The 72,089-nt window shown below is 32.5% G+C and overlaps 6 protein-coding genes and 2 pseudogenes across 8 annotated transcripts; 5 read left to right on the plus strand and 3 right to left on the minus strand.

The window, feature by feature from the left end:
• Positions 1 to 8,369: 8,369 nt before the first annotated feature.
• Positions 8,370 to 11,394, plus strand: LOC142519081 (transcription factor bHLH63-like). Of its 2 annotated transcripts, none has more exons than XM_075621984.1 (7): positions 8,370 to 9,089; positions 9,229 to 9,474; positions 9,611 to 9,745; positions 9,832 to 9,903; positions 9,997 to 10,197; positions 10,276 to 10,375; positions 10,880 to 11,394. In XM_075621984.1, the coding sequence occupies exons 1-7, from the start codon at positions 8,694 to 8,696 to the stop codon at positions 10,915 to 10,917; spliced, it is 1,188 nt and encodes a 395-aa protein (XP_075478099.1). In that variant the 5' UTR covers positions 8,370 to 8,693; the 3' UTR covers positions 10,918 to 11,394. The 2 variants fall into 2 exon arrangements, with proteins under 2 accessions (XP_075478099.1, XP_075478098.1); XM_075621983.1 differs by having other exon boundaries at positions 8,373 to 9,089; positions 9,988 to 10,197.
• Positions 11,395 to 13,425: 2,031 nt separating this feature from the next.
• LOC142519538 (syntaxin-112-like) lies at positions 13,426 to 15,057 on the minus strand (annotated as a pseudogene).
• A 1,153-nt stretch (positions 15,058 to 16,210) lies between these two features.
• LOC142519278 (putative pinoresinol-lariciresinol reductase 3) lies at positions 16,211 to 18,394 on the plus strand. The gene is made up of 5 exons (XM_075622243.1): positions 16,211 to 16,460; positions 16,545 to 16,679; positions 17,118 to 17,355; positions 17,615 to 17,818; positions 18,106 to 18,394. Exons 1-5 carry the CDS (start codon positions 16,281 to 16,283, stop codon positions 18,270 to 18,272), a joined length of 924 nt encoding a protein of 307 aa, XP_075478358.1. The 5' UTR covers positions 16,211 to 16,280; the 3' UTR covers positions 18,273 to 18,394.
• An 881-nt stretch (positions 18,395 to 19,275) lies between these two features.
• On the minus strand, positions 19,276 to 24,308 carry LOC142517976 (adoMet-dependent rRNA methyltransferase spb1). Its single transcript, XM_075620525.1, has 11 exons — positions 23,787 to 24,308; positions 23,034 to 23,081; positions 22,806 to 22,961; positions 22,632 to 22,678; positions 22,164 to 22,320; positions 21,996 to 22,057; positions 21,713 to 21,896; positions 21,274 to 21,363; positions 20,818 to 20,960; positions 20,605 to 20,731; positions 19,276 to 20,524 (listed from the first exon to the last, which is right to left on the minus strand). The coding sequence occupies exons 1-11, from the start codon at positions 24,258 to 24,260 to the stop codon at positions 19,520 to 19,522; spliced, it is 2,493 nt and encodes an 830-aa protein (XP_075476640.1). The 5' UTR covers positions 24,261 to 24,308; the 3' UTR covers positions 19,276 to 19,519.
• Positions 24,309 to 30,800: 6,492 nt separating this feature from the next.
• LOC142518882 (uncharacterized) lies at positions 30,801 to 34,937 on the plus strand. Of its 2 annotated transcripts, none has more exons than XM_075621710.1 (4): positions 30,801 to 30,874; positions 32,576 to 33,514; positions 33,711 to 33,736; positions 34,528 to 34,937. In XM_075621710.1, the coding sequence occupies exons 2-4, from the start codon at positions 33,409 to 33,411 to the stop codon at positions 34,837 to 34,839; spliced, it is 444 nt and encodes a 147-aa protein (XP_075477825.1). In that variant the 5' UTR covers positions 30,801 to 30,874; positions 32,576 to 33,408; the 3' UTR covers positions 34,840 to 34,937. The 2 variants fall into 2 exon arrangements, with proteins under 2 accessions (XP_075477825.1, XP_075477826.1); XM_075621711.1 differs by having other exon boundaries at positions 30,821 to 30,874; positions 32,714 to 33,514.
• Positions 34,938 to 42,783: 7,846 nt separating this feature from the next.
• On the minus strand, positions 42,784 to 44,577 carry LOC142519445 (small ribosomal subunit protein eS25). Its single transcript, XM_075622469.1, has 4 exons — positions 44,439 to 44,577; positions 44,264 to 44,338; positions 44,029 to 44,163; positions 42,784 to 43,121 (listed from the first exon to the last, which is right to left on the minus strand). Exons 1-4 carry the CDS (start codon positions 44,439 to 44,441, stop codon positions 43,008 to 43,010), a joined length of 327 nt encoding a protein of 108 aa, XP_075478584.1. The 5' UTR covers positions 44,442 to 44,577; the 3' UTR covers positions 42,784 to 43,007.
• Positions 44,578 to 46,766: 2,189 nt separating this feature from the next.
• On the plus strand, positions 46,767 to 51,458 carry LOC142519333 (phosphatidylinositol/phosphatidylcholine transfer protein SFH3-like; annotated as a pseudogene).
• Positions 51,459 to 52,163: 705 nt separating this feature from the next.
• LOC142519819 (basic leucine zipper 43-like) lies at positions 52,164 to 52,916 on the plus strand. Its single transcript, XM_075622842.1, has 2 exons — positions 52,164 to 52,232; positions 52,335 to 52,916. The coding sequence occupies exons 1-2, from the start codon at positions 52,164 to 52,166 to the stop codon at positions 52,914 to 52,916; spliced, it is 651 nt and encodes a 216-aa protein (XP_075478957.1).
• Positions 52,917 to 72,089: the final 19,173 nt, after the last annotated feature.

Genomic DNA, 72,089 nt, shown 5'->3' on the forward strand with positions numbered 1-72,089 from the left:
ATTTTTCATCATATTTTTTTGTATATAATTCAATATTTAATATATACAAATGAATCTAAATCACATTGTTTTATTTAAATAATTTGATATCACATATGCATTTAATATCGTAATATCTTTAAATAATATAATTATTATTATTATTATTATTATTCAATCACTTTCTAGTCAGTTAGGATTGGGCCTACAAATATAATATAAAAATGAGAATGTTGACTCCAACAAATGTGAGGCCCATTTCATGTTTATCCACTTTTTTCACGCTAATTTGCTTCACAACTGTAATTTCTTTATTTTTATTTTTTAAAGGCAAAATTCTATGTTTTTTTTTTTAATGTGTTTTTAAGGTTTAGGATCGAAGACAGCTGCTTATATTGTTATGTAGCCTATTGTTTTTTGCTGACAGCTACCCGATCAAATGCGAAAAGAAATCTCATATCTAACATCTAACCCGATCCATGAAATATTATTACTATGTATGTTAAAAATATCACTTTTCATTCAGATATGAACAATTTCGACTCATCTTATGGATATACATCCATAAGATCGTCTATAAGGAGAGTTACTATGTTATATACACATATATATTTCATGGATCGGGTTAGATAGGAGATTTCTCTCACGAAATTGATATGTGATATGATAATTTTTGCATATAAAAGAAAAACTACCCACTAATAAGTTTAATATCAAAAAGCCCGATTGGATAAAATCTAGGATTTTCTTACTAAATTTTTTAAAATTCATATTTCCGAAATTTTATCAATTTTCAGTCAAAAATATGTCTAACCTCATTAAATATATTTTAGAATAATTATAATAATGTCAAGATAAAAAGTAAGCAAACAAATATCCTAATTATGTCATAATATAACAAATTAACAATATTTAAAAGTTTAATTATACTGACAATAAACAATAAATTTAACGTACAAAATATGATTTTTTTTATATAATCACTAAAATAAAAATATTGTAAATTAATTCGTATAAAATTAAGTTATTTTAATTATGAAGAAAAGATATTTAACAATTTAATTTAAGATATCAATAAAAAAATCACATAAATAATTTAAATGAGATGTATATTAGGTTTTTGTGTCTATAAATTTATCAAGTGGCTTTTTAGATGAATTTTCCCACATTCTGTTATATATTTTTTTTTCCAAATTAATTATTATAAATATCTTTGGATTCGAAATTTAATATTTTAAATTTTTATTTACTATATCCTCAGAGAAAAATATATATATATATTCCATTCATTGTAGTGCTTTCACTTGTCATTTAATACTTTGGACAACTAAAATCATTTACGTACACCTGGGGACTTATTTAAATATGAGAAATATAAACGCTGGACGCCTATAAGTTAATTAAACATTAATTTTTAAGTTTATATATATATATATATATATATATTAAAAAAAATCCCTTAGAACAAATTTTACATAAAACAAGGGCGAGACGCCACATATAAAATTTCCTTTCCATTTACTCGTTTAATATATGAATTTCCACAAAATCCTACAATTTTACTACCAAAAGAGTACTAAATGGTAGAAATATAATGAAATCTTAAGCTCGAATTCTCAAACTCAAACTCGAATATATATATATATATATATATATATATATATATATATGTGTGTGTGTGTGTGTGTATGAAATCTAAAAGCGACAACAAACAAATGAACTGTATTTTACACATTTTGGTTGAATCATTTTACCTTCGTATAATTAAGAGATTAGTCAAAAACTTGTGTGAGATGGTCTCACGGGTCGTATTTTGTGAGATGAATTGTTGGATCAATTTATTTATATGGGCTTATATGTGAATAATTATGTGTTGTTGGTTGTCTATTAAGTTAAGCTCAAAATAAAGTGATCAGTTAATGTTTCGAGGTTATTGGGCTTTAGTGTATCTAATGGGTTGTGGGTCTTTAATGTGTAGAGACATAAGTGTAATTTCTGTTTTTATGATGGGCTAAAACAGAAATATCAGAAGATATTGATAAACATTATCTATAAATATGGGTCATGGTCCCAGATCTCGCGTTATCACTTTCACTATTCTCTCCACTATTAAGAAAATAGTTCTGAAGAGAAACTAAAGGATTCCCTCAAGGAAAGAGCGCGTAGATCTTGAAGATCAAGACGCGTTCTATAGAATTTAGGATTATGGCTTCATTTACACTTCCGCTTAAGTTTTCAGTCAAATTCTTAATGATTTGACGTGATGGATTCTGTAGTTTATGGGTTTTTCCCAACACGGATATCTTATTTGGGTCATTCATGAAAAAAGTATTACTTTTTATGTTAAGAATATTATTTTTTATTGTGAATATCGGTATGGTTGACCTGTCTCACGGATAAAGATTCTTGAAACCATCTCACAACAGACCTACTATTAAGATTAAATCTAAATCTAAAAAATATATAAATCAAATCGTCAACTTGAATTCAATAATTGGTATTGAGGTTGCATTCGGCTGAATCTTGGAAATAACGGTGTACGTAGCTCAACACTGAAGCCTAAGAAGAGATTCCCTTCGTTTTTATATCCTTCACCCCATATTCTGTCTATCCCAACAAATTTTTTTTTATCATATTTTATTGGTACAAGTAATTTTCTTGTTTTAAAAAAAAATAATAATTTTGATAAACATTAATTAAAAGCAAAAGCTTAATGGTGAAAATTGGTATTTTCAAATTATATAATTATTCTTGATTTGTTACGAGGAGTAATTAATCTTTTCATGAATGACACAAAAATATGTATCCATGTTTTTTTTACTATGAAAAATTTAAGAGAAAATTATAATTTTAGTCATATATAATTGTTTTTTTAGATTTTGATCTTCTGTATTTTCAAATTTAGTCTTAATCAATTAGTTTTTTTACAAAAAAAATATAGTCCTCTTCCGACATGATTTTGATTTGGCTCTGATGCAGTCATGACGGTGACGTGTGCATTACCATATTATCACTTCTGCTAAAAAATAGTTAAAATTATCAAAAAATTGAAAAAAAAAATACGACTAAAACTATAATTTGACAGCATATATCATAAAAAAACAAAAGATCAAAAAAACAGAGGACAAAAATTACAATTTTCTCGAATTTTAATTTACATGAAAAAAAAAAAAGCATTATGTGTCTTGGTTGGGACAGAACCGACTAGTCAATACTATGTATCCAATGGATTCACGCACCGTGATTAAATACTTGTCCAGTTTCCACCTTGATTTAAAAATTGATTTCAGTGCCCATACTTAACCTGGGAATCCATTTCTTTTTAAAAAAAAATTATATTAAAAGATAATATAAAAATCACATTTTTTTTAAATAAATAGATCCAAAATAACAATCAAAAGCATCCATTCAATTGGGTAATAAAATAGGTTGGCAGATTTGATCTATAAATGGAAAGAAACCCCAAAAGAATGCAGGTTTCCAGATAGATTAACATAACTACCAAACCAATTTATTTATTAAAATATAAAAGCACATGAAATTTTGGGCTTTTTACTTTACTTGAATGATTGGAAATGATGAAAAGCACGATGATAAAGTTTGGATACGTGAAATTTTAATTTTAGTTCGTTTGTCTGTTTTTTATTTGATTTTCGTTTATGCATTGTCACATCAATATTTTCGATAAAAAATGATTAAAATTATCAAAAATAAAAAAACAAGTAATTTTATTTTATATAGATGAAATATTTCACTGTGAATGTAAATTAAGTCATAGAAAATGTATTTATTAATATTTAGTATATCCCTAAATTAAGTAGATCTTTTGTGATATTGTCTCACAAATTTTCATATGTGAGACGAGTAAATCCTACCGATATTCACAATAAAAAGTAATATTCTTAGCATAACAAGTAATATTTTTCACGGTTGAATCAAATAAGATATCTATCTCACAAAATACTATTCATGAGACCGTCTCACGCAAAGTTATGTACCCTAAATTTCCCTTGTTTTCCAGCAATGCCATCACCTTTTTTTTTATTTGCTTATTATTTTAATAGACTACTGCCCTTCATTGTATGATTTTATCCCAAGACGATAAGATAGGAGAATCGCAAATAAAGTAACATTATCAATTGTTGGCATTCCGTTTTTCTTTTACATATTATAATTAATATATTATTACCTGCAATAAATGAAAGGACTGATATTTCTCGAAGCTTTTGCATGAACCAATATAATTATACAAATATAATTTATGTATATCAGTGCATATATATATATATATATATATATATATATATCGTCTCACGTGTCAATTTCATGAGACGGATCTCTTATCCGATCCTATCAATAAAAAAATATTATTTTTATGCTAAAACTATTACTTTTCAATCTAAATATGGATCGACTCGACATCCACCTCACAGAAATAGTTCCGTGAGACCGTTTTATAAGATATATAATCTTGTGTAATATAATAATACTCCCACCAAGCCCCAAATTAAAAAACAAGATCTAACTTCCACTAAATACTTGATTGCATTTAGATAGATGAATTTAAGATAACTGCTTTAAATTTTTGATCTAACTGAATTTTAGATACAATACATATCAAGTTCTGTATTTTTAAAAATAATTGTGGTGTATTGAAAAAACAAATAAAAATAAAATAATTTTCATTTGAAATTTATCATTCAAATCAACTTTTTACATCCAAATCAAATACATGTGCAATATTTAAGTCGGAAAAACAATAACAAAATCTTTTTTCTCACTTTTTATATTTGGATTAAAATAATTATTACTCCAAAAATTGTAACATATATGTGTGTGTAGGATTTGATTAGGATTGTACATCCATGTTGTATTTGGATTAATTGATCGGAAGTTAGGAATTTCAAATTTATAATAACAAATTTAGTTGTTTGTTTAGGTAAATCCACTTGACAATGAATTTTAAATCAAATAGTTATTTTTTGAGGAGTAGGTCTCTTGCGAGATGATATCACGAATCTTTATCTGTGAAACGGGTCAACTCCACCGATATTCACGATAAAAAGTAATACTCTTAGCATAAAAAGTAATACTTTCATGAATGACCCAAATAAGATATATGTCTCACAAAATACGATCTGTGAGATCGTTTCACACAAGTTTTTGCCTTTTTTGAGTCATTGTGGTGGATTAAATTCATCCCTCACTCCAAATTTAAGTTCAAATAATTTCTCGAATCCTAATATTTCCATTCAAACACAATCTCTTATAATTAAATAAAGGAAAATTTTCATTACTGATAAAGTAGATGAAAAGACGTATCAATTAGGGGTGGTGGAGTAGGGTTGTGATTTTTTTTTTTTTTTAAAAAAATTATAATTAATTTAAACAATAATATAATAATGTGGCATATATGGAACTTGCGATGAGTTCATTGTACATGGATTTCGGGTCAAAAAATGCACGAAGATGGGAAGAATTTGAACATAGAAAAATAATAGAATAAAACTAGTGGCACAGAGATATTAGTTTTCCTACTGAATTTTCTGTAGCCCACATATAAATTTAATTCAAGAAATTGATGGAAATTACAACGTCCGACATTTCTTTTTTGCATAGGGTCATGTATAATTGTTTGCCAATCATTTTCCTATATTTTCAAAAAGTTAAATTATTATTATCTGAATCGAGTCTAACTAATCGTTATTTAGTATCACGGTCAGACGATATTCTACGGCGTCATGTCAATATTCCGACTAAATACGAATAAAAACTAAAAAAAAAACATATTTACAAGACTAAGACCAACTTTGACAAAGGCGCGATCGAAAAAGATGATATAGCAATGATGTAACTTATAAATTCAAGTTGTGTAAAATATTTTGAACAGTTTTGGTTCGATGTCAAGTCACATAAATTTACTAGGAAATTTTCTAAACCATAAGGCACATTATACTTAGTATCTTTCATGCGACTTTAATTGCCATCTTTAGAAATGTACAAACAATCAATCATTTACTTTCGTGCTAAGATTCAATTTTGTGAGACATGAAGTAAAATATATATTATATTTTATTGTAAAAGTCTTATTTTTCATTATAATTATGAATCAGATCGATTCATATTACGAATATAGACTCGTCAGACTGTTTTACAAAAGATCTACTTATTTTATAATATGTTATGTCAATGTCACGATAATAATTCATAATATTACATCGTCGGTAACTTTATCTCATTTGTTAGTTACTGCTTAAAATGAAATTTACGAGAATTATAATAAATTGTAAAAACAACTTGTAATTTTTATGACATAATCATTAATAATTAACAAGAAAAAAGAAATTACTATCATCATGGATATTCAACAGATAAGGCAAAAACTTGTGTGAAACGATTTCACGGGTCGTATTTTGTGAGACAGATCTTTTATTTGGGTCATCCATGAAAAATTATTATTTTTTATGCTAAAAGTATTACTTTTTATTGTGAATATCAGTAGGGTTGACCCGTCTCACTGATAAAGATTTGTGAGACCGTCTCACAAGAGACCTACTCATATATAAATTGCATATTATCCTTATGACAGCTTAAGAAACGTCTTTTTCTTAACCTAGGATATTTAATTTGTTGCTTAAGTCAGCTTAGTCCTCCCATGTTTAGATATATCAATTACAACTTGTAAAGTAACTTTTTGAGTATATATCGTTTTACGAATATTTATATATGAGACGAAACGACTCGATTCATATCTGTAATGAAAAATAATATTCTCGGCATAAAAAATTAATATTTTTCATTAGTCAGGTCGGATGTGATCGGATATTCGTCTCACGGAATTGAACTGTGAGATGGTCTCATATGAGTTTTTGTGATATGTTTTTATATTAAGTCAAGCCATTCATTTACATCAATTTTAACTAAATACATGAAATTAGGATATAGAATTAAAAGGCAATCCAAATAGAAAACATCGAAACATTTGATATTAGGATTAATCACAACTAAAAATATATATAATATTAGGAGTAATCTTCCATTTAAAAGGTGATTGACATATAAAAATAAATAAACTAATTAATTAAAAAAGAAACGATATCTACACTGGATCATTCTTGTCCCATGACAAGGAATGTGTAGAAACTACCCCGTGGTCCACCAGTCGAATGCCCTAAGCATCTTTCAGTCCCCAAGCTCATTTTCGTAGAAAAAACTTATGTGAGACGGTCTCAAGGGTCGTATTTTGTGAGACATGTCTCTTATTTGGATTATCAATGAAAAAATATTACTTTTTATACTAAGAGTATTACTTTTTATTATGAATATCGATAGATTTGACCCGTCTGATATATAAAGATTCGCGAGACCATCTCACAAGATATCTACTCCATTTTTCTTTATATTACGAGTTGCGATTTATAATTATTTTGCTATAGTTTCAGTTATTATTTGAACAACAATGACACAACTAGGGACGTACATGAACTAAGCAGCTCGTAAGCTATTTGAAACTCGATTGAGCTCGTTTAATGAGGCTCATTAAGATAAATGAAATAAGATTAAATTTTACAATATTCGTCTCGTTAACTCGTGAACATGTTCGTTGGTAGGCTCATAAGTCAAATATTTGTAGATGAAAAATAATATTTTTTTATACTTGCTTTATAGATTTTACATTTACTTATGAAAAATGTAGAAAAATATACTAAATTAATTTATTCGAATAAAATTATAGATTTTAATTAGAAATTTATATTTTTCTATAAATGTATAATTTAGTTTTTAATGAGTTTAATGAATATTTAAAATTTTCACTTATATTTATTAAGTTGTTTTAGTCTCGATAAAGCTCGTGAGATATGAATATATTCATCAAATAAAGATCGATATCTTTTTAAATTGTAAATGATTCAAAATCAAACATTCATGAGTTCGGCTAGACTTGCTTGATTATATCCCTAAATACAACTATATTATAGATGTAATTCGTAGGAGATAATGTGTGAGTTTTTTAAAATTATAAAATGTATATTAAATGAAAAGTTAGTATTTTTCCAAAATGATGAGAATATTTTCGTAAAAATCAATTGGTGCAACAGAATCACACCAAATTATGTTAGTATAAAAGTCTTTGGCTTAATTTAATAGTAATAAATAAATATAATAAATAAATCATACAAATATATCACAAAATGGAAACATAAATGGATAGATGAGGTAAAAATCCACCTAATATCTAATAAAATAAAGGCCCAAAACAAATTTGGGCCTGGCCCCTCAGACACGACCACGTGGCTAGTTATGCTTAATGGGCCCACACACCATGGCCTCTGACCATAGCTCCGTTTAATAATTTTCCATTTTCCCCACACCAAATTCGAGTCTCTCTTATTTTTTCCGGCTCTCTTTTTCAGATTTTCCCGGCAATTCTTTCCCCAAAAGTATATTTATACCCTACATTTCCTCAATCCTTATAATCCTTAAAATTACCATTTTTTCCCAAAACTTTTCGATTCTCTCCACTCCAAATAAAGTTCGAAACTTGGCCACTACTTCCACAGAACAAGAAAACGTACACTTGATGTGAATTACTCGTTTATTAGGCCAAGAAAAGTGCTTGAAGTTGGACTTAACGCACACTTTGCACTATCTATCCTTTTTCTACTCTTTATCTGCTGAATTCTTGAAAAGGGTCTTGCGAAAATTCATCGGAAATGTTTTCTGGGAATGCAGAAATGAGTGTGCTCGAGCGGCAACGGGCACGTCTCAGTTGGCAGCAAGAGAACTTGATCCAACATCATCCCTTTACTTATTTCAACGAGAACGAGCATTTTGATGGTGCTTTCTTGATGGGAAATGACGATCAAGGTTTTGGTGAGCTGCTGATGGGCAGACCAATGAAGCCCGACCCGGGTTTCGAAGAGGGGTGGAATGGTTTGAATTATGGGAATGGGTCCGAGTTTGAAATGAGTTGCGCTCTTCCAAGGACTGCTAGCTGCCCGCCGGCGGTGGCGGCTAGTGGTGGCAAAGGAAAGGAGGCTGCTTTGAGCTCTGCCACCGGAAAAGAGAGTTTCAAGAAGAGAAAGGCTGATAAAAATCATAGTACTGAGGTGAGTTCGTAGTTTAATTCTATAGCTGCAGGGGATGATGGTTAAAAGATCTAAGTTTTTATTCGTAATCTTCATATAATTTGAGAGTGTTATGATGTAAATTTGGGATATGAAATATGGGTTTTTGGGATATATTCAGGTAGCAGCGGAAGAAAAATCCCAGGACAAAAAGACGAAGGGGTGTGTAGAAGAGGACACGAAGATCACAGAACAAAACAGCAACAGCAAGAGCACCATCACTACTGTCAACGACAATAACAACAAAGTAACTTCTGACGAAAATTTAAAGGAAAATTCGAAGCCTTCCGAGGCTCCAAAGCCAGATTATATACATGTTCGAGCTCGACGTGGGCAAGCCACGGACAGCCACAGCTTGGCGGAAAGGGTAAGAACACTAAGACCCTATTTATCGGGCTTTCGAGTGGAGATTCCTCTGCCAGAAAACCCAGTAATAGCTTCTTCTTTTTCAACCTGTCACCTGTAAGAATTAGTCTTGATGGATTTTTACATAATGCTGGCAGGTTCGGAGGGAAAAAATCAGTGAAAGAATGAAGTACCTACAAGATTTAGTTCCGGGATGCAACAAGATCACTGGGAAAGCCGGGATGCTGGACGAGATAATCAACTATGTCCAATCCCTTCAGAGACAAGTAGAGGTACATAAAACCAGAGCCATTTTTTACCAAATTTACCAATTATTTGCGCCTCTAAAGATGAATTTAATCAGTCGATATTATGACAGTTCTTATCCATGAAACTGGCGGTGATGAATCCAAGATTGGATTTTGAAACTGATAACTATTTAGCTAAAGAGGTATAGAGCATGCTTTCCGATCCTATACATACCCCTTAAGTCGTCTGACGAGCGATTTTGACATGCATTATTTGGATGAAACAGATGTTTCAGGTTTGTGCATCTAGCATTCCGGCAATTGGGTCATCGTCGGAATCTGTCAATCCTACTCATCTTCAGTTCAATGGATTAGGACAAGGAGTTTCAAGTTGTGGCCTAGAAATGGGAGCAAATCCCCCGGATGCCACACTTCGGAGAACGATCAGTGCTCCTGTATCAATTCCGGATACCCTTTTCGACTCATCCTATTTGAATGTAAGTATTTTTCCATCTAATTCTTGGTTGTAGATAATTTTTTAAGCATATTTCCTAAAAACCAACTTCAACATGCAGCAAATTCAGCCGTTAACTTGGGCTGCCGAGTTACAAAATCTGTACGGTATGGAATACCAACAAGGAAGGTCAAAATCATTTGTTTCTCAGCCGTTTTCAGGTATTCTTCGGAGTTCATTCAGACTTTGACCACTGTTTTTTTCATAATTTAAAGAAACAGAAAATCCCACAAATTTAAGGATATAATCGCATTATATTATGCGTTCTTTTCGTTTTTTTTTTTTTCATTTTTTCTTGAAACCTAAAAAAACAGTGAAATATACGTTATTAAAAATGCCATTCCCCCTCAGGTGGTCCTCATGAATAAAGTAGTGTATTAGGTGGTTTGCCTTTTGTCTACCACATTAAATGAATCAATGATCAAAGACACCTGGCTTTTCAATGTCAATAATTCACAAACACAATGATGTAAAATATACAAGCAGTTCCGGCAAGAGTTTTGATACAGAATTGACACATTGTGGCCAACTAACTCCTGCATCAACCATAAATATTCTCAAAATTTATACCACAGAATTAAAGATAATGTTCTAATTCTAAGACCCAAATCAGGTTTTCGTTTTTACGTAAAATTTGAATATTGAAACTATAAATAATTTTGCAGGTTTCATCGATGCCAGCCATGTGAAACAGGAGATGTGAGTTACCACTACTAACGAGACGTCCCGAGCTCGAGCTCGAGCCCCAGCCAGAACCCTGATTCCTACCATGACGATCTCTTTTGGTTATCCAGAGAAATACATGCCTTGTGTATCTTGTGTATACTAGCAGTCGAGAAATATGCATGATGGCAATTATGAGCAAAAGATAATGAGAAAGTAGCCAAAATTTACTATTAATCATCCCTGTCAATTTGCATCTGCTTTCACTCACACACACTCCCCAAATTTGCAAATCAGCCCCCAAAATATTAACACTGATAGATGCAGCAGATAACAAATAAGCGAAACATCATCATCAGATTGCACAAGTTATCCACAATATTAAATCTGAAAGCAATTTATGGAAGATAAGAAGACAAGAGCCAACCTGTAGATGTTTACTATCGCAAGATTAGAACGAGACCTGTCATTTTATCAGGACTTCATAATATCATTTAATAAAATATCTAGCATCTTTACAAGGAATTTCATTCGAATTATACGCACAATTTTTCGAAATTGTAAATTCTGACACTCTAAAACAGTCAAGATCCAAGTAAAAGCTCCACCAGCCCAAAAACTTTAAACATTAATGACATCAAATAGTTATGTTTCTAGGAGGTGATGACGAGGTTCAAGGAATCTTGGAAACCATCATGAATACCAGGACTAGTTTCCAAGCAATGATGTAAATGGTTGACAAAACGGTACGAGTTGCAGTCTTTTGAGCATCATAATTCAATGATGAACTTCAAGAAAGGCAAAACTAACTAGTCACTTTTTTCCCAGCAAGAGGAAAATGTTGATGCCATCAATTATCACCACAAAAAAATTCTGACTCCCTTTTCCTTTTTAGAATCAAGTAAAAAGTTTGATAACACTTAGAAACACTTAACTGAACCCTTGTATCAATTAAATTGGAATCTGAGGTTGCAGGAGGAAGACATCATGCCTCTCAATGAAAAACAATTTATCTTTTTTCGTGCTTGATTTTTCATAGAATTCGAGTTTCAACACCCTCACTTGAACCTATGATTCGCCTTTGTGCTCGAGAACTTGCGTCCGCGTCGAATCAAACATGCAACTTATTATACATTTAGTCTATACAATTTGCATTCATACTCACATCCTTATTTTCACAGTGCGCAATTATTGAGTGAATAAATGACTAAATGAGCCTTTACCATACAATATGGAGAGATGAACAAATATGCCTACCAGCCTATAGCATTAAGAACCAAGTGTCAGCCATTCGATTATGTTATTTATATCATTATGCTAGTCCTAGCCAAAAAATAATAATTACATGCCTATAAAATTAAAATTACATCAATTGATCTATCGCCCTCAATATTTGAATAATTAATCATAGCAACACTCTCTAAGATAAAGCTAACGTCCTAAAATAGTTTTAACATAAGTAGTGGACGATTATACCGGGTCGGGTTGATGAGCTGCACATGGTTGTTGCCCGGGCACCTGGACCTGCACTCTCAAGGGAGAAAGAACGTTAAGGGCGCCGGAAGATTTTTTAGAGAATCTTGTAGTAAATGTTGTAGGCAATATGTAAGTGAATGAATGAATGTTTAAAGTTTGAGCAAACCTGATCATGGATCAGGTTAGGAGAAGTCTTGGACCAATCATCGGTGATGGCTTTCTACTCGGGCTACCTCGATAGTAGTACCGCACTCGAGTGCACAAGTATGGATACCTTATATTTGGTAATCATTACTGTCAAATCACAGTAATTTGGCGTGTCAGAGAAGTTGTTAGAAAGTAAGGTGTGGGCGCAACCATCTTGCCATAATTAGGAAGTGGGCACTTCCAGCGCCCCTTAACGTTATTTCTCCCTTGAGAGTGCAGGTCCAGGTGCCCGGGCAACCATCTCCAGCTCATCAACCCGACTCGGTGTAATCGTCCACTAAGCTCGCACCCGATTCATCCGGTCATCATCAATGATGGACCATGTTCATACTGGCATGATAGCATCCATGAATAAATTACTCGAGTGTGGTACAACAATGCTAGTATGATACAATTCGACTATGAATGATAACCAGATTACTTGAATCCAATTAAAACCAATTTCAAGTCGAGCTTTGATCAAGGTGCTTGTGAACTAGCACAAGAGGCTCAGATCACTTGCAGTCCTATATATTTGCTAGCATGGTGTAGAATTCCACCAAAACTCCCACCGATTGCTGTACAGATTTTATAAAGTGCAATTAAAGTATGTAATGTGTTAAAGTGGATACTCGCCATCTGCCTTTTACTCAGCAGAATATTAGTCCAGACTTCAGGGCCGAAAACCAAAAAATGTCCTAATCTCTTAACAAGCACTTTCTTCACAAGACAACAATCAAAGAATAGTGAGAATTAGCACATCACAAACCACAAACGTATTTAACTCAACATATTGCTCAAATGCGATCAAGCAATGATACTAGAATATCCTTAAGCCTATTGCACTCCAAATAAACAATTAAACCATTACCTTATTTGAAACAAATGATCATTAATAACCATCATCATAAATCTTGAGAAGTTTGTCGTTCAGAGTTTTCAGAATAAAACTGCAATAAGGCATATCAATATGAACACAAGCACCACTATACCGACCCAAAAGGCCCAAGTCCTCTTGTTCTTCATTTGTTTAGCACGGTCAAGCTCTTTTGTACCACCACTGATATACGCTCCAGCATTCACCACATTTTGTTCAATATTATTCATTTGTTCTCCCTGTGTTTCAACCATAACAGCCATATCAAGAAACACTTGATGTAGTTCAACCAAGCTTCTCTGTATTTCCCTCACTGCCTCATGCCTTTCATGGTTCTCCAACATTAAATCTCCCTTCCCCTCGAAAAGCCCTTCGAGCCCACCGCCCGATATCATCTTTTCAACCACTGCCTCACTCGGTTGTTCCCCCGTGGCACTATAGTACCTCCTCTTGAGCCCCCTTCTTTGTGATCGGAAACAATTTTTTCCCTCAAACACTGAAAATCATTCATCATATCTTTCAACTTGACTCTAAGTCCATGAGTCACTGAAATTCTTGTGCGATCTATTGGGCTTCCTTCTCCATACGCAGCAGAGATGCTACGATTAGCCACATTGGACTTGTCCAGTACTTCCAATCTTGTTTTGATGATTTTAGCCTTTCTAAGAACGGTGACCATATCAGAATTTAACTGGTCCCTTAATCCTCGAAGAACCTTGGAACTTTGAGAGGATTTTGTCCCTTCATTGAGGTCTTGAAGATCAAGAAGCAGATTGGTGATCTCTTCCATATCAGCCTTGATAGTGCCCACTTCTTCGAAAAATTTCGATAGATTATTTTCATCTTCAGGGTTGAGCTGCCCCATTTCAATATCTGGCCCTGCCTCGAGATCCTTCATCGCCTGTTTCTTGAGATCAACATAACTTAGAAACGATTTTGTCATAAGATCGTTCATCTTGGCGCAGAGTCTTGCAATACCAACAATCAAATAAAAACAAAATCAGCCCTCGTGACATAAACAAAATCCAATCATATGATAAGAAACACACATTAAAAAAAAATCATATGCCAATCATAGACAAATCCAACAAAAACCCTCACACACCCCTCGTGAGACAGAGAAAATTTAATCATGTAAAAGAGAATCTATGCAAATAAATCCGTACAAGTCTGAAAATAAATCCAAAGCAACCTACCACTTCTTCAAAATCTAAACACAGTAAATGTAACAGCACAGTGAAAAGAATTTTTCACATTACTAAAACCAATCGATTATTGTACAGCTATCATATCACAGATGATAGTGTCACAAATATATCAATTGGGATAAAAAAAACAAAACAAAACTCCATCATCATCAACGCTCGATATCTTCAACAACAGAATGAATAATTTGGAATCAACACAGTATAATAAAATCAGAAGAAACAAAGACCGGCAGAAAAAAGAGAAGAAAAGAAAACCTTGAAGAAACGGGGAGGCCGAACAAAGGGCGAAGGAAAAGGGTTTCCTCTTCTTGATCTGAAATGTATTCCGGCAATGAATGTGTTGATTGGAAAAACGGAGGAGGGTTTAAAGGAATTATCCTTCTCTCTTTTCTTTTCTTTTTTTCCTTTTTGGCCGTTGAGTTTTTTGTTGTGTTTGATTTCAAATTTAAATTTGGAAAAAGGTGTTACTGTTTAATGTGACCGTTAAAAATGTACATATTTTATTTCGAAAATTTTGATCTCTTTATAATATTTCATAAAATTAAAATAACATGACAGATAGTAAGAATTTTTATAAGATCAACATGAGACTGAAATGTAATACTGTGAACAAAAAATGATATTTTTTTTAGTAGGTCTCTTGTGAGACGGTCTCATGAATCTTTATCTGTTAGACGAATCAACCCTACCGATATTCACAATAAAAATAACATTCTTAACATAAAAGGTAATATTTTTTCATGAATGACCCAAATAAAATATTCATCTCACAATATACGACATGTGAAACCGTCTCACACAAATTTTTACCTTTTATTTGAGTTGAGTTGGGTCGGAGATTTTTCTTACATTAAAAATATTGTTTTCATTTCATTATATAAAAGTATAGTTACACTTATAATAATAATTAATATCGAATTTCATTGCATTTTAAAATCAATAGGCTCAAATGAAAATGAATAGAAATTAATACAAAAATTAAGAAGAGATATAAGTGTCAAATATATTATTATTATAAAATACGCGAATAAAAAAATTGTCTTTAATTATATAGTTCTCTAATAATTAGTTGTTGTCAGTTGTTAACAATTTGTGGGTAAATATCTCTTAGTAAGATATATATTTGACTTCGATCCGAGTATCCGAGTTAATATATTTATAATTATTTGAAAATAATAAAAATTCTTTCATTTGAAATTTATTTTCAACTTGAGAATTTAAAACCTACTATTTAAGTTCGGAATAGGTCTCTTGTGAGACGGTCTCACGAATCTTTATATGTGAGAAGAGTCAATCTACCGATATTCACAGTAAAAAATAACAATCTTAGCATAAAAAGTAATAATTTTTTATATATGGCTCAAATAAGATATTTGTCTCACAAAATACGACCTATAAAGCCGTTTCACACAAGTTTTTGCCTTAAGTTCGATATATTACCCCATAATTAAAATTATATAAAAGATAATAAATTTAATTTCACAATTTATTTTATATTAAAAAAATCATTTTCATTTTATTAGAAAAAATAGATTTGTTATAATTAGATTTGATGATGGTCTCTATAAATCCAATCCAATTAATTCACCATGGTCAAATAGACACGTATTAATATTTCAAGCTTTGAGCTCTGGTTGAATCTGGTGAAAAAAATCAATGGCGAAAAGCAAAATACTGGTGATCGGCGCGACCGGAAACCTAGGATTCGAGCTCGCGAAAGCCAGTTTAAGCGCATCGTATCAAACATTCGGACTCGTCAGAGATTCTGCGTTTTCTGATCAGGACAAAGTTCGAAAAATTCGTTTCCTTTCCGATGCTGGTCTCCAAATCTTCAAGGCATGCCTGCTAAACAGTAAATTTTTGTTTTTTTTCCCTCAAAATGTTTGCATCTGATTGTTGATTTGATTGTTTTGCACATAGGGTTCATTGCAAGATGAAATTAGTTTAGTGGAAGCTTTGAAGCAAGTGGATATTGTAATTTGTGCCGTTTCTTCGAAGCAAGTACTAGATCAGAAGCCTCTTATTTCCGCAATCAGACGCGCCGGCTGCATCAAAGTATTTTTTATTTATTTATTTATTTTCATTTCACTTCTTTGACAATAATTTTAATTAATTTGATGTAGCTATGAATGTGAGTATGCATAAAAATGTGATTGCACAAGATTGTAATTTAGAACTTTACTTGCAGAGATGACTAAGCTTATTGTTTTTTTAATACTAAGTAGATAAATTTGTTATCTCTGTGTTTCAACCTTTCATCCATTCATTTCAAGATTTTGTGGATAATACTTTTAAAATATAGCGAAAAGGAAAGCAAATTTGATGGAAACTGGTTTTCTTTTTAGTTTCCTGTCCAGGGGACTTGGTGAATGCAACTAAACTGATGAAATAGAGTGTGATAGGTTGGTGAATTTTGTTTTTCCGGAAAAATTATTAAATGTCCTGTTATGGGTGGGGTGTACTCTGTTTTAATGGCAATTCGGGATGGTGCAGAGGTTTTTTCCGTCTGAATTTGGAGCGGATCCTGACAAAATGCGTGTGTCTGACCTGGATCATGGATTTTATTTGAGGAAATCTGAAATAAGGCGTCTTGTAGAAGCAGAAGCCATTCCATACACCTACATTTGCTGCAACTTTTACATGAGCTACTTGCTCCCTTCCGTCATTCAGCCTGGCTTGAAATTACCACCAAGAGATAGAGTTAGTGTATTCGGAGATGGAAATGTTAAAGGTTTCACTGTTAAACCTCTTCTTCACTGAATTTAGCTTGTTTTCTGGAAATGAAATAGAAAATCAATGCGTAATTCCTCTTGCATCGCGTGGACTGGCTCAGGATCAGCTACTGTTCATCTGTTAGTTGACAATGAATGTACAGTTGGTCGTGACAGCCTTGGTTCTACTTAGTTGAGGGAAGCGATTGGAAACTGGGGCAGAAATTACGTTTTTACTAAAAATCACCCAAAAATCATTTTCTTTTCTTGTTTTCACAGGTGTATTCATGAAGGAAAAGGATGTTGCTGCCTTCACTATAAGCACGGTGGATGATCCACGGACCTTGAACAAGGTGCTATACCTGAGACCACCTGGAAATACTCTTTCCATGAATGAGCTCATTGATATCTGGGAGGATAAAATTGGGACAAAACTTGAGAGGATTTGCATCACAAAGGAAGAGCTTCTCAAGAAAATTCACGGTATGGAACCTTATTGCCTTGCTATCTGTTGAGCTTCTCAAGAAAATGTACCATGATTTCACTTCTTTCTTTTAAGTATGGAACCTTATTGCCTTGCTGTGTTGAGTTGAATCTTTTGTGTTGTGCAATATAATGATATAATGATTCTGCTGGCTTCGCTTCTTGTCAAAACTCAAATCCAACCCCGGCTTATGAATTTCTCTCTTTTTTTCTTGCCTAATATATTTATCTACGACTTTCATCCATATTCTAAGTGATTTTGTTTACCATCTTACATTGTGTTTCAGAAACACCATACCCGGACAACATGGAGTTGGTTTTCATATACTCTGTATTTGTTAAGGGAGATCAAACATACTTCGACATAAACTCGTCTGGAAACGTGGAAGGGTCGCAGTTGTATCCAAATATCCAGTACACAACCATAAGCGAGTACCTGGATACCCTAGTGTAACGTAATTTTTACAAAAAATCTATGGACCTGTTGTAATTTCTCGACTTTTTTTTCCCTCGTATGATCAGTTTGAGCATTGAATTACAAATTGATTAACAGAATGGGTTAATATCTACTGATTTAAAATATAAGCGATATGACAACATTTCTGTCATAAACAAATGTATTATAAACCAAATGTAATAAGTAATCTCAATGATTATTTGGGATAATATATACTTTGATCGATAAAGTAATTGGAAAAAATTAATTGGGTAATAATTGTGCTTATAAATTTGAAGCAAATATTAAAAAAACTGATGAAAGCTAAAAACTTCAAATCCATTACCACATAATTCTTAACGTGGAATACCATTCAGCACTTCAAGAACTAACCAAGGGCATCTCTACACTTTGCACCAAAATGGTGCGCAAAGATTGGCTCTAATGGAGGTTGTGCTATTTTGGCCTCCACATTTGGCCCAGAGGCACTTATTTTTAATTTTTTTGTTTTAATTATTATAAATATGTATTAATTTTATTATTTATTTTTAAGTATAAATATTATGTAAATTATAATAAAATATTTATTTTATTGTTTTAATAATGAGATATCTAAACATAAAATTTTAAAATATTTAATCAAATAAATTTATAAATAGATTTTTGAATAATATTTATTTATTTATATTAACTAAAAACTTTTAATTAATTGTTTGGTTTAGTTATTTATAAATGATATAATAACTCAATACATATGAAAAATTTTAATGTAATAATATGATTGGTAAATATACAAAGATAACAATTGAAAATGTTAATTCTGATACAAATATAAATACTAAATATAACAATTAATATATGTAAAATAAAAAAGAATATTTCGACCATTTTTTTAGTGTAAAATTTGAAAATAAATGAGTTGAAATTGAATGTTTAATTTGATGCAAAAATTCGACTATTTTAATGCAAAACTTGCACTTAAATAGAATTAATAGTTGGAAATAACCTAACCATAAAAATCTGAAAAAATATGAGCATCCGTGTAGTTTCATCACCATTTGATTGTTGATGCATTCTATGCTTCACGAATGAAGTTTACAATACATATTACTAATTATATGAAGCAAAATATTTTAAAATCTCACAAGAAAATACGTAGGATAAATACACCCAGTATTGCATAAAATGATTTGACCATAGAATAAACCCAAAAATAATCGATGTTTCAACCTCAAACTTCTAGTTGGAAGTTCATTTTGGCCCCTCTACTTAGCCCCTTTCTTTCCTCCCTTTCCCTTACCTGTTCCAGAACTTTTTACGGATCCTTTACCCTTTTGCTTTCCATTCTTCCCTTTCCCTTGCCCTTTTTTGCTCATTCCATGTTTTCTAGCATCCTTTTTCATCCTTGGATCAACGAGTACTTTCCCTTTACCAGGCCTCACTTGGACCCCTTTCTTAGCCACGACGTACTCCTTTTCAGGTTTCTTGGGTGCCGCTTTCTTGTAAAGCTGTTCGATCATCTTCCTCTTTGAACGATCTGAGATTTCTGTCTGGTCTGATATGGAATTCGCCTTTTTCCGAACCTTCTCTAGCTGTCTAAAGGTTGCCCGTTTCTTTCGGGCTTTGGCTTGTGCCACCTTCTTAGCAGGACGTGCATCGATTTCTTTAAACTGTGCCTTCATTGCATCTACTTCCTCTTTTGTCACTGGCTTAATTGGTTGGCGATGTTTTTTTTCTTCGTCCAAGAACCACTTAGGTAGCCCCTCATCGTGAAACATATATTTGTTATATGCGTCATCAAGCATGTCTTCTCTCTGCTTTTTCGTCAGCATTTTTTTCGCGCATGCCAATATTTCTGCTTTTGTATCAATGCTATCATTATCTGAGTCGTCCTCAGACGATGAATCACTTGAATCCGTTTCTGGAGCAGGAACTATTTCAAAACCATCTTCTAACTTGGATGATTGGGTCATCTGGGATCGGCCCCTCTTTGTCTGACCAATGGGTTCTTCAAATGAGTCTTCAATTTTCTTCCCAGGAACGCTATGATGTTCGATTGACTTATCTATCGGTATTTCATCCTCGGAATCATCCTTCTCCAGTTCTTCGAGTTCATCTCCATCCACGAAGACATCTTGACTGAACCATTGTGATGCAATTTCTTCTTGAGTAGGCACATATTGCTTCAGTGGCAATACCAGTGGATTTGCTTCACGTTCATTCTTTTCATTGTCTGAATCTTGATCAGAGTGAACCATGCTATCATCACCCTGTAATAGTACACCAATTATTTGTGGCCGAGTAAATCTGCTCAGATTTTGTGCTACAGTTTTCCTAATAATGACAGTACCTTCAAAAGTTGGTCATCATTTGAGTAAGTCTGCTTCAACCTTTTCCTCTGTTTTGTACTTCCTTCTTTTTTAGCCACAAACCTTTCATATGCTTCATCAAGTAATTCGTCCACGTGCTCATTGTACCTGAATGTAAGATGGATCCATTCAATTATTTAAGTACAAAAACCTCTGTCAAATCGCTCAAGTTCACAGAAACATAAAAAGCTTACCGTTTACGATCTTCTTCAGAGTCCACATCACTGGATGTGTACCCTTCAGCTTCATCGCGGCTTTCTTCACTTTCAGAATTCCTGACCTCCTCAATATCATCTTCATATTCATTATTTTCAACAGCCACGAGATCTTTCTTTCCCTGAGGAAAAATTTAAAATAAAATGTTTGTCTATTCAATCGCACATCCAATCCATACATGATTTTCTTTCCATTTCATTTCCCCTTTGGGTGAGGCAAAGGAGTTGAATTCACTGCTTGACCGTGTCACTGAGATATGCATTGTTTTAAAGGGTGAGACCGTGTCACTAAGATATGCAATTGTTTAAAGGGCGAGGAAGTAAAAACAGAATATCAAAGTATGGAAATAAAATAAAAGATGAGGCAAAGGCTGAAACAAGGAAAACAATATCACTACCCAAAACGGTACTGAAATAACAAATTGTAGAATGTACCTTCATGGAAGTCAGAGAAAACAACTCCTGATCAATGTAACCATCATCCATTGCATCTGTCTGCTTGTCCAATGCTTTACGAGCTTTGTCCTTAAAAATTTTGAAATAAAAATCAGCCAAATCAACAGCACATTTGAGCACTACAGGTAAATCATTCAAATGACATAATATATTCAAGGAGAATGTAAAGATCTTGTGAAAGTGCAACACATGTTGCACAAAAATGATTATGAGATGATGCAATGGATACACTATAGACAACCTCAGCATAGTTTATGGTGAATTTAATATCATATAAACAAGATCAAAATATTTGAGTGGAAATACAAAAGCTGGCATAAGAAAGCTGTGTGAAGAAAGTGAGTGCAGAGCAAAAATGTAATGGCGCAAAAGAGAATAGAAGAAAGAAGGGGGGAAAATTATACAATAGGTATATTACCTTGGCTTGTCTTTTAGCTAGCAGTTTCTTTGCTCGTTTCTTCTTACGATCCATGGCATTTGTTAGCTCCTCCATTTCATTGAGAACTCTCTCATCTTCGTCTTCCTTTTTTTCCTGTTCAGGAGGAGTGGTAGATGTGCTCTTTTCTGAAGGAGACAATGCCTTTCTGATATGCATACGCCACCTGATAGACAAAAGAGAACAATTGATGGAATTGAACAACTATCAAGGGACGCAATTGTTGTCCAATTTCCGAAATGTTATCTATTCATTACAATCTCACTTTAAAAGATGCTTGAAATCTTGCTTTCCCAGAACACGAAGATCATCACATAGAGCTTTAACCTGTCACACAATTTAAAGAATACAGGCTGGAAAGTTATTGAACAAGATACCAGGTAATTGTTGTCTTAAAAGATTAAATCATCTCACAAATAATCAGGCAGTATACCTCCTCTGTAGTCAAAGTATGTTCCTTCACTGGTGAACATGCAGGATCATCAAATGTTATAGAAGTGACTGAACCAAGAATCTCAAGAGGAGAGTTGGACCAAATAAACTCCGATGCGGAGCACAGCTTTCTCAGAGTTGTATCTCCATCCTCATACCTATGAAAAAAACAACACACAAAAATTTAGGAACAAAAGAAATGGAAAAAAGTTAAAATAATTCTCCTGCGTGTCAAGAAGTGGTCCTAAAAATCAAGAATAATAACATAAAGAATAGACTTGATACGTACAAACATGACAAAATACCAGGTAACATAATCAGTACCGGATTGAGAATTATTATATTCTACATTTTTTTTGAGAAAAAAACAAAAATGATCTAACAAAATCAGTGCGTGTAGCACAATCATACGGCATTAGCTTAATTTTTCTTTAATAAGCAGACCCAAAAGCTTGTTTGGAATAAGTACCCATCACGATGACGCTTTTGCTTTGTTCCTCTTAATACATCCACAACCTGTTGATTTCAATTCCACATACATGAGTATCTGGCACAAAAATTATACGCATACCCGAACATATGAAGATGTAAAGAAGTTTTTTATTCAAAAAAAAGAAAGAAGTTCTGAGATATGTCAAATTACCTTTGGAGGTTCTTTTCCTCCTTGAAATAGATGCTTTACATCCAGAAGACGAGGGTCAATCTTTGCAGGTGCTTTATACTTCAATCCAATAATATAAATTTCAGCTGACGTCGATCGACTAGCTTGTGGTTTGTCTACTTCAACCTTTTCAAATAGCTGCATAGAGACTTGGAGCTCAGAAAATGCCTCGTTTCAAAATAGGAATTGTTCCAACAAAATAATAGTTACCTGTCTAAGACAATATAGAACTGCGGTGTAGTCTTGGGACCTGAAAACCTACAAGTAAACAGCACATAATGAAGCTAATATCCAGTTTATTCATTATTTCAAAACAGGGCTACCTGCACAGATAGCCCAATAGAGGTAGAGAGGGTACAACATGATTACTGATGGTAAAAATAGAGCGTAAGCAACAAAAATGTTAGAGTAGGTCTCTTGTGAGTCGGTCTCCCGAATCTTTATCTTACGAATCTTTATCTGTAAGACGAGTCAATCCTACTGATATTCACAATAAAAAGTAATACTATTAACATAAAAAGTAATATTTTTTCATGGATGACCCAAACAAGAGATTCGTCTCACAAAATACGACCTGCCGTCTCACACAAATTCTTGACAAAATGTTAAGGAATTGATCAATGAAAAATAGTATGATTATTAAATAGGCACCAAACAAACATTCTAAAATGCAGAACCAAAATAAGCAATAAAAACTGCCAAAATTTCCATCTTTTAGGGTCCTTTAGCACCTGCACCACAATGGTTTCCATATGCACAATCTAAACATGAGTCCAAATATTATGGCAGCGGTCATGCCCTCTGAATTAAAATTAACTAAGAACAATCCATTTCAACTTAATGTTTTACCCATCGATTCTAAAGCCTTGATTTCTGGAGAAAACTCAGGTACAAATTCATGGAAAAAATAGCAATTCCTTAGCATAAAAATAGGTGCAGTCTAGTACAAAGTAAAATCCACACCTTAGTAACAAATGTTCCTTTAGGAGCCAATAACTCCGCAGCAAGCTTCACCGAATCAATAACCAACGCATTCTGATTAGTAGCCTCCTTTGCCCACGCGCCACCAACATTCGGCGATCCATCATGTAAAATCAAATCAAACGCCCGGCATCCACTCTCAGCCATTATCCGCTTAACAGCGGCTCGGCACTTCGGCTGGGTAATATCCTCCTGCAATGACACAGCGCCACGTACAGGTCGGATAGGATCCAGGTCGACGCCGATAACGAGGCTCCCGATGGGAACTCGCTCGACACACACTTGCATCCATCCCCCCGGCGCGGCGCAGAGGTCGAGCACCGAGCGAGCCGAGCGGAGGAAGCTGAACTTGGACTCGAGCTGGACGAGTTTCCAAGCGGCACGTGATCTGTATCCGTGCTCTTTGGCTAAGTGGTAGTACTTGTCTAGCCTGTGTTTTCCCTTCACTTTCCCCATGGTCGGGCCTTTCTGCTGTGGTCTCAAATTAGGGTTTTCGAGGGGGTTTATTGAATTTGAACGGATGGGTAGAGCGGGTTGGGTCGTTTTGGTGGGTTGCGTTTCGGGTTTGAATCTCAAAGCTTCGGGTAATTTTATTTGACCCGGTTTGAATCCTGCCATTACAAATTATTTATTAGTAATTAGCATGTTGCACACACACTGTCATATTTTCGTCACACAGATACGAACGGTTTGGTTTAAAGAAAATATGTAACAAAGACAAAATATACGGATGATAATTTCATAACTATATATATATTATATAATATATATATATATATATATATATTAGAAGATTATAATCGTTTTACATGTCAATTTTGTAAGATAGATCTCCAACCCAATCTTTATTTTTTATGTCAAAAATATTATTTTTCATTATAAATATAGATCAAGTCAATTTATTTCATGGATATATATATGTGTGTGTGTGTTGGAATATTTCATGTTCACAATCTTGATTTTAATGTTAACAAAACTTGTTATTTTGTTTAAAATGATTTTACCTCAGTCAAGTCAGTTATCAAGCCAAAACTGAAGCTATCGAAGTATGCAAACTGAAAGTGCCAACTGATTGATCGAACTGAATCAGTACAACTGAAGTATCAATAGCAGTTTAACTTATTGTCCTGTTGATATGAAATTCAGCAGAAGAGCCTTCAGAAGTCCGGCCAGTTGATGAAGTGTTCAACTGATGAAGAACCCAACTGACCAGTTCAACTGAATCAGTGAAATCAGTTCAGCTGATGAGTCAACTGATTTCACCTCCTTGACCAGTTCAAAACATCAGTTAAAATCAATCAGTTGCAGAACTTGATAAGCTTATTCAATGGGATTCAACTGTGCACAAAGAATGGCTGTCGGAAAAGTCGAGACACAAATTTCAAGGAACGCATTCAAGCTGCAATGATCACATGCGATGAGTCTTGATGTACGGTCGCATTACTGCTATAAATACAGACCAAGACCATCAACAAACACATGAACGAGAGGTGAAAAACAAGAGAGAAAAGAAAGGCACGCTTATTGTATATATCAACTTACAAAGAAGCAATCAGCCCAGTCGAGGGAACACTTCAAAGTTATATCAGCTTAGTGTAGAATCTTATTTCTCTCGGTGTGTGAGAACACCTTTCGGGTTATTTTTAGATATCAGTTCTCACACACATACTCACCTCCACTCAAATACCGTCTTGCAAAGACGTAAAACTTGTGTATGTAGTATTTGACACATAGACGTTAAACAAGTGTTGACTGAAAGATGATGCTTTCGGTGTAGACCAGGAGTTCAGATAGGCAGTGGGTAAGTCCTAAGCTGGTTGGGTTTGTACAAGGTGTTGTACAAATCAAAGTCTTTTATTGGGTCCTACCGAGATGGTAGATGAGGTGACGCAGAAGCAGTTGAAGTCTCCGAAAATTCATAAACATATCTTGTGTATTAACTGCTCAACTGTGTTTCTTAAACTGATTTGATCAGTTCAGCTGATATCAGTTCAGTTCTGTCCATAGCTGAACTGATAGAAGTCATAACTGATTCCCGTATTTCAGTTGATCAGTTTCCACAAGTCATTAGATTTTAATATCTATCGGTTTTTCTTAATGAATGATTACTTCGAGTATTTTCCGCTTGGTTTGAAACCAAACTCGATCTAATTCATCGGTATAGAACACAAGCTATTGCAGCTCATTAAAAATATTGTGTTTGAAATACCATCGCAGGTACCCGAACCGATCCATCAATATATATATATATATATATATGCAAGACCATATTTAGATAATATAGTTTTGCACTTTAAGAATTAAACATTTTCCATCACATATCATAACTTACTATCATGTATAAATAAAAATATAAAAATAAAAAATATTACTTTTAATATTATAAAACATAATATTTTTTCATATCGTATCCCCGGTTTTAGCAAGTGTTTGGAAGTTATTAGTTAATTTTTACCAAATACTTAAAATATTGAGGTGTACAAAATTTTGATTTATCAATTTAGAACAAATTGATTTATCAATATTTTCTTAAAATCTGGAATAAAATACAACACAAATTTAAATTTGAAATTAAAAAAATTTTGTTATTTTATATTATATTTTTTAACAAAATGTTCAACAATAAATATATGACCGATCACTTGTCACTTTACCAAAAACTATAGCTATTGGTAATGGTGCAACTCAAATATTTTAAACATCACAACACTTCAAGCGTCATTATTGCACCACAACAACTTTTCTCTCAATAATTGCACTTATTGCAATTAGTGAGAATCAAACACATGACATTGACTCTGATATCAATTGTAGAATCAAACACTTATCACTTTATCAAAAACTATAGATGATGATAATTGTTCAACTCAAAATCATATTTTTTTAAAATACAAAATTATTTAATGAAATAAAATTTTATATCTCAATCTTATCTATGCAATTTCACTTCAGAACCGCACGAAAATGAGATAAACTTCAAATTCATCTCACAATTGAACAAGTCGTAAGAGTGAGTTGAAACCCCTTCCCATAAAAAGTTTTGAAAATAAATATACGTTTAGATAACTACTCTACAAAAAATATTTTTTGTTGTTGAAAATGTGTTTTGATAACTATTTAAAAAAATGCTTTATACTTAAAAATAATTAAAAAATTGTTTGTTCAACAATTTTACAAAAATATTTTAATTTTAATTTAACGCGTATTTTTTATTATAAAAATAAAATAACACATCTCAATTATTTTTTAAAAACTATATTTAGATAATTTTTCTACAAAAGAATTAAAATATTTTTAAAATAATTTTTATTCAAAAATATACTAAAGTTTTTTCACTCATAAAACCCTAAAAATATTTTTAAAATACTTGTCCATCTTGTTTATCTGTCTTTTCAACTGTGTTATTTCATCTTATTTATTTATTTATTTGACCTTTATATTTAAATATGTAGTTTTAATGTTGAATTTTAGTTTTGTTAATATTCCATGCAAGTTATTTATATTATTTGTTTCTACTTCTCATAATTTGCTGATGGACTGAAATATTTGTTATTCGGTTTTCGTGATAATATTACAAACAAAATATAAATATTGTAGCATGAGACATCTATACTGTATTATAATATATGAGGAGCTTGGAGTAGAGTAACAATTTTTGGATTATAGTATATTATTTCATAAAATCAAATATACCCCTATAAAATTATAAAAAAAACACTTCATCTTCATTTAATCAAAAAATATCATAAAAATATATTTTAGTCGATCTTTGTTTATCTAAAAATAATAAATCTATGTTTTTAAATGATTATATCACATTTGCAAAGAAAATTATTTGTATCTCATTATCTTAATATAGAAGGGGAAATTGATCGAGCAATGCCTAGTAGATGATAAGTGAGAAATGTTAATAATCATAATATTGGTGAGCTTTAATATTGAGTTATAAATTGTGAAGGTGTAAGAAAGATTGATCAGGAGATTTTCTCTCGCACACGTCGGCGCAGGGGTGTGCAAATCATGGGCAATTGAGGAGGAATGTTGAGGAGGAATAATGGATAATGTTGAGGAGGAATACATTAATGTCGGCAAAGAAATCAAAAGTGGCAAGCATTAAATGAGTTAACACGTTTTTTGCAGGTTTTTGAAAGTTGGCAAATTTGACGAATAAAATTTGAAGAGGAGAAAACGCGTTTTTAACGTATTCACACGGACAAGGGGCTTTATAAATAGAGTTCCCATCTTCATTCTGAAATCATCCATTCTTCGAGTTTTCTCTCATCTTATAAGCATTTGAGTGCTTAGTTCTATAATATTTGTGAGGTGTTTTGTTCTCCTGTATTAAGAGAGTGTGTGTTCTCTTTGGAAACACAGTGAGTGAGTTGTACACTACAAAATATTATAGTGGAATTCTTTTCATCTTGCCCGTAGGTTTTTACCATAATAATTTTTAAGGGTTTTTCACGTAAATTTCGACGTCCAGTTTATTTTTTATTTTCGGGTCTTATTATTTCAAATTACTGCACGTGAGACAAACAATTAAAAAAAACAAAATATTTTTTAAAAAAATAACGTATCCATAAATTATCGGACAAACATATTATTGTCGCCTATGATATCAAAAAAAAATAACACATCCATTTTTTCGCGTTCATGGTTTTTTTTTTTAAAAAAAATTCAAAATAGTTCGAGTACAAAAATATTATCATCATCTTCGAACTCGACACGAAAAATAGTGATCGGGTGAGTACGACGGTGAAAATGGGTTCGAAAACGGGAATGAGGCATATGGGTAAATTATTAATCAAGGAATCATGTGTCCCCACTCACTCCTGTATGTATAAATACGCCATCAGGCTATCTCCAACCACAAATTCTATTTTGGTGTAAATTTTGCACTAAAATAGTGTGATTTCTGCACAAAATACAACATCCATCTCCAACCCATTTACTTCAAATCTTACACCAAAAAGAATATTCTCGAAATATTTCTTTTATTTTACATATTTTAATTATTATATTTAAATTTTGACTAATGATTGATTATCAATAAATTTAAATAATAATATTTAAGTTTATAATTTAATTATATAACATAAATTAATTTATATATAATATGAATTAATATACGAAAAATATTTAAATTGAAAATATGCAAACAAATTCAAACACAATACAGATACAACTTCAGGACCGTAGGATTAGATTTCCTATCTAGATCATGGTCGTTGGATGGATTCTATTCCTATCTACATCATAATCATATCCTTTGGATGGATTACATTTCTATCTACATCAAGACCGTAGGATTAGATTTCCTATCCAAATGATGACCGTTTGATTAGATTCCAATCCTATCTACAAAAGGACCGTTAGATCAGATTACATGTAATATTGACCCTTTGATAAGATCAAATCTTATCGTCTTTTAAGTATAACTAAACTATATCCAGATCATAAAATCATAACACCTACAATCTCAATCTTATTATCATTTTTCCAAGCAAGCTAATGACATCCAATGCTAGAACTGCTTCTTACAACGTTGAAGAAGACAGGTTTATATGTCATGTATATCTTGACATAACACAAAATCCTATCATAGGTGTCAACCAATCCAAAGACAAGTTTTGGACTCGTGTCGAAGAAGCTTACAACATCACCAAACCAAACTCTCTACAAGCACGTAACAAAAGATCACTGCAGTGTCGCATGAAAGTTGTACTCCGTCACATTGGAAGATTAAGAGGATACATTCGTCAAATTGAAACTCTCAAACCCAGTGGTGCATCTGAAGAGGATATTGTAAGTATTTTTTATATAGATTATTTTCTTTACTAGTTTAAACTCTTATACGAGTCGTGTATTTTCGTGCATTTCAATAGAGCAAAAGATCTGTTCATGCAATATTCTAATTATAGTAAAGGATTTAAATTTGATCATGTGTGGCATATTATGAAAGATATTGAAAAATTCTCCAGTGACATCAATCCATCGAGTTCAGTTCCTAAAATTCATGTGACAAACTTGGATTCGTCACAGTCAAAAGCTCAGACACCAGAGACTCCAATATCAGGTTCTCCTGGATTGCACTCATTTTCAATTAATTTAAGCAGTGATGAAAATGCATGTGACACTTCATCCGAGCGACCTATTGGAGTTAAAAAAGCTCAATTAAAGAAAAAAAAAGATGATAACATTTCAGAATTATTATCTACGATGAAACAAGGGCATCACAATCTTATGAATATACTAGAAAAAGGCTACACCGAACTTCATCAACATTATGATATTCGAAGAGAAAGAAAAAAAAGAAAAAAAAAAACATTATGATATTCGATTTTTGCTAAAATTGCAAAATGATAAATTGAAATTGGAAAATCAACAAAAGAAAATTGAAACTCGACAACAAGAAATGGCATTGGCCGCCCTTCAAGAGGAGAATAGAGTTCTGTACATGGATTTAAGCACAATTGGCGATCCTGAAATGCGTGAAATAGTTCGAATTGAACGAGCAAAAATTATGCGAAAAAGAGAAAGACACGGACAACAAGATGTTGACACGCTTGGAAAATATTTGGGTGATTTTGGAGGATCCAGATCAAATTTACGAGATTATTGATTATCTAGTTTGTTTATCTTTTAAATGTATTTTCCTTTTGATTATTGTCTTTGTATTTGCATTTGTATTTGAATTATGTGTTTCAAGTTGCATTTGTATTTAAATTATCATTTTCAATTTAGTTATGAATTGTATTGTTATATTAATTTTTTGTATTTGTATTAATTTATATTAATTAAAAATCATTAAATCAAATTAATTTTAAAATATTAATAATTAACATAAATAAATATTTTAAAAATCAACAATTATTTTTTTTAATTTTTATGATTAAATATCTATTTATTTAAAAAATAAAATAAATATTATATTATTATTTAAATAATATGTACTTAAAGCTTCTGTACGTAGATGTCTCTGAACCTGGGAGCAACCCCATTTCATGGAGCAGCGACGATTTTTTATTTTAATTTTTCGAAGTGACTTCGAAGGCTAAGTCAACCGAGAGGTCAGTCGACGTAGCGCTAAATTTTTGAATTTGAAATATTTGCGTAAATTCATTATTTGCAACTCGTTTAGATCATCTCCAACCCAAAATTCTATTTTAAAGAACTCTACTTTAAAATAGTGTAATTTCTTCACCATATACAATATTTATCTCCAACCTATCTACTTCAAATCTTAATCTAAAAAATAATATTCTCGAAATATTCTTTTTAATTTTATTTATTTAATTTTTTTATTAGTTATTAAATGTATATTTTTAAAATTTAACGATATAATTTTAATTACATTTTATATTGGATATATTTAATATTATATTTTTAATAATTATGATAATATTATATTTGGAAAATATTTTGGTGATTTTGGAGTATCTGGATTCAGATCCGACTTTTCAAATTATTGATGATTTAATTTGTTTTTTTTTATTATATTTACATTTAAATTATAATTCATATTTTTATTTTAACTGTGTATTTGAATGTTTAAATATTATTCAATAAATTTGTGTATTAGATGTTTAATTATAAAATTATTTTAAAATATATTTATAAATTTATATAATTAAATATTTTAATTTTTATGATTAAATATCTAATTATTAAAATAATAAAATAAATAGTATTTAAATATATCTAATTATTAAATTAATATAATAATAATAGCATATTATTATATAAATAATATTTATAATTTTTAATATAAATATTTATAATTAAAAAAAATAAAATAAAATAAAATGTTACTGGAGCCGCGCTATTTGAGCTCCCATTGGAGAAAGCTTTTGCGCCAAAATGGCGTGAAACACTATTTTGGCTTAGGGGTTGGAGATGTTCTTAGGTGATCTCCAACCACAAAATCTATTTTGGTGTAAATTTTACATTAAAGTAGTGTGATTTCTGCACCAAATACAACATCTATCTCCAATCCTCTTACTTCAAATCTTAGGTTAAAAAAAATATATTCTCTAAATATTTTTTTATTTATATTATTTATAAATCATTAAATCAGATTATTCTTTAATTATTAATAATTAACATAAATAAATATTTAAAAATCAATAATTATTATTTTTAATTTTTATGTTTAGTATCTCATTATTAAAATAATAAAATAAATATTTTATTATTATTTAAATAATATTTATATTTAAAAATAAATAATAAAATTAATACATATTTATAATAATTAAACAAAAAAATTAAAAAAAATACCTCTGCGCCAATTTGGCGCTGAGGTGCAAAATAGCGCAGCCTCCTTTGGAGCCCAACTTTGCACCAAACACCATTTTGGTGCAAAGGTTGGAGATGCCTTAGTCTTTGTTGTCTCGGAATGTTTTCATCCTTGGTTTTCTTTTTTTACTTTTTTACTTTTTTTTTTAATTTTTATAATTTTACTATTTCAGTTTGGATCTTTAAATGGAGAATCAGAGTTGATTTGATCTGATTTGATTTGTAAAAGAATGTGTGTGTTTTTTTCCTATTATTTACTCCATTGTTTTTAGTTTTTCCTGCTGTGGTTTGTCTTTTTGCAGTCTTATAATTTGAGCTGTTTCTATAATCAGTTTTAAATTAGTAAACTGAAGTAACTCTAACTGGGCAACTGTTTTCTGCGTTTTATTTCACTGAAAGTGAAATGAAGTGGAGTTGTGTAGAATAATTGTGTGGAAAATTGAAACAAAGTGTCATATTGAATTTTTTTGAAGGGAAAGTCAGTGGAGCTTTCAAAAGTTTTTGCTGGGATTTTGGATGGAGCTCTCAGCCCATTTCAGGTTGTTTTGCGTTAAAAAATTAATCTTCCTTTTTTCCTTTTATTTTCCAGGGATATTCATGAAATTCTGAAGGTAGACTAGCAAGAAATCGATTCCAAGTTGTGTATGATTGAATTGAGCAATTAGTTCATGACACCAATGGACGGAGACAATCTTATCAATCCTCTTGGATGTCTCGTTGGATGAGAGCAAGTTGTAATACGGCAGGAAAATCACTCAATTCGTCGTCTAACGTCACTGTAAATGATCTGAACCACATCGCCAAGGATATACCGGTGACATCAAGTTCTGCTAAGAGACTTGGAATGATTGAAACTGTAACTTCAGTGAATGGTTATCAGAGACCGAGTACTGAAAGCTTAGAAACGAGAGATCCTGCAGTACACCCCTTGTGTTTTATACTCCTTCTTTGCGTGATCATCACTTCCGAAAGGTGCATAAACTTTTGGGTCACGGATCATCTCCCAATCAGTACATAGCTTCAGCGAAAACTGGATCAGAGCAGTCATGTTTTGAATGTTACTCTAGTGCATAAATTACCTCATTGCATTCATGATGTGGAAAAAATGAAAATAAGCACCAGTTTGGATTCTGTAGAAGGCGGCTTTTCTCAGAACATGATGAACTTGCTACCAGAAAAGTGATTACCAAAATAAATCGAAATATTCCCAGCGATCTGCATAGACAATCGCCATTTTCCAGTCAAGGTAAGCAGGGAGTAATACTCAAACCTCTAACTTGTTCAGCTGATAGTGAAGGGAGAGGATATGCTAGAGACATCAAGACTTCCTAAAGTTACCTTAAACGAAGTATCATCAGTTGAGACTGACAACATGGACATGAATTTTTCAGAAGAGACAAACCCGCTTTTAGGTTTGTGTTAAGCATCAGGATCGTTGGCATTGGTCATACATTTCTTTTCCTGATGTATTACTGAAAGATGGAACATTTTCGTGATATGCATCTTGATGATTGATGTGCTTTGATCTCTCTATAATTTTTGAGAGTAGCATAATTTGTTTCGCTCAATGCTGTAAAATCCTGAGCTATTCTCTGTTTTCTGTTGTAGGGGGCCGTTCTTCCTCATCAGATAAGGTACTCTGTCTATGCTTGTAATTATAAATTATGCTTACGATGTAATCCTCCGTCAACATGATTTTCCTATTGTTGAATATCTTGCTAAGTAGTGTCCTAAAATCTCCAGTTTAATCAATCCTTTGCATGTGTAAGCTTGTTGGCAGGTAATTCACCAATGCCCTAATTACATCAATGTCGAATTCCTCAATTATTGCATTTTCCTCAACCTTAGTTGGAAAATTCAGTCCCCGCTTAGAAGTTTATGTTCTAAGACCACATCTATGTTTTCCGTCATCACTTTCTAGTTTCTTAGCAATTCAGTACTTAAAACCATTGGTTTCATGTTAATGCCTTAAATTTGTAAAAAAAGAACTTTCCGGATCTTTTATTTTCACCGTGTCTCTTAATTCTAGAGTAATATTCTCGCATGCAAAATCTAGGAGAGTCTAGTCAGCTACTATATTTTCTTGCTGCTTTAGTCCACAGGTGGTTCACTTTTATAATTTTACATTGCTGAGACTCGACATTTAACCCCTAGAACATGTTTTCCATGTGCAATTTAAGTTCATTAAACTTTTTAAGTAAATGTAGTAGAAAACATGATTGTCCTTCTTGCCTGCTTTGTTCAAAATTTAGTGCGTATATGATATTTATGGAAACTCCATCCTTTCGCTGTTTATTATATATGATTCTCCAACTTGATTTTGATCTGGTTATTTCTGAGTATCAACTGGTTCTCATATTTTGTGTACGGTAGTCATATGTGAGGCGGTCTGAACATGTCAATATTGATAATTGAATTTTTATAGGCCTTCCATATGGAAGCGAATTTTGATTCTAGCTCCTTTAAGACTCCGGGTCTGGAAGTGAAAATACCCATGAAATGCGCCTATCAGGCGAAACAAAAGTCTAATCTCTGCATGGATATTTCTCCCAATGCTGAGCCAGTCTACAGATGGGTTAAACGCCTAAAGCTGAGCTCGTCCCACTCCTCTGCTCGAGGCACAGAGAGCATAAATCTAGCTGAAAACTCTAACAGAAAAAGGAACAATTTTTTCAGCAGAGTTCTTAAAAGTGACGTCACAAGATCAGAATCTACTCTTAAGGATAGGTCATGGTGAGGAATCGATGGCATTGGATAAGAGCACAAATTTATCCAAGAAAAACTTGGGTAATGATTTCTCACTTTCGCATGCTTGGATACAGAGGTGGCTGCGTGATGGATTGTCACGCCCCGAGACCGGAGTTAGTTGACACCGGCGTTATTCAACAATCACATAATTGCTAAACAACAAGCCTCGTAGTACAGTATACACCAAAACCAGTTTATATATCATAAATACCATAAAAATGGAATCGTCTTTACAATAGTACATCTGAAACGATAAAAATCTGCGGAAGCGTTTATATCTTGGATTAGAAACTCACAATAACATATTCTTAATTAAAATTCTTCATGCGTCCACTATCAGTCCAAGAACTGGTGTCCGATTCTTCTTTCTCTATTTCTTCTTCTGATTTATCTGGGGATGATAGAGTAAGGGGTGAGTATTTTGGGAAATACTCAGCAAGTGGAGACCGTTCGAGCACAACATAAAAATATTTACACAATTTTCGAAAATAACACATAAACATATCATCATATTCATATCATAACAGCACTGCGATTTTTTCACCATCAATGGTTTACTGATATCAGTCCCTAAGTTTTAATCCTCTAAGGGGACGAGGCCATAAAACGGTTTTATCCCACCGTAAAGGGCCATATGTTGGAATTCCACCCATTTTCAGGGAATCCTCACAGTGCCAACACGTAACGTACTAAAATCGCAAAAAAAAACGTAGAAACAGAGTGAAGGTGCTCAACCGAAACTTTCGAAAACAAAATAATTCATACGCAACATATTTTAAAACAAGCCCACTTACCTTATACTGGAAGAACACGTGAAGAACTCAGAAACCATAGAAGGATCATGTTTCAAAAACACAACATCACATCTACCGAAAAATCAGCCGTCTTGTAAAATTTTTTGCACCTTATTGAACCGTTGGATCGGGCTCAAACTTTTAACGTTCACAAGTATGTTAAATAAATTATGAACGGTGGAGATCGAGTTTGGAAGTCTTTTTGACCTGCTTATGAACAAAAACCGTAGGTATGCTGAATTCTCGCCTAAAATCTGGGCAGTTTTCTTGCAAAGACTATAAACGAAAAACTAACCGTTGGATTTTTCTTAAATTTGGATATGTTATTCGAAACATATCAAAGCATATTCTGAACGGTGGAGATCGGATTCCGAGCAACTGAGCGAGAGAAACGAATTTCTGAACTTCGAAAGAATTTTAATGACTCGTGCAGAATTTTAGGAGCAAAATTTCGAAAATTTGGGGAGGAACTCGAAAAATTCATGTAAATTCTGAATAAGAGGATCCTCCTATTTATAAGGGTGATGTAAAAATCCTACCATAATTCGATTGATATTTCTTCCATAATTTCGATATAATTATTCCATAATTATCGAGATACTCATTCCTTAAATATTAGGATGCTACCTTGTTGAGAAAATCTACCTTGTGTGTAATATTTTCTTCCAAATTTAGTAGATTTCCAGCCTTAATTTATCGTGTATCTTGCACCGGATTTCGATTTCATGTATTATTTATATTTTCGAATTTATTATAACTCGAAAATAAATTCTTATACATGTCTATATTTAATTAATTACGTGTCCAAAAATTTGGGTTCTGACATCCCTCCTTCCTTATTGGAAGTTTCGTCCTCGAAACTTGAGTCGGCTTGATCTTGGAAAAGGTATGGGTATTGCTTGCACATTTTCCCTTCAAACTCCCATGTACTTTTCTTGTTCTGTGTAGTTTGACCATTGCACCTTGACGTAGGGAATGATACGTCGTCTCAGTACTTGGTCCCTGGTGTCCATCATATGAATATAGACATCTTTATATTTCAGCTTTTTCCCCAAGTTACCTTTGATCGTGAGCGGTTTAATTTCCACAACATGACTTGGGTTTGTGATGTATTTTCTTAGTTTGGACTTGTGGAATACATTGTAGATTCTAGATATATCTGGTAGCAATGCTATTATGTAAGCCAATGTGCCAATCTCTCCAGAATTTTGAATGATCCTATGTATCGAGGATTCACTTTTTCAACTTTACTGAATCTAATGATTCTTTCATTAGTGAGACCCATATATAAGGTGTTTCACCAAATGTGAATTCCATTGGTCTCCTATTAAGATTAGACTAACTCTTTTGTTGGTCTTATGTAGCCTTGAGTCTGTCTTTGACGGCGGCCACTTTTCCATTGTCTCTTGGATTAGTTCTGGCCCAGCTATGGCTATCTTCACTATTTTGTCCTAGTATAGTGGTGATCAATACTCTCGTCCGTAAAAGCTTCAAATATATTCATTCCAATATTTCCGTAATAACTGTTATTGTAGGATAATTCTATCAGGAATATATCTTCACTTCAATTTCTACTGAAGTCTATGGCACATGCCCTTATCAAATCCTCTAGGGATTGAATCATTCTCTCTGTTTTGCCATCAGTTTGAGGGTGATAAGCCGTACTAAGAATAACTTTTGTTCTCATGGCTTCTTGAAAGCTCTACCACAAACGTGACACAAATCTTGGATCTCTATCCGACATTATGATTGTAGGTACTTTATGTAGCCGTATAATGTTATCCATGTATAGAGTAGCCAACTTGTCAATATTATAATTTCTTTGGACGAGTACAAAGTACGCAGATTTTATGAGTCTATCTACGATTATACGTACCTTGTCGTGACTCTGTATTGACTTTGACAATTCTACAACGAAATCCATGGAAATATGTTCTCATTTCCATTCTAGGATTCTAAGGGTTGCAGTAGTCCTTCTAGTCGTTGATACTCAACTTTCACTTATTGGCATACTTGTCACTTAAATATAACCTCGACGACATCTATATTCATTCTGTTTCGCCAGAAACTTTCTTTCAAATCTTTATACATCCTTGTACTGACTGTATAGATCTAGAATGTTGACTTATGCGCCTCTTACATCACTTCTTATCGAATATTGTCGATGTCTGGCACACACAATCGTCCTCTCATCCCTAGGATTCCGTCTGGATCCACTTGAAAATCTGACTACTTTATTTCCTTGACTTGTTCTCTGAACTTTTCTAGTGTCATGTCTCAACTCTGATTTAACTTGACTGCTTCCCGAAGGCATTGTTTCGCGGAGAGTGATGTTATGTTATCTTACCCATGTTTGAATCAAAGCATCGGCTACCTTATTTGACTTGCTGGCGTGGTAGCTTATTGTGAAGTCAATGTCGGCCTCGAGTAACTCTATCCACCTTCTTTGCCTCATTTTTAATTCTTTTTTCATGCACAAATACTCGAGGTAGCGTCTCCAAATTTTAATTCTTTGCCACACTTAGCATCGTAGAGATAGCGTCTCCAAATTTTCAAAGCAACGATCACTGCTGCCAACTCGAGATCGTGAGTAGCATAGGTTTGCTCATGCGGCTTCAGTTGACTCGCCTGTCTCGCATGAGTACGCATCTGATATCTTCCTTTGATGCTTTACTGTAGATGGTAAAATCGTTGTCCTCAGTAGATAATACCAAAATTGGTGTAGATGCTAGCTTCTCCTTTAATGTTTGAAAGCTCTTTCACATCTTTCTCTTCAGTTGAAATCATAGTTCTTTGTGCGAGTCTCTCAGTGATACGCCTACTGAAGAGAAGCCATCGACGAATTTCAGCTAATAGCATGGTAATCCAAAGAAACTTCTAATTTCTGTTGCATTCTTATGTTTCGGATAACTTAGAATTTCATCTACTTTCTTTGGGTCCACTGATACTTTGATTTCAATCTTACATGACCTTATTCTGAATGCTGACATTGGGGTGTCTTCTGCTCTGACCTATAGCTGATGATAGCATGTCCTCAGGTCAAGCTTGGAGAAGACTATAGCTCATTTACGTTGATCGAAAAGATCTTTTATCATTGGAATAAGATATTTATTCTTGATTGTGATCTTATAGAGTTCTCTATAATCTATACACAATCTCATACTTTAATAATTCTTCTTTACAAATAGGACCGGGGCTCCCCAAAGAGATGCATTTGGCCTAATCCATTATTATTTTTTTATCTAACAACTATTGGAATTATTCTTTTAGCTCCTTGAGTTCATCTGGAGCCATTCGGTACAATTTATTGGAGATTAATGCATCACTGGTACCAAATTTATCTCGAACTCTACTTCTTAGTCCGAGAACATTCCAAGAAGCTTTTTTTGAAAAACGTTTGAAAATTTTCGTATTACTTGAATATCTTCCAATTTCAGCTTATCTCCTTCTTGCACTTTGTTCATCATTGCTAGGTAAACTTCTTCTCCCGATATTATGGATTTCCAATTCTGGGTAACAGAAAAAATGCATTTATGTTCCTTGGCATAGCCATGGTATCTGATTTCTTCTTGATTTGGGGTTCAGAGTTTGACATTTTTACTCTGGCCATCTACTCTCGCACGGCTCTTAGCTAATCAGTTCATCCTTAGGATGGCGTCGAAATCTACCGAAGTGAGTTGAATTAAGTCGGCACTGAATATATGCGAATTGATACTAATTTTATCTTATCTTGAAATTATCCCAATTACTATCTCAAAACTTAAAACCCATATAGAATATTGAAACTTAAGTCAGTATTGGTCTATAGCTTATTGACTTAAATCCCGAAAATTATAACCTAGTCGTTACCTCAAATAATTATTCTTTTACTAAATCTTACTTTCATCAAGATCACGAGCCTATCACGCTCTAAAACAAAGGAGTTCATTGAATGTCATTCTCTTTGAATCATTCTTAGTACCATAAAAGTCAAAACTTATTGTACTATACTTTCCTTGATACCCATCAATATCGCATAACTTACTTTTTTTTTCATAAGGTCGTAGCCTACTTGTTATCCCAAAATAATATAAATTCCTTAACCTGATGATATTTTATCACAAGATATTCCAATGTCCTACATATTTAAAGTTAGCGCTTAATATTCTTAATAACCCAAACATATTGCTCACACAATTAACTATCGACACAAAATCAACTTCTATAGTACAGTACCCAAAACTTATGATATAATCCTTATATCAACTTTTCTCATATTAGTTTTCATAAATAACTTATCATCCTCGAGTCAATTTTTTTTCTTAAATCAGAAGCTTAAGTCAACTTATCTCTGATAGATATATTCCCAAAATAAATACAAATACTAATTGTCTTCATAATAAAATTTCAAAAAAAATCGACAAGTAGTTCAAGAAACACGTTGAATGAGATTTTCGAGAAAGTTTCCAAAAGTAGAAAGTTTGGACATTGACCCATGGATAGAAAGAATACGTCGAGAGGATTCTAGAACAGTCGATGGAATTAAATTCTGAGTTTCCTATGAAAAGTTAGGAATTTTACGAAACTTTCCTAAAATAACAAAAAACGCGATTTCGGAGGTCCAAACGAAAGATTTTCTCGTTTTCGGACCACAGCCTCACATCAAAGTTGTGAATAATACTTGTTGAAAGTTCCGAACGGGACTGCATCAGCCTTTTGCCATAATCTGACAAATTTTTCTTCCCAACTGGATTATGAACCTGGCGGCTCTGATACCACTTAAATGTCACGCCCCGAGACCGGAGTTAGTTGACACCGGCGTTATTCAACAATCACATAATTGCTAAACAACAAGTCTCGTAGTACAGTATACACCAAAACCAGTTTATATCTTGGATTAGAAACTCACAATAACATATTCTTAATTAAAATTCTTCATGCGTCCACTATCAGTCCAAGAACTGGTGTCCGATTCCTTTTTCTCTAATTCTTCTTCTGATTTATCTGGGGAGGATAGAGTAAGGGGTGAGTATTTTGGGAAATACTCAGCAAGTGGGGGTTCGAGCACAACATAAAAATATTTACACCATTTTCGAAAATAACACATAAACATATCATCATATTCATATCATAACAGCACTACGATTTTTCCAACTTCTATGGTTTACTGATATCAGTCATAAAACGGTTCTATCCCACGTAAAGGGCCATATGTTGGAATTCCATCCATTTTCAGGGAATCCTTACAGTGCCAACACGTAACGTACTAAAATCGCAAAAAAAAAACGTAGAAACAGAGTGAAGGTGCTCAACCGAAACTTTCGAAAACGAAATAATTCATACGCAACATATTTTAAAACAAGCTCACTTACCTTATACTGGAAGAACACGTGAAGAACTCAGAAACATAGAAGAATCATGTTTCAAAAACGCAACATCACATCTACCGAAAATCAGTCGTCTTGTAAAATTTCTTGCACCTTATTGAACCGTTGGATCGGGTTCAAACTTTTAAGGTACGTTCATAAGTATGTTAAATAAATTATGAACGGTGGAGATCGAGTATGGAAGTCTTTTTGACTTGCTTATGAACAAAAACCGTAGGTATGCTGAATTCTCGCCTAAAATCTGGGCAGTTTTCTTGCAAAGACTATAAACGAAAAACTAACCGTTGGATTTTTCTGAAATTTGGATATGTTATTCGAAACATATCAAAGCATATTCTGAACGGTGGAGATCGGATTCCGAGCAACTGAGCGAGAGAAACGAATTTCTGAACTTTGAAAGAATTTTGATGACTCATGCAGAATTTTAGGAGCAAAATTTCGAAAATTTGGGGAGGAACTCGAAAAATTCATGTAAATTCTGAATGAGAGGGTCCTCCTATATTTATAAGGGTGATATAAAAATCCTACCATAATTCGATTGATATTTCTTCCATAATTTCGAGATAATTATTCCATAATTATCGAGATATTCATTCTTAAATATTAGGATGCTATCTTGTTGAGAAAATCTACCTTGTGTGTAATATTTTCTTTCAAATTTAGTAGATGTCCAGCCTTAATTTATCGTGTATCTTGCACCGGATTTCGATTTCCATGTATTATTTATATTTTCGAATTTATTATAACTCGAAAATAAATTCTTATACATGTCTATATTTAATTAATTACGTGTCCAAAAATGTGGGTTCTCACATGGATCAATATCTACCAGAAAGAAGCCCTTCACATTGGTGGATTGCGAGCAACAAAGTTTGAAGTGAGCATCCGAGGACCTTCAGAAGGATCGGTCTCCCAGCATTAGAGCCATGGCACTGATGGGAAAGGCTATGAAGAGTTTTCAACCATGTCAGCTCCAAAAGAGAGGTTATTTAACTATTTGGAAGACAAATGATGTTTGAAAATGTTTGTTCTATTATTGGTGCTTGGTTTTGTAAGCGCTCATCTTAGGCACGTCCATGGCATTGGTGTGCACACATCTCAAAAGCACTTTTTTACCTGGATTTCGATCTTTAAGTTTTCCATCTTTAAAGTTCACTAGGTTTGCGGACTGAAGTGCACTTTTGGATGAATAGAGTTCAAATTTGTGTCCAAATGATGTTGACAAGAGAAGGTAGTTTTCCGGGTCATGTATTCGCGTCTAAAGAGTGAGATTCATAGGTATTAGTTGTTGAAGTGGACGACTAAAATCTGTTGATAAATATTCTCCAACTGTAACATCTTACTCTTCTCAAACGACGCTTTCTTTACACTCAAGAACTACAAGTCACACTTGTAGTTTATAGAGATGAAGGTACATGGAGTTTCCACACATTAGCACATCATTTCTTCTTCACATAAAAAACCTAGTTTCACTTAAATTCATCGCTAATAACACTGAATTTAATTTTCATCGAGTTTCGCTTGCACTATTCCTATCATCAGGGTAGCATATCGTTTTGACAGCCTGTTGGAATCAGATTTGGATGTAAACCGAGAGGTTTGGAACATATGGCAATGTGTTCGAAACCGGATCGATCTGGTTAGGAGACAATTTATTTAATGACGAACCTTTCCCATCGAGTTGTAATAGCTATCATAATCATGACTGCTATTTGATAAAGAAAACACCTATAAACCATATAAAGTCAAACAATCATTTGAACAATCTCCACGTGAAATGAAAACATATGCTCAACAACATGCTTGTGGAACCGAAATCGAAATACATATTGTCATGAGGTTAAATACGCTGAATGTATAAACCAGGTTTAGTGAATGCCAAGGAACAATAGAACCCCTAAAGCTCAATATCATTCAAGATTGGTAAAGTTAAAAGAAACATGGTCCAAAACTAGCAAAATCCTATTCAAGCTCTCTGATAGAGAGAGAAACAATATCTAGGTGTTTGTGGCTCTGGTGTATATCTGCTGGCTTGAGTGAACCGACACCATTCTGATCAAACCTCGAGCCATCAGTTCCTTGATTGCTTTTCTTGCAAGTGATCCATTGATCTGTCGATATATGGATGATCAAGACAAATATCAAATGGATAGGTTGAGACCAGGCAGACCAACCATATCAAGAACAGCAATATCATGTGAAGTAACCCGGGGAGTGTGATGATATCTTAGAACAATTTTTTTCCAACGAGAGCTAGAAAAGTTCATCCACATGATTAAACTCAGATATATTTCATATCAAAAGAGCAAAATTTCTGAGTCCACAAGAATATTGGTAAAAACAACTTAAATCAAATTTTAAGGTTTATCTGAAGAATCTCCACACCATGTTATCAGACAGATAAATCAGTGAAATAAATACAATCGTGGGCACATCGGGTGGTAGTAATGATCCGCCCAAATGAATGAATGATACAATTAAGAAGTCAATAATATCACAGAACATAAAGCTTCAGAAAGTTCAACCGTATTCCATAAGGATTAAAGATATAAAAAAGATAGCGCAAGAAACATTCAAGAACATAGGAAGCAACTATACTGCTACTACCAAATTTGACCAAAGAAAAGAAAGGAATTATCAACACTGACTGCACCTACATTTACTCTAGTGCACAAAATAAGCGCTGAACCAGACGACTTATCATACAGAAATATAAGATGACCCATATCATGTCCAGATGTAAAAATAAAAATGACCAAATACAACTTTCATATATTCATCATTTCCATATTAGTACTTACGAAATCACCACACTGAAAAGTTGGCAAAGACACAATAACAGAGTAAACGAAGGAACCCAAAAACTAAATAAAACCAAATTCAGAGTATACCAAATGGTGCCGTTGCATAAATCAACCCAGTCTAAAAAATACCAATCCGCACAATAACAAAAAAAACCGAAAAATCCTAGATCATTCGAGCAAGTTAATATCCAATATCTCGAAGTGTATAGCTTACTCTGAGACGATCGGAGAGAACTGAAGGAGTGATGAGCTTGTACTTAGGCGCCTCGGACAGCAACTTATCGTAGGTTGCTTTATCGAACATCACCATGTTGTTCACCTTTTCCTTTTGCTTTCCCTTGCTCCACTTCTGCAAATTACATTTTGCCACAGCATTTAGACCAAATCAGACATTGCTTCGCGCACACATCGCCAGTAACACACACAACCAGAACCACACAAAAATGCACCTTCTTCTTCTGCTTTCCTCCGCCGGACTTCGCCGGTTTGGACGACGGTGGAGGAGCCTTCTCCTTCTTCGGCGCCTGCAACGAAAAAAAACCAAATTAACCCATAGAAAAAACTGGATAATTGCCTGTTTATGGCGTATGTGTGCACAAATCGCGAGAGACGGCGGCGACCCACCATCGTCACGGAAATACGTAGGCCGGAAGCGGCAGGGAGCAGGGGGCAACTAGTCGAGGAGGCGCAAGTACTTGTGTATCTGCGTTCTGGCAGGGTATCTATTTAGGGTTCTTATTTGCCATTCCGTATAAATGACGTCGTAGTTAACTTGGTCGGGCCTAAGTTCAATTTGGCCTGTTTCTACCACGGCCCAATAGTAGCATAATTTGTTGTAGGCCCTGCTCAGTAACGTGTCGGGCTTAAGTTCACTTCGGCCTGTCAATCAGGCCCCATTGCCTGGCCACAAAAAAAAAAAAAAAGATGCACTATTTTCCATTAATTAATGGTTGATTTGAAATTTTATTTAAATATATCAAATCTAGTAATAATTTTTTAAAAAATTATTAATTTATAAAGTAAAGAACTAAAGAGTAAATATGATATGTACTTTATGAATACATTTTTCATTCAATGATTTTACAAGCTTGTATATTACTCTGTACAAGTCTGTTTTATTAAATATGTCTAACTCGTGAGATGCTATAATATAATATAATATAATGACATGATGGTTTATAAGTCACATCTTCCGTAGAATTTGACTCAAACATAGTATGAAACAAAGTTATGTAGCCAAGTAAAATCCTATCATTTGCAACGCTTGTATGATTGATAAATTTTGTATAAAACGAGATGTCGAGCTCAAACTCCAATTTTTATTTTCGAGCTTATCCAACAAAGAAATTTAACCTAACTCATAATTATAAAAATTTGAGTATTTTGCAATCCAATATATTTCCAATGATCCAAATATATATATATATATATATATATATATATATATATATATATTTTTGAGTCAAACTTATTATTTAGAAACTCTATCTTATTAATTATTTTAATTTAACTTCATATGTTAGTTATAGGGGAGAGTGGAGTACCACTAATTATTGGTTATATTGACCTTGTAAATCATCAAATGAATACTCAAATTATATTTATTAAAACATATTGAATGGTTTTTTCTTTTTTTTTTTGCGAAAAAAAAAGTTTTCAATAACGGAAGCTATACGGTGACATTCGTGTTATTTTTTAAAAAACGAGGTTTTGAAATAATTGATAATTAAAAGTTTAAGTAATTTTATGTTTGAGTAATGGAACAATTGGGGTTTTAAAGTTATGATTTAAACATCATTTAAAAAGGAGTTGTATATCCAATTCAAATGTAATAATATATAATATAAATTAATCAAATGAGGTGGGCCCATAATAAATTTGGTTGCTCTCTTGTGAGACGGTCTCACGAATCTTTATCTGTTAGACGAGTCAACCCTACCGATATTCACAATAAAAAGTAATAATCTTAGGATAAAAATTAATATTTTTTCATGGATGACCCAAATAAAAGATATGTCTCACAAAATACGACATGTGAGACCGTCTCACACAATTTTTTACCTAATAAATTATACTTTTTTAGGATAATATATTTTTAACTTTATTGGTACATGCATTAACAAATTATAATTTGTTAAATAATATTTTTAAAAATTTGTTATAAAATCAGTTTAAATAATGACAAAGTAATATAAACAGATAATACATATTTTAATTGAAATAACTTTTATAATATATTCTCATTCTGAAAATAATAATATATATTATTTACGATTTTAATTTTCTATATTGTCAAATTTCAATTTTATATACAGTCATATTTTGACAATCTTAATTATTTTTTATTAAAATTTTTGATATAACATTTTACACGTGCATATTATATAGATGTTATGTTAATAATATATTAAAAAATATTTAAATTATAAAAATAAAAAACAAAGATAACAAGAATTTGAACAAATTACCAAAACCCTAAATTGACAACAAACGAACAAAATCGTAAATTGACAAAATAAAAAACCGAAATTGCAATTTACGGTAATTTTGCACATTATATGATAGATTTTCAATGATGAGAAACTACAACTGAAAGCGACGCTAGTTAAATGGGGAGCACTTGGAATTTGAAGGGAGTGGCTTGCATTACGCACAAAAACTGGTCAAAGTATAATTTCAAGAAATATGTAGATTTGTTCCTTTGGTGATTATCCCATAATTCTAGAATATATTCAATGGTGCAATGCTGTTTTGAAGAAAGAATAATGGGCAGCCATTGATTTCCTTTTTGAGGAATTTTTTGGTGTTCGATAATTTAAAACTCTGCCCTTTATTCTTTCTCGAACCCCGGCATTTTTGTACACTGGTAATAAAACAGGAAAGCTCTCCTTGTATTCGTTCTCTCTTTTTCCTCCGTGTGTTTCTCTCGCTCAATTTTCTTACTCGAAATTATCAAAGTTTTGCTCCTGTTTCGCGTAAATATTTCATCTTTCTTGTTATTGCTCTTGAGTTGTTTCTTGATTTAAGGAGTTGGGAATGTTGTATGTTTTTTATGGAATTGCTAAGATCGTGCGTTTACTTGGTTTGTGGAAGATTGTGCTACTTTGATCAAAATGAATATGTGCATGTTTATGGGATCAAAATGAAAAGTCCAGAAAGTTTGATGTTTTCTTTTTGATGAAATTCGACCATAAGTTTCCATGAAAATGCCAGAAAACCATATAATGTAGAATCATAACCATTATGAAACAATATCTAGATTATTAGCCATTTATTTCTTCTGATTCTTCTATAACCACCAATGTTTTATCTGACCCGATTCTTGCAAAAGGTGTAGGCAACCTGCAAGTTTGTAGCTCGTCCAAAGTCATCAAACTTGCGAACTGTAATCATGAGTGACACAATGTCTGGACCTCTTGAACGCCCCCTCAGGCCTAGTAAGTCTTTTTGTGCTCTGCGGTTTAGTTTTCATTTTCTCTTCAATCTGGTGTCGAAACGTAAGCTTGGTTTAACTTCATTCTTGATTTTTAGCCTTGTATACAATTTCTAATGGTCTAGATTGGTTTGAATTGTATTAAACTTGATCGCTGAATCTCAAGAAAATCTAGAATATTTATCTTGATGATGAGGATTACCATAATCATTTGAAAAAGATGGCCTAGAATGGTTCTTGGAATCCTGCAGAGAGGGCAGACGGACCCAAAAGGGGTCAATGGAAAGAAAAACTAAATCTGGTGTTATTAAAATCAAGTTCATCGGGTCCATCCCTGGAATACAGAACTTTTACTGTTGAAAAAAATCTTTGGCAGGTCTCGAGAAAATTGATTTTGAAAACACAGAGGACGAGAGGAAAACAAGGCTTGGATCTCTCAAGAAGAAGGCAATCAATGCCTCAAACAAATTCAGGAACTCTCTGACTAAGAAGGGCAGGCGTAACAGCAGAGTTATGTCTGTCGTGTTTGAGGATGAACGAGATGCGGAGGAAGATGGCAGCTGTTGATGCCTTGCGTCAGGTGCTTATCCTCGAAGAATTGCTCCCTTCAAAACACGACGACTATCAAATGCTGTTGAGGTAACTTTTGTAGAAACAAGCACCTATCTCAATACGGAAAGCTATAACTTCCCTTAACGGTGGAAGTCAAATCTTTTTTTATCATTTATTTATTATCCAAGCCTCATTGTTTGGAGACATCTGCTAATGAATCACATTGTTTTTGTCGCTTAAGTTATGCATCATTTTTTATATAATATATATTTGGGATGATGCAGGTTTTTGAAGGCCAGGAAGTTTGATATTGAAAAAACTAAGCAAATGTGGTCTGATATGCTTCAATGGAGGAAGGAATTTGGTGCTGACAATATCATGGAGGTATTCTATGTGATCTTAGTATCCTGCAGAAACTTCTATCTTTACCTGCAAAATAAATAAATTCTTGGCAAAATTAGCTTAACATTCATGTAAATTTTACGTAAGATCCTTCAAATTTTATGCTAGGATTTCGATTTCAAGGAAAAAAGCGAGGTCCTGAAATACTATCCACAAGGGCATCACGGTGTCGACAAGGAAGGCAGACCGGTTTACATTGAAAGGCTCGGTCAAGTTGATGCTACAAAGCTCTTGCAAGTCACCACAATAGAACGATATCTCAAATACCATGTTCAAGAATTTGAGAGGACATTCATTGACAAGTTTCCGGCCTGCTCAATCGCAGCCAAAAAGCATATCGACCAGAGCACCACCATTTTGGATGTCCAAGGAGTGGTACGTAGAAAAGGCCGTCTTTCATTATTTAATGTTCCAGGGTGGAATGAAGAGAATGTTGCGGTCGGATTTTGGATAGTAAAGGATAAAATCTTCTTTCATAGTTAGGATATCGCAGGAGCCTTTATGTAATACCCTGTCTCACATTGGATTGTGGGTGAGAAGTTAATGGCTTTTAATAGCATGCAATGAACATTTTAGTCGTTTTTATCAATTATCTTCTTAAATGGAGAATAGATGAGAAACAGTTGCTAGTAGATCCCATTATACAAAATCTCGTTCGTGCTGGCGCATGGACTGAGATTTGAGGCCATAATTTGACAGAAGTGAGTCTTTGTGCAGGGACTTAAAAACTTCAACAAGGCAGCTAGGGAACTCATCCAGTGCCTTCAGAAGATTGATGGGGATAACTACCCTGAGGTGTTTAGTTTTTTTCTTTTTTCGTTTCTAGAAAACCAATTCGTAGTTCCTTTCGTTTTTAACTTAAAGGTATGTATGATTCTATTTTTTTTTTTTTGTGATTTTTTTTAAAAAATTAGACTCTATGCCGCATGTACATCATCAATGCGGGATCTGGATTTAGGCTCTTGTGGAACACTGTCAAGTCATTCCTTGACCCAAAGACCACTTCCAAGATTCATGTAAGCTAATAAGCTACATTCACATCTTCAAAGTACATTACATATTCTTTTTCTCAAATTTCAACACTTTTGAGCCGCTACGCTCTCCCTTTTGCCAGGTTTTAGGCAATAAATACCAGAGCAAGCTGCTCGAAGTCATTGATGCCAGGTACAGTTACCGTAAAAGTTAAATACTCGGGCTTTTACCAAGAAACTAGCTCACGAGGAGATGAAATTCATACAAATTTTTATCATACAGTATCTTTTCGTTTGATCTTGTATCAGTGAGTTACCTGAATTCTTGGGTGGTACATGCAATTGTGCTGACAAGGGTGGATGTATGCTATCTGATAAAGGTCCCTGGAATGATACCGATATCATGAAGGTATTTTTTTATTTATTCAAATTGTATCAAGCTCTTTAATCCCGATTCATTTCTAGCATTTGTTTCGTATATATTATGAAACACTTGAAACCGGTGCTTATTTTGATTGCAAGATGGTTCGAAATGGTGAACACAAATGCTCAAACAAAATCGTCATTCCAGTTCTGGAAGAGAAAACTATCTCGGAGGACGAGAATGCTACTTCCAAGGTACTTGTGAGTTTAATACTTATAGCCCGTGCTCAGTTTGTAATGGCTGATACACATCAAACTGATAGCCCATTATGGAACACAGAATGTGAAGAAAAACAGCTCTTTTACCTCAATGGTGGATTCTCCAAGAGGTGCTAAGGACTATGCTGCAAATATGCAACTCTCCCCTGTTCATGAAGAAGTAAGTTGGACAACCTTCTGAGTATGTTAGCATTACATTCACTTCAAACATGATGCTATACACTTGGGTCATTGATCGTCATGAGGTCACGTGGATCCTGCATGGTTCCAGTAGAGAATCTAGCTTTTGATGACCTAAAATAACCGTTTTGCGGTTTATGGTGACAGAAGCCATATTTCTGCTAGGTCTCACATGATACAATGGTGATAATCGTATCTGGTGAGTACACGAGTGTCGAGTTAAGAAAGTTAGAACATTAATGGATATTGCTTCAAAGAACTAATATCGGTACAGGCGCTGCTCAAACTCATGTAGTTTCTTGCATTGACACACAAAAATGCATATCTAAAAGTTATCTGACTAAGAAAATAATCCCTCAGGTACTCAGGAACTGCCGTAGTCCATTTGCAACTGAATACGTACCTACGGTTGACAAAACTGTTACTACAACTTGGGTTAAAGGAGCAACAAATAACAACTTTGTTGTTGCCAAAGGTACATAATCGTCATCCTGTCATGCTCCCAGAATGTGATACTTTAAAAACAAACTCACTGATTTTCCGACCTATACGTATTCTGAATTTTAGCCACAGATTATTTCCCGATGCATGATGATTGCAAGCCATCTGAAAAACTCAGCGACCATATCTTCACTGGAGTGATGACTCTGGTTATGGGCGTTGTAACCATGGTTCGTATGACACGAAACATGCCTAAGAAGCTCACAGATGCAACCCTCTATTCGAGTTCCATGTATGGCGTTGATGTGATGGTTAAAGGTCATGCAAATGCCTATGAATTGCCTGGAGCTGCCATTTCCAGCGCCGATTACTTCACCATGATGAAGCGCATGAACGAACTCGAGGATAAGGTGATTGTCCTCAGCAGAAAGCCTGTAGCTATGCCACCAGAAAAGGAGGAGATGCTGAACAATGCATTGAATCGCGTTGATGCATTAGAGCAAGAGCTTTCTGCAGCCAAAAAGGTATCGCTACTTTTCTTATTATCTTCGATTTAGGCAGCTCTATGCTACACCATTCGCCTCTCACCCCTGCCACTAGTGCATCAAAGCATTTGATCTCTGTTGCAAATCTGGTAAAGAGCGAGCATTCACATGCATCATATCTTTTCCTCAAACTCATCACAATACGCGTATATTTGGGACGATTTCTTACACATTTTCACTGGTCTAAACTTTGCAGGCTCTTTACGACGCTCTCTCTAGGCAGGAAGAGCTCCTGGCATACCTCGACAAAAAGAAGAAGAAGAAGAAGTTCTTTGCTTTCTAAGTGCAGAAAACTAATGAAACTGTAACTTGGTAGCGTCTTGGTCTTCCATAGATGGCATTTTAGCTTCAAAAGATCGCCAAAACATTTGTGTGCACTGTTTTTTTTTACTAAAAATGAAGCATTTAATTTGTAAATTATAAAGTATGGTATTTGTGCTAGTTTCTAAGTGATGTTTTATAGTATTTGTTTGCCTTCGTTGATAGGTCAAGCAATCTTCTTGGGCTCGCTCCATTGTTTGTACCTAAACAATTTGCGGAATGTTTGTTTACTTTCCTTCTGAATGTTTGGAGCAAAGAATCATTTCATTTATTTTAATTCTTTAGATAATTATTATCAATTATTTATAAGTGAGGAAAAATTATATAATAAGATTGAAATGTAATAAAATAAATATTTAAAATCGTAAATATATAAAGACAAAAACTTGTATGAGACGGTTTCATGGTCGTATTTTGTGAGACGGATCTCTTATTTGGGTCATCCATGAAAAAATATCACTTTTTATGTTAAGAGTATTACTTTTTATTGTGAATATCGATAGGATTGATCCGTCATAAAAATTCGTGAAACGTATCACAAAAAACATATTATTTAATTTTAATAATTCTTTTTCGAAATAAGAGGAGTACGGAAGAGCGCCCGACTTTTGCTCTATAAAATGACAGCCCATAACGCCTTCTTTATCTTCTTCTTCTTCTTCCTACAGTGCTCTAATTTTCTGCTATTATTATTAATATCGTTATTCCTTCTGCCCCGTTACTCCAAACTCTGCTGAAATCTTTCTTGATTTTACCGTATAATTTAATTCTGTCACTTTTGAATCGATTTGATGCTGTGTTTGGGGATTTAATTTCAACTCGATCTTAATGCTCAATTCATTTACCCTAGTTCTTCATATTAATGTCTGCGATTCTGACTGAACTCTTCCTCTCTGAGGGTTTTATGATCAATTCATCTTACAGGCTCAGGGTACATCTAGTTCAATCCTTCTCTGTCGTCTTCCTCTACTGGTTTTATTGCATTTCATGATTTAGTTTTCTGAAGTAAACGATTATTATATTATATTATTAGTGGTATAAAATTATCGAATCAAGAACAGATATAGCTAAAGTAGATATAGGTTATCATCTGGGTCCTGCTGAATCGAACACTTTCAGCAATTTGAACTCGGATCTTGGTACTTTAATGGACTCGTCAAGTGGGATCTCTTCAATTTCATCTGGGTTTCAGAATTCAGGCTCCGAAGAAAATCTGCAGCTGCTACTATTGGACCAACGGAGAAGAAAGCGCATGATCTCGAACCGCGAGTCGGCTCGTCGGAGCCGGCTCAGGAAGCAGAAGCGCCTCGACGAATTGATGGCTCAAGTGGCTGAGATCAGGAAAGAGAATCGTCAGATCCTCACCCGCCTCAATGTCACCACGCAGCATTACCTGAATGTTGAAGCCGAGAATGCTGTTATCAGAGCTCAAGCCGCCGAACTGAGCCACCGGCTCCAGTCCCTGAACGAGATCGCCGGCTTTGTGAGCGTCTGTGGTGGCTTCTGCGCCGCCGCGGCTGAGGAGGAGCCTGCCTGTGTTTTGGCTGAATCGGCTTGGGATTACTTTGGGATTAATAATATGAGCCACCCGATAATTATGGAAGAGTTGCAATAAATAGTTTATGTTATGCTAATATCTAAGTTAATCTTCGCTAACATATTTTCTGTTATGATAGCTCATGATTATCTACATTGTTTAGATCGATGGATTTTTAAACATGATTTTCAAATCCACAAAATAAATATAATCAATTTGTTTAAGTATATAAGACCGAATGTTTGTCGTTTTACCAAAAGTTATAGCTAGTGGTAACAGTGCAACTCAAATCTTTTAAATCATACGACAGCTCAAGCATCACGTTTCGATTGTTCTATCCAGTATGGACATGTATTGCCATCCAATATTTCTCTCCTAATAATTGCACTTCTTGCCATCGATGTGAATCAAACTCGTGACTTTGACTCTGATTTCAATTGTAGGACCGAATGATTGTCTTTTTATTAAAAATTATAGCCGATTGTAACAATACAATTCAAGTCTTTTAAATAGTATAGCAGCTCAAACATCACGTTTCGATTATTTTATCAAACATATACAATTACTACGCATAACAAAATAGTTTATAGACCAATAGATTTGATTTTATCTCACAATTTAAAAGTGTATTTGAATCTATAATTGATACAATGATCTGAAATATGTTGTTTCAAATCAAATCCTCTTACACAAACACAATTGGAAAAATTTAGTGTGGTTTAGTTGCATCAACTCCTTGTGAAAGGTTTAAAAGGCATAAACCATCTTTAAAAAAATATTAATAAGTAAATATATCTTTCATTTTTTAAAATCAAATGCATTTCACTCGTATGTTTTAAAAATCAGGCACATTTATCCTATTTGATAAAGGAACAAAAGTTATTTACTCAAATCTGCTACTTAGCAAAAATGGTAACTTTAGTTATCTAATAAACCTCTTATTTATTATTCTAATCCAATCAAATCTTCGTAACGATCTTACGGTGGGTGACACAAACCTCTTTTATCCGAGAACAGGAAAGAAATTTTTGCAAGATAATTTGACAATTAATATTAGAAAAGTTCCAAAAAATTTGATTTGAAAAATATCTATAGTTTTTGTAGATTCCATTTGAGGAGTAAATCTCGAGCCAAAAAAGGATATTCTAAGTCGATGGTTGATACTTTATAATTTATCTGATATTAATATCTCAAATTTGAAAAGACGTCAAATTTGACAAATTATGGAGGGACTTAATTGATATTTGAATTGTTGAAATAAAAAAATTAAAATAAATGAGTGAGTAGAAATTTTTTTTAAAAACAAAACAAAGTGTAATATTAGTATCATATAACGGTAAAATTGGAAGAAAAAATTGTTATCTTTTCTGAGTGGTTACTATCATGTCATCAACTTTAATAAAATAGAATATGTAAGGCCATGTAATCAATTATCCGGTAATTTGGCATCATTAGAATAATTATTGAGTTGTAAATTAAAATAATTATTTTTGCCAAATAAATTCAAGAAGTGTGTTAAAAATATGTATTTTAGAATATCGGAGAATTTAACGATATAAAATACATATATAGTTTAAATAACACACGAGAGCAAAATAAATACAGACCGGGATAGATGGGTTTGAGTTACTATTTTAGTAACCAAATACACCATATATATATATACACATACACACAACTTACCTTTAAAAGAAGGAAAAAGAAGTGAGAGAAAGAAGAAAAGGGAAAAAGAAAGAAGAAATCCCAATTTTCGCAACCCTTTGAGCAGCTGTGGAAGAATCGCGATATCTCCTCCGTCCGGCGTTGAAATCTCGATCGGTTTGAGAGATTGTCTTCCTTACATCAGTACCTTCGTTTTGAGCCATAAAACGCGAATTTTGAGCAAGGAGGCGAGCAGATCGAAGCTCCATTTCATGACCCTGTTTCTGTGCAGTATTTTGGTGAGTTCGGTTCTTGTGCTTCTGAAATTCGAAGTTTTGTGTATTGTCCGTTAAGAATCTCGACTTGTGGTTCAAAAAGAACTTGTATCTCTGTTTGTTAGATTTCTATAGCCACTAGAATCATTGAATTTGGATAAGAAACGGATTTGATATGATTTTTCTACCAAAATGTGTCGAAACCGAATTCTGCAATTGAGCTGTGTAGAATACCTACTGTAATTCGGAATTATGACCTTCGTGCAATCGGATTCTGTATTTTGGGCTAAAATAAAAGTTGTAGAGCTATGTCTTTTCTTCGAAATGAGACTTGAATCGTTAATTTCCATTAAGAATTGAGAGAGTTATGCTTGTTTTACTGAAACTACGCAGTATTAGAGTTCTGTCAGCGAAATGTGTGAGTAGCAGCGTGTTCTTGTTAATTCTGGCATTAATCTACTCAGATTCTGGAATTGGTTTCTTCTAGAAAAACTTAGATATTTAATTGTCTTTCATTTCCATGTAGCGGATATTGATTTGGGTCAAAAATGAATTAGATATGAATTTTATGGTCATAGGTGCCGAATCTGAAACTGTAACAGAATTCGTTTTTCTAGATTTCTGGTTGTGGGTGTTTATCTGTGTCAAGATGATTGAATTTCTTGTTGACATCTTCTGATGAAATATGGGTTTTTGAGTTAGGACTCCAACCATGTATGATAAATATATTTTGGTTAAGTTTTGATCTTAAAACTTAGCATAGGTACAAGCTGAAATTTGAAAATATTGTTATTGAATTAGAAATTTACTCGACTTGTTATATTATCTTATTGTTAGGCCGAGGAGATCAAAGTTAAGCTTGTTGTCGTTATCAGTCGGTATAGGTATGTTACAGCTCGGTAACATACGACGGTAAAATATAAATTATGTTTAATTGTTATTCTGTGTTACATGGATCGTGTTTATGACTTGTTGACTGTTGTAAATTGTTAAATGCCTTCGTTGTGATCTATGCTTATTATTATGACATATTATTGGCATTTAGCATCGGGCATACAGTTATGACATTCATGTTGAGCCTATCGTTCTTGTTAGCCCATTGTTGATATCCGTTGTTATCTGGCACTGTTGTTTATCTCGGGATCATTGTGTGGCTGATAGGCCTATACACATGAGACCGTAGATGTGATTGAACAATCCCGCGGTTAGTGCAGCCTTTTGAGGTGAGCGCTGGGATTGTGTCATCTAGTTCAATCTGTTGTGCCATCCTGTTATATCGTATCAGCTGTATGGAGGCCGAGTCAGGGGTGTTATTTCAGCACAGCTTGGCATACCTCGCATACTTGGCAGGGCGGTTTAGCTGCATGACGATGTAGCTCCCCTGTGTTGTTGCTCGAGCATTATTCCAGATCCTGATTATTCGTTGAGCCTTTCATGCATTGCATATTACATTTTATTATATGATTATGCATGATTTTTGTTATTGTTGTTATTGTTGGACTGTTTCATACAAGAATCCTAACCTCAGTTGTTTACTAGGGGGCTGCTATGGTTGCTTTTGGGCACCATGGTAGATCTCCCGAGTCGTTTTGCAGCATCAGGCCGGGGTTCCGCCAGTGGAGCTCGGGATTGAGGTTGGATTGCTTGGTTCTGTTCAGTGGAGTCTCCCAGTTAGTCTATATGTATGTCTTGAGTTGTTTCAGTCTTGTATTGTAGTTTATTTGCCAGGGGATGCCCCGTGTATCTGTAGTAGTATTTGGTTGTTTTGTGATGTTATGAGTCGACTCTATGATGTTGATGATCTGGTGAGTATTTGGTAAGTTTTAATTTTTGTTTAGTCCTGGCCAGTGCGGCTATAGGTTGTTTAATTTCGGTTTTGTTTTAATGACTCTAGTGGGAGTATATTTTGATATAAATTGTTGCTTGAGTTTTTCGGGATGTCCTATTTACGGGGAGGTCATGCCGAAATTTTTCTAGGCCCTGAGGTCCGTTTTAAAGTATTTTAAACCTTTTTCCGCTGCAGTTTTAAGTCAAATCATTATTGTTTGATCATTAATTGTCATTAGAGTAAATGAGCCTCACAGAATATATATATATGTTGGGGGCAATTAATGTCAGAGCATTCGAAACATGATGTTTGTGCTGTTATATGATTTAAAAGATGTGAGTTGCATCATTAATATAAGATATAACATTTGATCAATCGACAAACGCTCGGTCCTATAATTGATATCAGAGTCAATGTCACTGATTTGATTCTTTAAAAATATGGATAAAGGACGTTGTTTTTTTAATTATGCAATGACAAAATTAACATTCTATACACATTTTTATGTACGTCATGAAACAAAATATATTGCATTCTACTTCATTATTTTTTTGAAAAACATTTTATTTTATTGTATATATCTACAAAAGTGTGGATGATGAAAAAATTTCCTATTGTAATTAATAATATAAATATATTATAAAATATAATATGTTAACTTTTTACATGTTTTCTTAGTGAAATATTTAAATATAATGTCTAAATTAATTAAACAAACAAAATATTGTCTAAATTAATTAAACAAACAACAATCACCTAAAAATTGTTCAAAATAGTTCTTCGTTCACTAAATATCATATCAAAATATATAATATCAATAAAAATATAAAAAAAATATTAATTTATTGAAATTTCGTTTTTTCGGTTTTTTCGGTTTTGACATATATAATCCGAAACCGAACCAAATAAACTTCGGTTTTAATATTTATATCCGAATTACTAAATTCGACTTTCGGTTCGGTTCCATTTTCGGTTTTTTCGGTTTGAATTTTCGATTTTTTCGGTTTTATCCGAAGTTTGAACACCCCTAGAATGGAGAGTCATTTAAATAAATTCTAAATTAAATATATTGACAAATGAAAAACTAAAAAAAGTAATGAAAGAAAAATAAATTTAATCAAATTTTTAAAATTAATTTTGTCAAATTACTAATTTCTAACTTCATGAACAAATATAATATTTTAAAACCCAAAATTTAATTGTGAATTAAAATATTATTGTCAGTAAATTTACTAAAATTGAATAAGAAGTACCTATAAAATCATATACATATATTATATGATTTGATACTAGAAATATATTTTTGTAAAATTGTTATATGAGAAAGAGTCATGTGAAAAATCAAATCAATTTTTCATTAGTTTTTTTCCCACTAATTCTAATAATAAATAAAATAAATTGAATGATTAACTATTTTAACTCCTCCCATAACTTCTTTTTTTATTTGAGTATCTCCTTAATTGTATATTATCAAATATTACTTAATCACAAAAAATATTGTGAGACGGTCTCACTGATCAATTTCGTGGGTCGGATATCTTATTTGAATCACCTATTAAAAAATATTAATTTTTATGCTAAGAGTATTACTTTTTATTGTGAATATCGGTAGGGTTGACCCGTCTCACAGATAAAAATTCGTGAAACTGTCTCACAAGAAACTTACTTATAATTAATTTTAAGAATAATGATATGACAATCTGTTTGCATTATATGTGTTCACTATTTAATTTACGTTATTTATTTATTTCATATTTGTTATTATTAAATTTATATTTTCATTTCATTATAATATAATTATTCTTCCTGAAAAATTAAATATATTTATAATTATTTTAACTAACTTTAGTTTTCCAATTTTGAAAATCTCATACCATCTACATAATTCGAAAGACTATATAATGATATATTTTAAAATTTTAATATCGTAAAACATATATGGAAATTGTATTCTATATTTTTTTTTAATTTTTATCAACTTTAATTTTCTAAAATAATTTATTATAAGATTAATGGGTCAATGACTATGAATGTCAAATTAAATGTTAATATCAATCATGATTTAAATTTTATAACTATTATTTCTCTCTTTAATTTCTTTGAATACTCACAAATGATCCACCTTATTGTCATTATTTTTCAGAGTATTTATTATTTGTTAAGGGCTTAATATTGAAATGTTGATATTTCTTGAAAATTGTATTTATGATAATAATTTTGATATCCGATTTCTCTCAAAAAATTACACACGAGTAGGGTTTTTTTTTCCCAAGTATCATGTCATCCATTTTTTTCATATTATACTTATTATTTACTTCTACGATATATGTAAAGTGAGATGTTGCAACGATAATAGATATTTGATGTCAAACTATAAATTTGAATTGACATATGTTGTATTATCTATATATTCATTTCATCCCCATCTAAATCGTTGAATTTTTTTTGGTTACTTTCCCTAATACATGGTCCGTGGAAGGATATACATTTTTGTTGAGTTTGTTTCACTCTATATTGTTTTATATATGTTTTGTTTTTTATCATTTGCTTATAATACAAGTTTTAGTTATTGTATTTTTGATTTTTTATATATATTATTAATTCATATTGTATATAATTAATATTAACGTGTATCACACGTATTTCATGTTATCAGAGTCCGACTCAATGCAATAATTGAAAGAAAGAAATCTTGAGACCAAAAACAGTATATTTATACTAATGATAATCACGTAACTTCGTGATAAAATTCCTTAAATTTCGTGTGGGGCTTAATGTAATCAATTGGTAGCAACAAAAGCAAAGAAAGATAATACTTGTCATGTCATTTGGCGCAATAAAACACATAGATGATGCAAACTTTGACAGGAACCAAACAAGTTGGCAAACAAAGTTGTGCACTTTCTACACTTATATATATATATATATATATATATATATATTGTTGTTGTGAAAAAAAGTCAAGTCCTTATCAATATGACATGTTGAGTAAATTTAATCGAATTTCAGAAACCTTCAAAATCATTTTTTTAATCCATTTTCACCATAACTTTATATGAAAAATATCATATTAATCACATCAATTTCTAAAATTGACGAAAAATGAGCTTCAAATTAATGACAAAAGGTATTGCACCAACTTTCGAAAATATCTAGGTTATACTATACTACAATCGGAGAAAGACTTTTTTTTTTTTGTATAAAATGGTGGTGAGAACTATCTCATGTCTTAACAAACACGTGAGACTCATCGATATTTTTTTTATTTTCAAAGGAGATATTATCGCGATAACATATGTATAAATACACGGAGAGAAGTGTAACATAGAATCACAAAAAAAAAAAAAAATCTATAGAAGTACTTTCATAAGACTTGATTTTGGACAAATTTAAGAGTTTTGAGAAGAAAAGATTAGAATTTATCATGATTAAGGAACCCCGTCGTTTGTTATTAACGATAGAACACAGAAGAAAGGATAAAAGGGTTGATCCAAAAAAGTAAAATTTATGATATTGAAAAACATAGAATTGGAAAAAAAATACATAAAATATGAACCCGAAATTCATTAAAAAGGAAACGAGTTGCAAGTTGATGTCCTAAGAGAAAAATGGCTAATGCAAGTCTTTTAGATTCCAACAACAATGTTTCAAGTAAAAAAAAAGAACAAAAATGTGAAAAGATGCTCGAGGAAACAAAATCACTTCCCATTTTTCCTTTTGTATATTTTCTCTATAGCTAATTAGAAAGCAACCACTACAAAGAAGACAAATAATGTCAAGTTGTTGTCACAATCTAATGTCCTTAAACTAAAGTTGCTCATAGAGGATCCTCGTGTTAAATATTTTCTATCATACGATCTTAAAATTCGATTACGTAAGATCATCTACTAAAAATATTTTTTTTTTGTCAAAAATAACTTTTTACTATAAATATAAACATGATTGACTCGTCTCACGAATAAAGATTCGTGAGATCGTCTCATAAGAGACACACTCTAATAGTATATTTAATTATTTATGTTGAGTAAATATTGAATTTCACAAAATTAACAAATCAAATAAATAAATAACCAGAGTAGCAATAATAGCAATAATAGCAATAATAATAATAATAATAATAATAAAGATGGCATGCGGAGGATCCAATACGAAAGGTAATCACACAACCAAAAATAGAAACCACAATAGCAATTGGGAAAAAAGTTTAGTTGGTTAGAATTGGGGAATACGAAAGTGGATCCTTGCCCATTTGTCGTACATTTTATGGCCTACAATATAATTACAAGAACCAGTCAATTATTAAATATTTTCGTGGTTCATATTTTTTTTAATATTATTCGATGCAAACAAATCTAAATTTTATTGTCAAAACATGTATTATTTTATTAGGATATGATACTTATAGATTAATGAATAGATATATTTATCACGATAATTTTAACTCTTAGATAAACATTGTCATTTATGGTCCTTATAATGATTGATGGGTTGAGAGCTGAGATTTGATAGCGCTTTGCCGATGTTATAATACGGATATCTCCTTATACTTGACTGAGGTCGGTGTGTCAGCTCGAGCATTGATTTGATAGCGATTCAAATGGTTCTGGTACTTGCTCGGTAGATGTGCATTTGACCTGATATTTCCACGACATGCATGCATTTGTATATATCATGGTTTTTCCATACAGAGCGTTTGCTCAGCCCCAAAGAGGGGCTTGTTGTTGTCATGTGTGTGGACAATGACAGGAACTCCAGGTTATCAGGAGACCGAAGAAGGTACTTCTGGAGGGAGTCACATCTGAGTTGATGTTGAGTGGTCTATCCCAGTGTATATATTTATCTATACACTGGGGCATGTCCCGGGGATATGAGTTGTTTGTATGTAGCTGATATCAGTCATGTGTGGGTTTATTTTGTGATGTGATATGTTTAGACGATATTTTTTATTATATATTATTTTTAGTATTATAATTAGCATTGACACATTTTGAGCTCTCGTTTCCGTTCTAATTAATTAACTCAAATCAAATTGCATTGTAACAATGATTATGAGTTAAGAACTCCACAAAATTTCATTAATAATCTATATTATTATTAGTAGATTATTAATGAAATTTATACCCAACATCTTAAATTATTAAGCATGACAAATAATTCGCAAGCTCATAGGATATCTCATTACTAAAACAATAAAGCCAATATCGATACGCAATATGCTCATTGGCATATCAAAAAAGTGTATTTACACTCTTTAAAACACTTTCACCCTTTATTCACTTTTTATTTTATTCGAATTTGAATGTGAAAATTATATTTTTGGTTGTGTTTTAGTAAATTTATAATGTCAGTCTATTAATTTCTATTTTTCGATTTTTGTCTTTTTTTTTAAAGTTAAGCACATATGTGATATTGAAAAATGATGATATATCACTGAAAATTATTAATGTGTTCGGTGTGATGTCATCATTTCGATTAAAAAGTATAAAATTGAAAAAAAATTAATTGAGAACATATAATAGACCAATTAAGATTACCATTAAATTGACTGATAACATGACATAAAATAAAAAAACGTGCAAGTTAAATAAATAAATTCACCATTTCTCTAATAATTTAAATCATTTAACACACACAACACGTAATATATATATATATATATATATATATATATATATATATATATACCATGTGGGCGACTTGCCCTTTCATGTTGCACGCACATGAATGCTAGCTGCAATTAGTGTTGTCATCTTTCAATGTTTTGTTTAAAGTGCATTAATTATCGGTTGAATAAAATGTTAAAGAATTTTATATTGAACTATTTTTTTGGATTGAGTTATATCAAAATCTCAATTTTAATATGATATCAGAGCCCAAGTTCACTTTTATGTATTATAGTCCTCATAGTTGGATCACCCGTTATCTTCTAAACTTCACGTTCTAGATATTCAATCTTGGATGTGAGAGAGATGTTTAGTTGTTTCACATCGGTTGGATAAAATCTGTTGGAGTTGCTTATATAGACTTGACCAATCATTTTTCTTTGAGCTACCTTTGTGGTTGAGTTAAGTCAAAGTTTCAATCTTAACAAAGTTGACGTAAAAATTAAAAAAAAATTAAAATCAAGTATTTAAACTGATCAAACATGATGAAAAATCTAGAGTCACGCGAATAATGTAACATCGGTTAACATTTTCACTCGATCGTTTATAAAGAAACGTCGTCGGATTTATGCAGAATAAAAGAGTTATACACGATTCATGCATTCGACTTGAACATAATATACAGGTGGTGTTGGAGTTTGTGATCATAATATGTAAGGTCCTGAAATTAATTATCCGATAATTTTGGCATAATTAGAATAATTATTGATTTGTAAATTAAAATAATTATTTATGCCAAATATTTTTTTGTAGGTGTGTTAAAAATATGTATTTTAGAATATCGGAGAATTTAACGATATAAAATACATATAGAGTTTAAATAACATACGTGAGCAATATTAATGCAAAAATCGGGTTATAAGGGGCATGAATACTACATTACATACATATACATACACACATAAATTATTTTATTGGAGAGAGAAGGGAGAAGCACTTTTCCCAAACCCAATTCCCGTAGCTTTCCTTTTTCTTCAAAATTCCCGTCACCCTCATCACCTTCAAATTGGAGAAGCCATCACTTTACCGTCCGACGTCGAAATCACGAACGGTTTGAGGGGTTTTCTTCCTTACATCAGTAGTTTCGTTTTGAACCATGAATCGCTACTTTTGATGCTCGTTTCAGCCCCAATCGAACCCTGTTTCAGGACTGCTCCTGTTCGAGTTTCTTGTTCGATTTTAGGTGAGCTATTGCTTGGTTTTACTTGGTTCTTTGGAGTATATTGAGCAAGGATTTGAAGCCTAAATCTTACCTTGCTGTTCCTGCGTTTTCCAGCTAGCTTTCAGTTCGGTTTTTGATCGTGAATAGTGTTTTCCGACGTCTTTTCCGGCGAGTAGCAGCATTGGACCGCCAACGACTAGTTTATACTTCGATCTTGTTAATTTTGGATCCAATTCCAGATTTTTCGGTGCATAAGTAGGCTGCCCCTGAAGTGTAATTTTACTCGCTTCGATTTAATTTCGCTTTGTCGATTTTAATGCATTATATTGACGTATATATTGGGTTTATATTGTAGGTTCGATCGTTGGAGAGCTTTGAGGTATAAATCGAAGAGTTTGTGAATTAGTATCGAGTTAATCGTGTGATTATTTTGGAGAAATACGGTTATTTAGTTGAAATTTCAGAATTGTTGAAATTGATTTGGGAATTTAGTTTTGATAATTAAAAATCAATAAGTTGGATTAATTTAGTTTTATTGGCGAATTGTGAATTATTCGACCTATTTTTATCATTGTTAGGTCGATGAGATTAAAGTTGAGCTTGTTGTGATTTTAGAGTCGGTTTAGGTATGTTACAGCTCGGTAACATACAACGGTAAAACATAAATTATGTTTGATTGCCATTCTCTGTTACATTGATCGAGTGTATGACTTGTTGGCTGTTGTAAATTGTTAAATGCCTTCGTTATGATCTATGTTTATTATTGTGACATATTATTGGCATTTAGCATCCGGCATACTGTTATGACATTCATGTTGAGCCCTATCGTTCTTGTTAGCCCATTGTTGATATCCGTTGTTATCTGGCACTGTTGTTTATCTCGGGATCATTGTGTGGCTGATAGGCCTATACACATGAGACAGTAGATGTGATTGAACAATCATGTGGTTAGTGCAGCCTTTTGAGGTGAGCGCTGGATTGTGTCATCTAGTTTGTTCTGTTGTGCCATCATGTTATAGCGTATCAGCTGTATGGAGGCCGAGTCAGGGGTGTTATTCAGCACAGCTTGGCATACCTTGCATACTTGGCAGGGCGGTTTAGCTGCATGACGATGTAGCTCCCCTGTGTTGTTGCTCGAGCATTATTCCAGTTGTTATCGTACCGTTTGTTGGCTCCTGTTATCCCGATTATTCGTTGAGCCTTTCATGCATTGCATATCACATTTCATTATATGATTATGCATGATTTTTGTTATTGTTGGACTGTTTCATACCAGAATCCTAACCTCAGTTGTTTACTGGGAGGGCTGCTGTACTTGCTTTTGGGCACCATGGTAGATCTCCCGAGTTGTTTTGCAGCATCAGGCCGAGGTTCCGCCAGTGGAGCTCGGGATTGAGGTTGGATTGCTTGGTTCTGTTCAGCGGAGTCTCCCAGTTAGTCTATATGTATGTCTTGGGTTTGTTTCAGTCTTGTATTGTAGTCTATTTGCCGGGGAGATGCCCCGTGTATCTGTAGTGGTATTTGGTTGTTTTTGCAATGTTCTGAATCGACTCTGTGATATTTATGATCTGGTGAGTATTTGGTAAGTTCTAATTTCTGTTTAGTCCTGGCCAGTGCGGCTATAGGTTGTTTAACCTTGGTTTTGTTTTAATGTATCTAGTTGGAGTATATTTTGATATAAATTGCTGCTTGAGTTTTTCGGGATGTCCTATTTATGGGGAGGTCATGCCGAAATTTTTCTAGGCCCTGAAGTCCGTTTTAAATTATTTTAAACCATTTCCGCTGTAAATCTAAATCAAACCATTATTGTTTGATCATTATTTGTCATTAGAGTAAATGAGCCTCACATAATACATCGTACTTGATCGTAGCTTAGGAATTTTAGTGGTAAGATTCTCGCCTACAATTGAACTAGGGTTTTGCGGGCTATTGACTATGATTTTTTTTTTTTCTGATTTTTCGATGCACATCATAAGCTTAAAAAATTATTTTGTAAGCTATATATAAATATATATAAATTTTTATGGAAAAAATTGCGGGTTTTGATTCTATATGTTAATCAAATTTGAGTCTCAGTTGTAAGTAAAAAATTGTATCCCTAGCTATATAAAAATAAGTTATGAAATATCAAAATTATTTGCAAACCAGGTTACAAAAACAAGAAGTAATAAAATATCGAGAAAAATATTTGACATTTAAATGAGAGAGAGAAAAAAATCGATCTTATAATTAGTTATAAGATTCAGGGAAAATTGCTTTTTCTGCCATCCATATATGAAGTTTTACAATTTTGGTACACTAAATTATCATAATTATTTTTTTTGACAATTTTGGTCATTAATTTGCAATTTTAATTGGTTTTATGCAAAAGTTCTTACATGACATTGAACACATCAGTTTCACGTCAGCATCATGACTAAAATTCAAAAAAAAAAAAAAAAAAGACAGACTAAAACTGAAATTCGATAACATAGATGACCAAAACCATAAAGAGTAAGACATGAAGGACGAAATTTTCGATTTCTCCTAAAATATAAAGTGAATTCTACATAAGCTATATGTGTATTCATGATCTGTTAGATTACCAAATGTAATAAGGTTCATCTAACTAGTTAACATTCTTTGTAGCACGAACCTTTGTGTTCCACAATGACATAGCAGCTTTATTCTCTAAATGGGCTTCTAATACGGACTTCAAATTCAACCGAATTGGGCTGATTGTTTAGCTTTTGAATGAAACTTTTGGATTCAATACGGCCCAAGAATAGAAACTTTTGTTGCTTTACCAATTTCAAAAGAATTTATACGGATGCATGTTCCTTTGAGAATTCAATTCTGCTCTTTAAATAAAGTTTCAGATTTGAGTTTTGTAAATTAAGTACGTAATTGACATGTGATAATCGAAAGATATGGACGTATAATATGAGTTACAAGAAATAGAAAACAAATATAATTATGTAACATGGTTAAAACTACAATATTTGGTCTGCAGATTGAGCGTGAGTTGAACATTTGTCATTTTAGCATGCAACCTTAATCAAGATATAAGTGCTTAAAGAACCTTTTTCTAACTAATAAACTTGGTTTTGTTAATTTGAGACAAGATCACGAGTTTGTGATTTATGTAAAACTTTTCTTTCCAAGTATATAAAAATAATAATAATAAATAATTTGTAAATATTTTAGATTTATATTCTTATTGTTCAATAAATGAAGGATCGTTATCGTAGTAATCACTTATTGTATAATAAATATGTTTCCAAAAATATTATTTATCCTACTTTTAATATTTGTTAGTTAATTTGTTACGTTTTGATACTAAATATAAAACTATGAGGCAAAAACTTGTGTGAGACGATCTCATGGGTCGTATTTTGTGATAAGAATATTTTATTTGGGTGAAAAAATATTATTTTTTTATGCTAAGAGTATTACTTTTTATTGTGCATATCGGTAGGATTGACCCGTCTCACAAATAAAAATTCGTGAGACCATCTCACAAGAGTGTTACTCTAACTATGAGTATATATACATACAGTATACGTGCTGGACAACTAGCTTGATTGTTTTTTTCCAAATTAAAATCAAATTTAGTATTATATATACACACATTTAAAAAATTTAGAGCGCACTCATGCTTTATAATCGGCAAAATTCTTTATACCCACAAAATACTGTTGGCTTCATATATATACACACACGATCTTCTGACGGATATTGGGATGAAGATAGAATTGAATACCCGGTAGGGATGTAGATGGAGATGGAGACGAAGATGTATATAATCAATGAGGATGAGAACGGAGGATATAAAATTTTATCCAAACTCGATCTATTGTGTTGGGTGTAATAATTGTCTCTGCATGGTAGAGCGATCGAACCGTGGCGCTTAAGCTGCTGTGCGGTTTAAAAGATTTGAGTTGCACCATTACCATCAACTATAATTTATGTTAAAACGATACGCACTCAATCCTACTTATTGTCATCCCTACTAATAATTTCATACGTTTTATTAAAAAAATTATGCACGGTTAAAACTGAAAATAAACTTCGACATTCTTCTCACACACCAAAATTATTACTACAAGATTCTCAAATATTGCATATGAGTAAATCTTACACCCGTTTCGTCATTCAATGGTATAAATAATGACGTGTGTTCCACTAAAATTAAAATTGTTGTGTTGACTCTCAGAGAACACGTTACGTACTTTCTCCTAGTAAAGTGGATTAGATTAGTTAAAATAATTATGGTTTGCTAGCTCTTTTTTAATTAGAGACTAATTAATTTACTTAACTTAAAGTGTGTCCTAACACCACTTTTCCTAAAGCAAGGACAATTAAAAAAAAAAAAAAAAAAAAAAGAACAACGAGATTTAAAAATAAATTATTACCAAATATAATATAATTATAGAAAAAGGTGAAAGGAAATGGTAGTGGCCCTAAACTTTATTCTCCACGATTGTCATTTCGAGTGGCGTTTGGTGTGTCGCCTTTTGTCGTTTTGGATGATTGAAAGCACTACTTGTCCATAAAAGCTATTTTAGCGCAACCTAATTTGCCTAGAAAGAGTGCGCATACACAAATATAGCCTGCTTATCTGGGATTTAATTCTAGCTACTTCAGTCGGTGTGCTCGCTAAGTGTCGAACATATCGTCAGATGCCAACAATCACGAGTATTGCATTTAAAATTAGAGTAGGGCTCTTGTGAGACGGTCTCACGAATCTTTATCTGTGAGACGGGTCAACTCTACCGATATTCACAATAGAAAGTAATACTCTTAGCATAAAAAATAATATTTTTAATGGATGAATCAAATAAGAGATCCGTCTCACAAAATACGACCCGTGAGACCGTCTCACACCAGTTTTTGCCTTAAAATTATATGATATGGATTATAAGTGGGGTGGGAATTTCATCTTATTTTATTTATGACCAATTGACATTGCATGCCAATGTAATATTGCATACAAATTGTATATAAATTAGGGATGGTGAATGAAATTACACTTTTATTATATGCATATATAATATAAACTACTGAATATTATTGTATTGGGGTGTAAAACTAGGGGTGAAATCATGTTTTCATCTTCACTTGGTCCCCGCATCATATTTTCTAGGTCTCCGGACAAATATGTCGAGAATAGGAAATCTCATAATCTCCATGCATAAATACGTCTGACTATGATATCTGGTACAAATAATCGATTAATAGTCGATTATACTCATATTTATAATAATAAATAATATTTTTGATATAAAATAGTTTTTAATAGATAGACTAAATAAGAGATTTATCTCAAAAATTTGACTACTCACAAAAGTTTTTGTGTCGATTCAAATATGTGGGATTCGTGCTTCACTATACATAAAAAGATTGAATCAATTATGACTATTATATCTACTATAAGACATTTTTGATTCGTGAGATGAGATGATGATTGATATATAATATATGAATTATAAATTAATATATATAGATAAAATAATGACGTATGATTGTAATTATTTATATAATTTGAGCCAAATCTTGGACGAAACGAGGATGCGTAATAATTTAAGAGGAAATTGTAGTTTGGTCATATATGTTTGTTTTTCATGATTTTGATCCTCTACGTTATCAACATTTAATCTTAATCACATATATTTCAATTTTTGAATTTTTGACTATTTTATTTTCTTATAGGAAGTGTTGCAGTGATGCTGCACACAATAGTTTCACGTTGAAGTCACATATGTGTGCCGCATATGTGTCACATCAGCTTCATCTAAAAAAAAGACTAGAATTATAAAAATAACAAAAACAAATGACCAAAATCGAAATTTAATAATATAAAAAATTAAAAATAACAAAGACACAAACACACGTTACTGATTAATATTGGGTTTTTTTTTTGCCACAAACCAATATCATATCATTCACACCATACGATGTCTTAAAAATATTATCCACTTTTGATTCAACTTAACCTTGTTTTTAAATTATAAATCAAAACATAATTATGTAAAGCATAAATCTTCGGTTAATTATTGATCAAATTAGTGCATAATTAATTAGCCTATACGAAATCTTATCTTGGTGCATCTCTAGCTTTCATAAAAAAAAGACTTGATCCGAAAGGCAAGCAAACCAGCGTATCAAGAAAGAATGCTCAACGATTAATTATGTATTGTACAATATTCTGATAATTATTGTTGCGTTACATGATAGTCGATTCTAACAACTTTTAGGCTTGAGTCTAACATTAATAAAAAAGATCAATAAATTATATTGTTTATTCATATTTTTTTATCCGCATAATTTTTTTTTTGAATTATATATATTAAAATCGAGTAATAAAGTCAAACATGCATAAAATGATAACTAAAAAACAACTCATATTAGATATTTAGAGCTAAAATAATAAACAAATTGCTCAGTAATTTATTTATCAATTGATAGCATAACTAATTCATTCAATATTTTGATATGATATAGTTGATTGGAGAGAAAAGTTTTAATGAAATTTAACTTTGATAAATTTCGTTTTGCACTTACTACTCTAACTGGATGACCAATGATAACCAATAAAACAAATAAACAATTTGACCGGTTGAGAAATATTCATCTATTTTCTTCAATTAATTCACTAAAACTCCCCTATGAGTCGTAGAATATGTTTTTATATTAGTTCAATTACACTACTATGTAATAAGTTTACGGAATAAAAAGTATTTTTTTTGTTTATATTGGTCTCAGGGAAAATAAATTTATATCAGAAAAATAAAATTATCAAGTGACCTAGAAATAATAAATTTATCAAGATACCCATGAGTTATAAAAAAAGTTTATACTTAGCACAGGAAAAATAATTTTTGTGATAGGAATGAAAAATGATCCAGGAATAATAAATTTATATTTGGTCAATTTACACAACTATATAATAAGTTTTTTAAAAAATTTATGGAGTAAAAAAAAAAAATAGGGTTGAGTCAAACGATTATTTTCCCTTTAAATAGGAATGACGTGCGTTACATAATATGAGAGAAAATTATATTTTTAGTTCTGTAATTTATACTTTTAAATTTTTGTCATATAATAGGTTAACTATCGATTTTATTCCACTAACTTGTACAATTTTTTCATTTTAGTCTTTTTTCATCGGAGTGTTGACGTGATATAAGATATATCAACAATATTTAGCCCTAAGTTAGCAAATTTTGGACCATTATATCATTATTTTAGTTTTATGTCATCAAAACATCACTATTTCAGTGAAAATGTCTTAAATTGAGAAAAAAAAATTATACAAATCAATGGACTAATCGTACGAATTGATCGATAACAATATCAAAAACATAATTAATTTTATCCAATTCCATAATAGCAATATTATATATATATATATATATCTCACCGCATAGAGTTTGCTATTTTAATTTTGTTGAGTCTGGTTGCGCATCATGGCCCCGAAGGATTTGAACTTGACGCACTGCCGATGCCATTAATTAGTGGGTGATGACAAGGATTTCAATTAATTAGTTAATTTATAATAGTGATAATAAATAAATAAAGTATTAAATAGTCTTTCTATAAATTTCATTGCAATATTTATTACTATCTTTATTTTATTTTAACTTTAATAAAAACAATAAATCTCGTTTATCTAACTTCAATGTCACTTTAACACCACAAAAAATCAACAGTAGCAAATTATTTCATTTTTGAGTAGGTCTCTTGTGAGACGGTCTCACGAATCTTTATTTGTGAGACGGCTCAACCCTACCGATATTCACAATAAAAATAATACTCTTAGCATAAAAAGTAATATTTTTTTATGGATGACCCAATTAAGAGATCTGTCTCATAAAATACGACTCGTGAGACCGTCTCACACAAGTTTTTGTCTTCATTTTTAAACCTACTCCGAACACTTATCCAAAAGGACTATTAGAACTACTTGCCCTAATTAATGTACTCACAATCCTTGATTTCTAATACAAACAACAATTTCATGTACGCTAATTCTTTTGGTTGTATCGGATCCCTTTGCTCCAGAAACCAACATAAATTCATCAATTTTTGAAATATACATAAGATATTCTTTGATTATACTATTTCTAAACTTTTTCAAGAAAAAAAATGCAATATCAGTAACGTATATTTGTCTCTCCACGTGATTTTGGTATTTTATTTCGTTAAATTTCATTTTTAGTCTGCTACATTTGTTCTTGGACATGACAACTATGAGATACCTACGTGATTCCGAAATGACGATGATGTGTGTAGTGACATATTAAAACTTAATTCCAAAAAACGAGTACAATTTGAAAAAAAAATTAAGAATACTTAAATCGGACAACATAAAATACTAAAATCACATTTTTTTTTCTTATCGAAAATCGTTTCGAATTCTATCTTAATTCCATTAATGAAAGTATATGGTGTCTATGCTAATTAGCGACAAACTTTTTGGGTGTTTCGAATAATGTCTCAGCAAAAATTGCATATACACGTCTTGATATGATTTGATGATGATCACCAACATTTCTCTATAGTTAGTGTTTCATTAATTAATGAATTAATGAATTAATCCACTAACTACTTAGACTTAGTGCATGCCCCAACAACAATAAAGCGTCGCCCATCACCTTTACATTTCGAAAATTTAAATATTCCAAAGAATAGAGTATATAT

The sequence above is a fragment of the Primulina tabacum genome, chromosome 11 (genome assembly GCF_025594145.1).
Source record: "Primulina tabacum isolate GXHZ01 chromosome 11, ASM2559414v2, whole genome shotgun sequence".
NCBI classification, from domain to species: domain Eukaryota; kingdom Viridiplantae; phylum Streptophyta; class Magnoliopsida; order Lamiales; family Gesneriaceae; genus Primulina; species Primulina tabacum.

Excerpts from the sequence above, each read along its gene's own strand:
- LOC142519081 (XM_075621983.1), top strand. The coding sequence starts at position 8,694 with ATGTTTTCTGGGAATGCAGAAATGAGTGTGCTCGAGCGGCAACGGGCA. Across the intron at positions 9,904-9,987 it reads ATAACTATTTAGCTAAAGAG|ATGTTTCAGGTTTGTGCATC; the intron begins GTATAGAGCATG and ends TGGATGAAACAG. Across the intron at positions 10,198-10,275 it reads TCGACTCATCCTATTTGAAT|CAAATTCAGCCGTTAACTTG; the intron begins GTAAGTATTTTT and ends TTCAACATGCAG.
- LOC142519278 (XM_075622243.1), top strand. The coding sequence starts at position 16,281 with ATGGCGAAAAGCAAAATACTGGTGATCGGCGCGACCGGAAACCTAGGA. Across the intron at positions 16,680-17,117 it reads GACGCGCCGGCTGCATCAAA|AGGTTTTTTCCGTCTGAATT; the intron begins GTATTTTTTATT and ends GGGATGGTGCAG. Across the intron at positions 17,356-17,614 it reads CGGAGATGGAAATGTTAAAG|GTGTATTCATGAAGGAAAAG; the intron begins GTTTCACTGTTA and ends TTGTTTTCACAG.
- LOC142517976 (XM_075620525.1), bottom strand. The coding sequence starts at position 24,260 with ATGGGGAAAGTGAAGGGAAAACACAGGCTAGACAAGTACTACCACTTA. Across the intron at positions 22,679-22,805 it reads GAGGAAAAGAACCTCCAAAG|GTTGTGGATGTATTAAGAGG; the intron begins GTAATTTGACAT and ends TGAAATCAACAG. Across the intron at positions 21,364-21,712 it reads TAGCTAAAAGACAAGCCAAG|GACAAAGCTCGTAAAGCATT; the intron begins GTAATATACCTA and ends AAAATTTTTAAG.
- LOC142518882 (XM_075621710.1), top strand. The coding sequence starts at position 33,409 with ATGCTAGAGACATCAAGACTTCCTAAAGTTACCTTAAACGAAGTATCA. Across the intron at positions 33,515-33,710 it reads AGAGACAAACCCGCTTTTAG|GGGGCCGTTCTTCCTCATCA; the intron begins GTTTGTGTTAAG and ends TTTCTGTTGTAG. Across the intron at positions 33,737-34,527 it reads GTTCTTCCTCATCAGATAAG|GCCTTCCATATGGAAGCGAA; the intron begins GTACTCTGTCTA and ends GAATTTTTATAG.
- LOC142519445 (XM_075622469.1), bottom strand. Across the intron at positions 44,164-44,263 it reads GAGGAAAGCAGAAGAAGAAG|AAGTGGAGCAAGGGAAAGCA; the intron begins GTGCATTTTTGT and ends TGTAATTTGCAG. Across the intron at positions 43,122-44,028 it reads TTCTCTCCGATCGTCTCAGA|ATCAATGGATCACTTGCAAG; the intron begins GTAAGCTATACA and ends ATATATCGACAG.
- LOC142519819 (XM_075622842.1), top strand. The coding sequence starts at position 52,164 with ATGTCTGCGATTCTGACTGAACTCTTCCTCTCTGAGGGTTTTATGATC. Across the intron at positions 52,233-52,334 it reads ATTCATCTTACAGGCTCAGG|TGGTATAAAATTATCGAATC; the intron begins GTACATCTAGTT and ends TTATATTATTAG.